This window comes from Canis lupus, chromosome 15, assembly GCF_003254725.2.
Source record: "Canis lupus dingo isolate Sandy chromosome 15, ASM325472v2, whole genome shotgun sequence".
NCBI lineage: Eukaryota > Metazoa > Chordata > Mammalia > Carnivora > Canidae > Canis > Canis lupus.
In genome coordinates, this window is record NC_064257.1 from 3160429 (window position 1) to 3229605 (window position 69177).

At 53.9% G+C, this 69177-nt stretch overlaps 2 protein-coding genes across 4 annotated transcripts; one reads left to right on the forward strand and one right to left on the reverse strand.

Annotated features, from left to right (window-relative positions):
* Window positions 1–4661: 4661 nt before the first annotated feature.
* Window positions 4662–43160, forward strand: BMP8B (bone morphogenetic protein 8b). 2 transcript variants are annotated; one of them, XM_049094320.1, is made up of 8 exons: window positions 4662–4953; window positions 6862–6928; window positions 22130–22319; window positions 22745–22893; window positions 29777–29971; window positions 30765–30844; window positions 31318–31428; window positions 39881–43160. In XM_049094320.1, exons 1-8 carry the CDS (start codon window positions 4762–4764, stop codon window positions 40028–40030), a joined length of 1134 nt encoding a protein of 377 aa, XP_048950277.1. In that variant the 5' UTR covers window positions 4662–4761; the 3' UTR covers window positions 40031–43160. The 2 variants fall into 2 exon arrangements, with proteins under 2 accessions (XP_048950277.1, XP_025275606.1); XM_025419821.3 differs by lacking the exons at window positions 4662–4953; window positions 6862–6928 and adding an exon at window positions 11169–11571.
* A 2063-nt stretch (window positions 43161–45223) lies between these two features.
* Window positions 45224–61769, reverse strand: PPIE (peptidylprolyl isomerase E). 2 transcript variants are annotated; one of them, XM_025419822.3, is made up of 10 exons: window positions 61678–61769; window positions 60692–60790; window positions 58330–58373; window positions 57829–57855; window positions 56379–56460; window positions 55603–55703; window positions 53150–53273; window positions 46744–46929; window positions 45746–45888; window positions 45224–45590 (listed from the first exon to the last, which is right to left on the reverse strand). In XM_025419822.3, the coding sequence occupies exons 1-10, from the start codon at window positions 61706–61708 to the stop codon at window positions 45522–45524; spliced, it is 906 nt and encodes a 301-aa protein (XP_025275607.1). In that variant the 5' UTR covers window positions 61709–61769; the 3' UTR covers window positions 45224–45521. The 2 variants fall into 2 exon arrangements, with proteins under 2 accessions (XP_025275607.1, XP_048950278.1); XM_049094321.1 differs by lacking the exons at window positions 57829–57855; window positions 58330–58373; window positions 61678–61769 and adding an exon at window positions 60960–61001.
* Between the last annotated feature and the right edge of the window lie 7408 nt (window positions 61770–69177).

Below are 69177 nucleotides of genomic sequence, written 5' to 3' on the forward strand. Positions count from 1 at the left end.
TACACTCCCATCAGGAGGTTGAGTGCCTGTTTCCCCACAGCCTCACCATCAATCAGTCTGTGTTGTCAAACTTTTAAATTTTTTTTGCTCTTTTGATGGTGAGAAATTTTAGCTCCGTGTAATTTAAATTTGTACTTTTATTATAATGAGTGAAGTTGGTATATTTCAATATGTGTTATGGTTGTTTTCATCTTTTGTGAACTATGTATTGATGAGGACCGTGTTAGTTTTTACTCTTCAGAGCTGTGTGCAGGTGTGGAAGAGAGGTTGTTGCGAACAAATATATCCAGATTTGCATTTTATTTATTTTTATTTACTTTTATTTTTTTTAAAGTAATCTCTATAGCCAACATGGGGCATGAACCTAAAACCCCCAGGATCAAGAGTGGCATGCTCCACCAGCTAAGCCAGCTGGGGCCCCGCAGATTTGTGTTTTAAAACAAGCACCTCTGCCACTTACCTCCTGATTTTTTTCCCTTCACAATGTCTCAGTTCCCTCCAATGAATAGTGTGAAGTCCCTGAGAAGCCAGCAGGGTTGGAATTCTGAGCATAGAAGGAGTATCCTTGGACTGGAGGGGGGGCAGGGAGGAGTACCTGTGTGATAGGCAGGTGTGATGTTACCAGGGAAGACAAATGGAGCATTAAAAAAAAAATAGAGCACGTATTTTTGTATATGTGCTGCCAAAGCGAGCACCAGAGCACGTATTTTAAGGTCATAAAGGAAGTCTCAACAAATTCTAAAGGATTAATACCATACAGTCTATGTTTCTCAATCATGATTCAGTGAAATTGCAAATTATAATAGGTTGATATGTTTGGAAACTATTGTATTGACAATTTTGGTAGGAAAGGATATCATAAAGAAATCTCAGAAATATTTAGCTCTGAATAATAATGACAGAAGCACACGGCAAAGTTTGTGAGATACAGCTAAAGCATCACTTAGAGGAAAATTTATATCTTTAAATACATGTATTAGGAACCAGTACATATATAAAAATAAACAAGCCCCCAAGAGACATGAAAACATACATCCACACAAATACTTGCAAGCACGTTCATAGCAGCAACTATTTAAAATAGCTCCCAAAGGAAGCAATATAAATGTTTATCAACCGGTGAATGGATAAACAAAATGTGGTATGTCCATACAAGGGAATATTATTTGGTGATAAAAAAAGAACAAAGCGCCGCTACATGCTATGATACAGATGAATCTCAAAAACATTATGTTAAGTGAGTGAAAGAAGCCAGACACAAAAGAGTTTGTATTGTATGATTGCATTATTGTGAAGTGTCCAGAAAAGGCAACTCTATAAGGAAAGAAGATAGATTATTGGTTGCCTAGGGGGAAGTGGAATTAGGGATAAGTTCATCCAAATGGGTATGACATTTCTTTTTTTGGCAATGATGGAAATATTCTAAAATTATACTGTGGTGATAGTTGTGCAAATCTGTAACTACACTAAAGATCATTCAATTGTACACTTAAAACAGGCAAATTTTATGGTGTGGAAATTATACCTCAACCAAACGTTAAAAATAAATAAGGAAAGCATTCAATTTAAGATGGTGAGAAAAGAGCAATGAAACAAACCTCTAAAAAACAGAAGGTAAAGGAGCCCCTGGCTGGCTCAGTCGGAGGAGCATGCAACTCTTGATCTCAGGGTCATGAGTTTGAGCCCCACATTGGGTGTAGAGATTACTTACATAAATAAATATTTAAAAAATAAATAAAAATGGGATGCCTGGGTGGCTCAGTGGTTGAGCATCTGCCTTCGGCTCAGGTCATGATCCCGGGGTCCTGGGATCGACTCCGCATCAGGCTCCCCACAGGGAGCCTGCTTCTCCCTCTGCCTGTGTCTCTGCCTCTCTCTCTGTCTCTCATGAATAAATAAATAAAGATATTTAAAAATAAAAATAAAAATAGGAAGGAAGGAAACCATAAAAAAAATCAGAAACCGGGATCCCTGGGTGGCGCAGCGGTTTGGCGCCTGCCTTTGGCCCAGGGCGCGATCCTGGAGACCTGGGATCGAGTCCCACATCGGGCTCCCAGTGCATGGAGCCTGTTTCTCCCTCTGCCTGTTTCTCTGCCTCTCTCTCTCTGTGTGACTATCATAAATAAATAAAAATTTTTTAAAAAAATCAGAAACCAAGGAAAGAAAACAAACAAAAGTAGAAAAATAAATTTGGTGTTTTGAAAGAAATCAAATATATCTGTAAAAAATGTAAAAATTTACAAATGTATATAATTAAATATATAAAAAATAATATCCAGAGGTGGATTAATGATCACAGTGAATTCATTTACAGCTTAAGTAAATAACATCAGTTTCCAATAACAAGCAAGTCTTAGGAGCTTGTAGTGTCATTGCGTTCTTCACTGAAGACAGGACTGGCCATCTCAATCATAGGATTTGGCTTCTGTTGATTGACTAGGATCAAGCACTTCTCACGTATTATTTTTTCACATCCTCACAGCAGTCCAAAGAGGTGGATGCTCTTATGATCCCCACTTAGCAGATTGGCACCCGGGCTCCCAGGGGAGGGCTCCCTGGAAAAGGTGACAAAGCCAGGTTTCTCCCCCGGTGCTAGGCTGCTGGTGTCCACTAGGGGGCAGAGAGAAGCCAGGAATTCAGACACAGTTTCCAAGCTTTCCTGAACTTCCCTCTGCCTGCCTGCCTGCCTGCCTGCCTTTGTGGTCCGAGACCTGGGGGATCAAAGGACCTATCCCCTCTCCATCCCTTTACCGTGGGGTAAATGGAGGCCGGAGAAGGAGAGGGAGCCACCCAAGGGGCAGAGCCCATCAGGAGCAGGAGTGGCACCAGAGCCCCAGACCCCAGCCCTGGACTCAGGTGACCCCCAGCGCCTGGGGGGCGACACCCTGGGCCCAGCTTCTGGACTGTGGCGGGGGCTCCCACCCCAGCTGTGAGCTGCACAGACATCCGTTGCTCCAGGGGAGCCACACGGCCCTGCCCGCGGCCAGGATACAGCTGCCGTTTCCTGAGCCAGGCTCCCCATCACCAAGAGGTTCCTAAGTCCCTGTAACAGGGGGCGGGGGGGTCTCCCTCCCAGGACTGTTGTGAGGATTCATGCAAAGGGCTGACCGCAGAGGAAGTTCTCAGGCAGTGGAGGCTCTATTGCTCTTGTTGTTCCTATTTTATTATTAATAGCGAGTTGCCGGGCAACCCAGGGAAGCAGGTGTCTCTGATGCCTGTTCCTCAGAAGAGGAAGTGAGGCTCGGAGAGTCCAGAGCTGGGGTCCTGGGTCTCCAGGCCCTGGGCCTTGTGGTGAATGAGGGGCAGCTGTCGGGCTATTACCACAGCTCTGCTGGTAGGGACACTAATGACCGCATCTTGCCCACAAGAATCAGAGGTTGAGAGAGGCTAAGCGTCACAGGGCTGGTGTGGAGCTTCGATGGGAACCCCTGTCTGTCTGATTCCAGAGCCTGTGTTCTAAACTGCTACCTTGCCCTCAACCATTGCCCTCTAATGTGCCAGGGCATAATGTGATCAGTACAGGCACTCCATCATCGGGGTGAGTCTGTGCACCCAGTCCTTGGACGGTAAGATGCCAGGGGTACTCCATCCCTGCTCCCTGCACTCCACTCACTCCATCCTACAGTGTGGTTTGGGTAAAAAATGTCTATTATTATTACTTTTGGTCACTTTTCAAATTGTGGTAAAATATATATAACATCAAAATTACCACTTTAAGGGACGCCCGGGTGGCTCAGTGGTTTGGGGCCTGCCTTAGGCCCAGGGCGTGATCCTGGGGTCCCGGGATTGAGTCCCACATCGGGCTTCCTACATGGAGCCCGCTTCTCCGTCTGCCTGTGTCTTTGCCCCTCTCTCTGAATAAATACATATTTTTTTAAATTACCATTTTAATTATTTTTAGGTGTACAGTTCAGTGACATTAAGTACATTCACACTGTTGTGCAACCATCACCACCGCCCATTTCCTGAACTTTCTCATGATCCCAAAATGAAACCCTGTGCCCCATTAAAAAAGAACTCTTCATCTCCCCCTCCTCCAGCCCCTCACAACCACCCTTCTACTTTTGTGTCTCTGAATTTAACTACACTAGGTAGCTCATTTAAGTGGAATCATACAGCCTTTGTCCTTTTGTGTCTTGGCTTCTTCAACTTGGCATAATGTCCTCAAGGTTCATCCGTGGTGTAGCATGTGTCAGAGTTTCCTTCCTTTTTAAAGCTGAATGATACTCCATTGTATGTATGTTCTATCTTTTGCTTATCCATTCATCTGTTGATGGACATTTGTTATTTTATTTATTTATTTATTTTATTTTATTTATTTTATTTATTTATTTTATTTATTTATTTATTCATGAAAGACACACAGAGAGGCAGAGACACAGGCAGAGGGAGAAGCAGGCTCCCTGTAGGGAGCCTTATGTGGGACTCGGTCCCGGGACCCCAGGATCACACTCCGGGCCAAAGGCAGACTCTAAACCACTGAGCCACCCAGGCGTCCCTGTTGATGGGTATTTGGATTGTTTCCATCTTTCGGCAATTGTGAAGAACGCTGCTATGAACATCGGTGTACAAGTAACTAACTCCCTGCCTTCGTTGGATATTATGGTAATTCTGTGTGGTTTCTTTTTTAAGATTTTATTTATTTATTTATTTATTTATTTATTTATTTATTTATTTATTTATTTATGAGAGAGAGAGAGAGAGAGAAAGGAAGAACACAAGCAGAAGGAGAAACAGGTTCCTGGTTGAGCAGGAAGCCTGATGCGGGGCTCCATCCCAGGACGGTGGGACCATGACCCGAGCCTCAACCGACTGAGCCACCTGGGTGTCCCCGGTAATTCTGTGTTTCACTCTTTGAGGAACTGCTATACTTTGCCGCAGCAGCTGCACTATTTTACATTCTCACTGGTTGTGCACCTGGGATCCAATTTCTCCACATCCCCACCAACACTGGTGATTTTCTGTTTTATTTTATAATAGTTATCTTTTGTTTTTAGCTTTTGTGTTTTTTTTTTTTTTTAATTTTTATTTATTTATGATAGTCACAGAGAGAGAGAGAGAGAGGCAGAGACACAGGCAGAGGGAGAAGCAGGCTCCATGCACCGGGAGCCCGACATGGGATTCGATCCCGGGTCTCCAGGATCGCGCCCTGGGCCAAAGGCAGGCGCCAAACCGCTGCGCCACCCAGGGATCCCCTTTTGTGTTTTTGATAATAAAAAACCTAATGGATGTAGAGTATCTCATTGTGGCTTTGATTTGCATTTTCCTAATGATTATTAATACTGAATATTTTTTTGAAGATCCATTATATTTATTTATTTTTAAAAGATTTTATTTATTTATTCATGAGAAACAGAGAGAGAGAGAGAGAGAGAGAGAGAGAGAGAGAGACAGGGAGAGGGAGAGAAGTAGGCTCCATGCAGGGAGCCCGATGTGGGACTCGATCCTGGGTCTCCAGGATCATGTCCTGGACTGAAGGCAGCGCTAAACTGCTGAGCCATCCAGGGATCCCTATATTTATTTTTTAAAGTAAGTTCTACAACCAACAGGAGGCTTGAACTAATGACCCCGAGATCAATAGTTGCACACTCCGCTGACTGAGCCAGCCAGGTGCCCCTGAACATCTTTTCATGTGCCTGTTGGCTATCTCTACATCTTCTTTGGATAAATATTTATTTAAGTCCTTTGCCCATTTCTAAATTGGTTGTCCATTTTATTTGTTGTTGAGTTGTAAGTGTTCTTTATATATTCTGGATATTATTGGATATATGATTTACAAACATTTTCTCCCATTCTGTAGTTTGCCTTTTTGTTCTATCGATAGTGTCCTTTGATGCACAGGAGTTTTAAATTTTGATGAAGTACAAAAGTCCAACTGATCTATTTTTTCTTTTGTTGCCTGTACTTTTGATGTCATCTTGATAACTTTTTTTTTTAAAGATTTTATTTTATTTACTCATGAGAGACCAGAGCGAGCGAGAGAGAGGCAGAGACACAGGCAGCGGGAGAAGCAGGCTCCACGCAGGGATCCCGACGTGGGACTCGATCCCAGGTCTCCAGGACCAGGCCCTGGGCTGCAGGTGGCACCAAACTGCTGCGCCACTGGGGCTGCCCTCATCTTGATAACTTTTAACTGTATTTCAAACCAGTCCAGAGGGAGGGCCCTCTTTTTTATAGAGTTCAAGCACTATTCCCTTTAGCAATCAGAATTGTGAGCCAAAGAAAAGGGATCCCTCAAAACAATGACATTTGTGTGCTTTTCTCAGGTAGTACTAGTTGGAGTACATTTCCACTGACTTCCAAAATAAATGTGAGAATTTCTGAACCACTTTTGAACCATTCACTATTCCCTTAGTATAGTCCGAGCCTGTCATCGTGAGCTGTATGATGTCCTGTTTCAGCATGATGGATTCTGAGGGGGCACTTATCGCTATCTCTGTTCATAATCTTGATCTTTTTTTTTTAAGATTTTATATTTCTTTAAATAATCTCGACACCCAACATGGGGCTTGAACTCACAACCCCAGGATCAAGAGTCACATGTACTACCAACTGAGCCAGCCAGACACCCCAGTAGTCTTTATCTTGAGACTAGTTTTCCTGATATTGATAAGCCACTCCAGCCTTCTCTTTTGTTTGCATGACATACTGTTTTTCCATCCATTTGTTTTGAAAACCTGTATGGTTATATTTACAGTGCGTCTCTTAGAGACAACTTGTCCTTTGCTCTTTTGCTTTTATTTTTTACCTCCCTTAAGTCATCTGACAATCTCTGATTTATAATTGGAGCATTTAGTCCATTAATAGGAGGTGACCTGACCCATGATGACGGGACCTGTGTCATTTGTTTGTTCTTGGCAGGTACGCACACTTTGGGAACGTGATGAGTTGGCTTTTCCCAGCCTCCTAGATGCAGCCAGCCAGAAAGGTAAGAGAGGCACACTTTGGGCCCCTTCACAGTCATTTAATGAGGCAGGATAGTGCACTTTGCCCCCGGCGGCCTCTGGGTCAGACACAATCATGACATAGGAGCTCTGGGTAGGATTCTGTGATAGGATTAAACAGGTCCTCAGATCACAAAATGCAAAGGTTAAATGTGTTGGTGAGAACATCGGATAATCTCCATTCCTGTAGTATCTTTCTTATGGGAAGCTGTACTCTCTGCTCTTTTAAATTGCTGTTTCTTGTTCATATTCTAAATGGAACAGGTCAAAAAAAAATAAACAGAACAGGTCTTGCTACCATGAATTTAACCTTGTGGTTTCAGTAATGAAGATTCATGGATTTGCGGGGCACCTGGATGGCTCAGTCCATTAAGCATCCAACTCTTGATTTCTGCTGGGGTCATGATCTCAGGGTTGTGAGATCCAGCCCTGTGTCAGGCTCTGTGCTCAGTGGGGAGTCTGCTTGAGATGTTCTCTCTCCCTCTCTCTCTACCTCACCCTGCTGTGTACACTCTCCCTCCAAAATAAATAAATAAATCTTTAAAAAAAAAATCACACCAGGTTATGCACTATTAAAAAAAATTCATGGGTTTGCATTTGTGGCTGGTGTGCAAGAGAACCAATCACATAGCTAGAGAGAGAGCTTTGCTGGTCACTGACCCCCTCACTCCAACACACCTTTGTGCTTCTGTTCATTGCCTCCCATGCAATTAGGGACAATTCTGAGTGGGGCTGGAGGCTACTCCTTTCTCAGAGACTAGTGAATGCAGCAGATATCTATTGAAATCCTAAGGATGAGGGCAGCCCCGGTGGCTCAGTGGTATAGCATCGCCTTCAGCCCACGGCGTGATCCTGGAGACCCGGGATCGAGTCCCACTTGGGCTCCCTGCATGAAGCCTGCTTCTCCCTCTGCCTGTGTCTCTGCCTCTCTCTCTCTGTGTGTGTCTCTCATGAATAAATGAATAAAATCTTTAAAAAAAAAAAAGAAATGAATGGCCATAGAAGGATTTTGAGCCATTTACAGATATCAGATTTTCATTTAAAAATTCTTTCTGGGGAATGAAGAGTGTGGGAGGGATAGGGAATGAGAAACACGGAGGCCAGTTGAAAGGAAGCCTGTTACAGCCACACAGGGTGGAGAAGATGCTTCATGAACTACCTAGGAGGAGGGCATGGCAAGGCTCAGGGGATTCAAGAAGCATCGGAGGGTAGAATCAATAGGCTGAGGTGCCTTTGGAGGGAGGAATACACATTGGCTCCTAGGTTTCTGGCTTCAACCAAGACTGATCCCTCGTTCGATAGAACTCCTGGGGTTCAGGAGAGGGTCTGTGCATTGGGAGTCAGGCATGACCGTGTGATGATGGGCCATGTTCAACTGTTATCACTCATTTGGGGGTGATGAGCCACTGCGGGGCAGGGACTGGTTGGCTTCATCTCTGGCTCAGGGCAGAGCACGGAACAGCCCATGGTGGTTGCTATTGAACTCAGTTGTGGGGTAACACCCTTCGGAATGGCTCAAACCTGATGTTTAGGTTTATGGGAATGTGAGGCCCATTATTTATTTATTTGTTCATTTATTATTTTTAAAAAGAGTTTTATTTATTTATTCATGAGAGACGAGAGAGAGAGAGAGAGAGAGACAGAGATAGAGACAGACACCTAGGCAGAGGGAGAAGCAGGCTCCCTGCAGGGAGCCCTTTACAGAACTCCATCCCAGGACCCCGGGGGATCACGACCTGAGCCAAAGGCAGATGCTCAACCACTGAGCCACCCAGGTGCCCCAAGATCCATTATTTAAAGAATACCACTGTCTCCGCTAACCCTATATTGAAATAAATGATTTCTGTTCTAAGTATGAGCCCTGCACTGGGCTGCTGACAGTCTAGCTGGGAGCCCAGTGTTGCACCATACACAACCGGAGGGTTACAGGCTAGACCTGAGGCCCCCGATGATGTGGTGTGGACTCCACGGGGAGCGCCGAGGGATGCCCAGAGGACAGTGAAGAGGACCTGAGATTGAGACCCTGAACGAGCCTGACACGGGGATGCCCCCTTGACTCTGCCCCTGCCTCTGTCCGCAGTCACCAAGCCCTGGGGATGCAGCCTCCTCAACCGCTTTCTCCTCTGCCCTCCACCCTGTCACCAAAACGGATCATTGTCCCCCCCCCCCCCACGCCCCATTGTACCTGCCTCCGCTGTGGGCGCTGGCTCTAATCTTGTCCCTCCAATCCACACTCGCCCCTGCAGCAGACTCTGCCTTGGGCACTTTCGGTGGCTAAGCTGCAACATCCTTAAGAGGCTTGTAAGCAGCATGGGAATGCGCCCGTTGGATAAAAGGCAGACTGAGCCCGAGCCTAAGGCACCAACAAATGATTGTTTATGTACAGTAGCCTTTAGCTTCCACGCCCACTGTGGGGCTTGAACTCAGAGTCCCATGCTCCACTGAGCGAGCCAGCCAAGCAGCCCAGTTTCAGTATTTTTTAAAAGTTCGAAGAGATCATGGGGAAATCTTAATTTTGGTGGACTTCTTAATGTATTTTGAAGTTTAATACTGAATCCACACTGGGGCCCCATAACCCTCTGTCGTCCAGGGCCCTCCTCTAGTCTCCCTGCGAGGCCCTTGGACCCATCCTTGGCCAGCCCCTCGGCCTCAGCCTCAGCCTCAGCCTCGCCGTTTGCTGGCTCTCTGGGCTCCACTGAACAGCTCACCTGCGAGCGCCCACCTGCCCAAGCCCAGCTCCGCTGTCGTGTGACAGGGAGAGTCCCTTAACCTCTGCGTGCCTCAGCGTCCTCGTCTGTTAAAAAGGGGGTGAAATGGCATCAAGGCGGTGTGCGCTAGCATTAAAGAAGCGAGGCAGAGCACTGCCGGCACATGCCAAGTGCCAAGTGGTGCCTGCACTATGCTCCCCGGAGTCGCTGTTCCCTCTGCCTGGAGCACTCTTCTCCCCCTGCCTGCCCTTTGCTGTCACCCCGGGCCAGTCCTTCAGCCTTCCTCAGCGCAGTCGAGGGGTCACTTCCTCCCACGTGAGTTAGCGCAGCGAGGGAGCGCCCCGGAAGAGCAGAGCGTGCAGAGGGGGCTGAGGCGACGGGGGCTTCCGTGCAGAGCTGCTCTCGCGAGCCGCCAGGGCCCTGACCACGGGGCGAGCAAAGCCCGTCCCAGGCGCTCTGCAGGGCGCGTCTCCCACGCCCGCTGGATCGGCCCTGGGGCCCGCAGGGCGCGGGCACAGCGCGGGGTGTGGGGCGCCCGCCTGGGGCACCGGCCGGGAGCACGGGGAGCCAGGAGGGGGCGCGCGGGGAGCAGAGGCTGAGCAGGGGTCGCGCAAGGAGAAGCGCCCACCGCGCGTGCAAGGCGACGGCGGGGAGGGCCCGGGTGCCAGCGAGGAGGTGCGGAGGCGGCCGCGGGCAGAGGAAGCGCCGCACCTCCGGGCGCGGCGGGCACCTGCGGGGCCCTGTACCTCCGCACCCGCCCGAGGCGTTTCGGGTCCCCAGCGACGGTCTGCGCACCGGGCGGGGCTGCGGGTCCCTGCGCGGGCGGGGCGGGGCGGGGCGGGGCGGAGACTCCGGGTCCCCGGGGGGCCCCGGGCCGGGACCTCGCGCTCGCCCGACGGCGCCACCAGCGGCCGGAGAGGAGCCCAGCGCGGCGCAGACGCCCCGACGGCGGGCAGGGGCCCCTCGCCCCCTCGGCCCCTCGCCCCGCTCGGCCCCTCGGCCCCTCGGCCCCTCGCCCCCTCGCCCCCTCGGCCCCTCGGCCCCTCGGCCCCTCGCCCCCTCGCCCGGGCGGAGCCGCAGCCTCCCGGCGTCGCGGCCTCGGCCCCGCCCCCGCCCCCGCCCCGCGCCCCCATTGGTCGGGGCCGGAGGGGGCGGGGCCGGGGCGGGGCCGAGGCGGCGCGCGGGCCCCACGGGCGGCGGGGGCGGGGCGCGCGGCGCAGACGGCGGGTCCCGCTGCGGAGGCGCCGCTCGGTCCGCGCCGCTCGGCCCCGACGGGCGCTCGCCGCCGCCTCCGCCGCCGCCCCCGCCCCCGCCGCCCCGCGGGCCTCGGCGGAGCCTTTGCCGGCGCGGCGGCCGCACGCGCGTGGGCCCCGGGGGAGCGCTCGCCTGCCGCGGGGCGGCGGCCCCGGCAGGTGCGGCGCGGGGGGCGCGCGGGGACAGCGCCGCGGCCGCCCGCCAGCCCCCCCCGCGGCGCCGGCCCCGCGCTCGCCCGCCGCCCGCCGTCGGGGCGGCCCCGGCTCGGCTCCCGCCCGGCCGCGGGGCGGATGCGCGCCCGCTGAGGCCCGCCCGGCCCGCCCGGCCCGCCATGGCCGCGCGCCCCGGGCCGCTGTGGCTCGTGGGCCTGGCGCTGTGCGCGCTGAGCGGCGGCGGCCCCGGCCCGCGCCCCCCGGCCGGCTGCCCGGCCCGCCGCCTGGGCCCGCGCGAGCGCCGCGACATGCAGCGCGAGATCCTGGCGGTGCTCGGGCTGCCCGGGCGGCCCCGGCCCCGCGCCCCGCCCGCCGCCGCCCGGCTGCCGGCGTCGGCGCCGCTCTTCATGCTGGGCCTGTACCGCGCCATGGCCCGCGACGACCACGAGGACGGCGGCCCCCCCGCGCGGCGCCCGGGCCGCGCCGACCTGGTCATGAGCTTCGTCAACGTGGGTGAGTGCGGCGGCCGGGCCCGGGCGGCGGGGCCGGGGCGGTGCAGGGCTGTGGCCTCGGGCGTGGGCCCCGCGGCGGCGGCGCGACCCGGAGCGCTGGGGCGCGCGTCCATCCGCCCGCAGCCGCGCAGCCGCCCGGGGTCGGAGTCCTCTCCTGCGGGCGGGCGGCGGGGCCCGCGGGGATGCGGCGCGGCGCGGCGCTAAGGGCGGGGCCGGGCCGGGGCCGGGCCGGGGCCGAAGGTGAGCGCGGGAGGGAGCTGCCCGGGAGCCCGGGAGCCCGGGAGCCCAGACGCCGAGCCGCCCCGGGGCCGGCCGGAGCCCCCGCTCCAGCTCCTGGGGAGGGCGTGGCTGGCGGGCAGCGGGCGGGAAGGGCGACTCGGAGCTCGGCCGTGCGGTCGCCTGGGCCCAGCCCGCAGCCGGCTCGGCGCGCTGCCGTCCAGACCAGTGAGGACCGGCCGGCGGGCCCTCCCGGCTGCCCGCTCGGAGCCCAGCCTGTGCTCCGCACTAGTTCTCTTCAAGCCCCGGGGCCGTTTGTGGGGAGAGGACGCCGACGTCTTGGGTGACTGCACACACGCTCTTGAACCTGCAGCCGCCACCGTCCCCTCTCCGCTCTGCACCTGTCCGCGGCCAGAGAGGGCCGGGGGTCTGGGGGTTCAGGGGTTCAGGGACCCCAGCGCGGCCTGAGGTGGGGACGGACCCTCGCCAAGGCCACCAGCATCCCTTCACCGGCAGCGTCACCCTTAACCCTCCGCACAGCCTGGGAGCAGACGTGCCATCGTGCCCGTCTCCCCGATGAGGACACAGGCTGAGCGAGGCGCGTCACGCCCAGGATAGCGCAGCCTGGCGGTGGCCCAGCCAGGACAGGCGGGCGTGTTGGCCCTACACCCAGCCCTCCAGGCGGTGACATTTCTACTGTCAGGAGGGCAGACTTGCAGGGTGGAGAGAGCTTCCAGGGAGGCTGAGGCAGAGAAACCCAGGGGATGGAGCAGCAGCACGTTTTGTGGGGTCTTCAGCCATTTGCTTCCTCTACTAGGGCAGGCAGAGGGCTCGGCCAAGGGGACCTCTGTCCCCACAGCCCAGAGGGTGGCCGAGGGGGGAGTGAGCAGCAGGAAGTGGCTGCTAACCTCTGCTGAGAGCCGGGTGCCAGGCACAGGACTTGGGTCGGGGGTTCTGAACGCCGCCTTCCTGGTGAAGGGCAGGGTGGGGGCTCAGGACAAAAGAGACCATGTGTGGAACTGAGGCTAGAGCCCTGTCCTCTGGACTAGCTGACCTGCGGCTCAGAACCAAGAGGGTTGTGGGTACTGTCACCCTGACACCGTCCCTAAGGGAAACGTCCACTAGAGTGAGTCACCGCCCGGCCAGTGTCCTGCTTCCTTCCCAGCATCCCCTGGTGAAGGCGTGCACAGCCTCGGTGGGAGCTGTCGTCCGAATCAAGCAGCACCCAGAGCTCACGCAGATCGGCCTCCTCTCCTGCCTCTGCTGGGTGGCCTCCAGCAAGTCCCTTGCCCTCTTGGAGCCCCAGATCCCTCCTTGTGAAATGGGGCTGCTTGAGATCAGTGCGTCCACAGGTTACCGTGTGATTGGTTGATGGATGGGAGGAGCAGAACATCAGCCCTGTCATAGGTGCACCTGCGCCTGGTCCCTGCTGCCCCCCGTCCCTCCCCACTGCTGCCCAGCCTTGGGGGGATGTGCTGGGAATGTCCGAGGCTTCTTATGTGCAACCGAGATGGGTTTTAAAAGCCAACCCAAAGGTGTCTCTACCTATTTTTAGAATACAAACTAGCGCTTGAAGTTCTGTAGCCGGAAAAGTCCACGTTCCATCCATGTGGTAACATGTAAGCTGATGTGCCAGCCCCGTTTCCATGGGCTCCGAGAGGTAAAGTGGCCAGCCCAGGGCCACACAGCACGTCCATGACATCATCCGGGGCTGTGGATTCCAGATGCCGGCTTCTTCCCACGCCGTCTGTGCGTGTTTCATTAAGATCTAGGGCCTCTGACGCTGTGGGACTAACAAGCAGATCTTTGTTCCGTGGAGGCCCAGGCTGTGGGCGGGCCCAGCAGCTGTCAGAAGGGCCTTCTTTATTCTGATGTACTAATTGCACTAGTAGAACTCTTGCAGTTTGAGTGGTTTTACCTGGTAATTACCTAGGCTGTTGGGCTGGGATGGGGGGAGGGGTTAGACACCTGGCAGGATTCTTTCCTTGTTTGGAGGCCCAGGCCCCAGGCCCTTGAACCACCGAGCCTGATGGCAGAGTCACCGTGGTATCGGCGCCCACGCCCGGGCTCCCATACCTGGGCCTCCAGCTCCACCTCTCCTGTGGGCCTCATGTGGCTCCTGAGAAGCCAGACCTGGTGTCTGCCGGGCCCCTGAGCATCCACGGCAGCCTGTGGGACCCAGAGGCCAGGGACCTGTCACAAGCAGATGCTCTAGGAAGCCGCGTCGTGGCTGATGGTGTCTCTCTAGGGAGGCCGGGGCTATGGTCAGAGCTGGGGCCCCTGGCGGCCTGTAAGTCAGTCTCAGACTGTACACCCTTGGCTCCCCTTGGTCAGGACACGGTCATGGGGGCGGATACCCACGTGGAGCAGTCCGGGTCTGTCCTGGGTGTCCTGGGTGCTCAGGGAGAGGAGAGCTCCGAGCTGGGAGGCAGCGCCCAGGTTCTGGTATCACCTGGGCCCATCACTGATTCCTTCCTGTCCCGAGTCACCTCCCTTCCCTCCCTGAGCCTCTGTTTTCTCGTCCAGTCCAGCGATGGTGCCGGAAAACCGGGGGCCTCCCATCGCTGACCCCGTGGCCCTGTTTCGGAGGCAGCTCCTCATGGCACCACCCTGTCCCCTGGGCGGGAGCGTGGGTCTGACTGGAGCATGGCCCAGCCCGCGGGGAGGGAGGAATGAGGCAGGAAGGACCGACTCTGCAAGTCTCTCCTGGTCCTTCTCCACCTGAGGCAGAGGAGCAGCAGCTGCCGTGTTCTAGGTAGAGAAACTGAGGCACAGACAGCCCTCCAGGCAGAGGTCCAGCCAGAGATGCATGGAGCCGTCTTCACTGTTGTCCCGACCCTTCTCTGACCAGACTTATTCCCGAGCCTCAGGCGGCGAGGACGGGGGAGTTGACCTGAGGTGTTGGATTTGGGGGCGGCAGGGCTGGGTGGGAGCGAGGGACCTGGCCCACGTCCTCCTCAGTCCTGTGACCTTGAAGGGGCAATGCTTGGTGTCCACGAGCCCCAGGGTCACTTTCTTTGGTTCTTTACCAACGAATTCTTTCATTTTTATGAATTCACTCAGCAGATAGTCCTGTGGCACCTGCTCCGTGCCAGGCACAGTTTTAGTTCCTGGGATGTGTCGGTGCACCTAACAAAGTCCCTGCCCTGGGGGAGCTGGCCTTCTGGGGGGCCACAAAGATGGTCATCAAGTGGTCTAGACGGTGACACTCCCCATCTGGAAACCAGGAGCAGATGGACAATGGTGGGGGGGAGGGCAGACGGACCTGGGAGGGGGGTTCTGACCTGGATCAGAATCTGCATCTTGGTGCCACCACCTGCTGCGCGTGTGATCTGGGCTTTCCAGTCCACCTGTGGGAGCCTCAGTTCCTTCCTCTGTAACATGCAGGCCCTCGTCATACCCACCCTGCAGGGCTGTTCAGGGACCATGTGAGACGGCGCCTGTGAGGACCACATGCCCAGGGCCCTCAGGTCTGTCCCTTCATTTGCATCACAGTTTTGGTCACAACTTTGTTTTGAAAAGAGGAGAGTGAGAGGAGTTGGGTGATTTTCCCAAGGCCACCCAGCAGGTGATCGCTGTGTTCTCTGCTCTTCTCCTCTAGAGAAGCTGCCTCTCCACCCAGGGGGAGGCCTGGCCCACCACTAGGTGTGTTAGTGTCGCCCAATTGGACTGTCTTGAATATATGTTGTAAACTGAGAATTCTATTTAAAGAGTCTTCATTGTTTGGTAGTTACAAAAATGCATGCTCAGTTTACCTCGTTCAGACCACATAGAAACATGTGACATGGGTGCCCCTGGGGATCCTCCCGCCCCTCAGCCCATCGCCTTCAGGCAGCCACTTCTGATTCCTGTCACAGTGCATTCATGTCACTTGTCTTTGAGCTTCCTACACCTAGGATCATACAATATGTGCTCTTATATCTAGTCTTTCATTCAACATAATTTTTTTTTTGAGAATCATGTTTGTTATTGTATCTGTAGTTCTTTTTTAAGTGTTTTGTTTGTTTGTTTTAGTATTCTCCACACCCAGTGTGGGGCTTGAATTTCACAACCCTGAGATCCAAGAGTCAGATGCTCTTCTGACTGAGCTGGCCACTGAACAGGCACCCACATAGTTCTTCTTCTTTTTTTTTTTTTTTTTAAGATTTTATTTATTCACGAGAGACACAGAGGGAGCGAGAGAGTCAGAGAGACAGGCAGAGGGAGAAACAGGCTCCATGCAGGGAGCCCGATGTGGGACTCGATCCCGGGACTCCAGGATCAGGCCCTGGGCCGAAGGTGGCGCTAAACCGCTGAGCCACCCGGGCTGCCCAGTAGTTCATTTTTTTATAATTGAGTTATGTTGCATTCCACAAGTATGCACATTTATTGGTTTTTATTCATGGACATTTGCATTGTTTCTAGTTAAGGGTTATGAATAACAGGGCCCTGAACATGCACACATATTGTAGCTGTACTAAACCTGCATTTTAATCCTGACTGTGCCACTAGGGAGCTGTGAGATGGTACACAAGAGCTTTTTAAAGTCTTGGAACCTCATTTCCTCCCCTTTAAGACCAGGTGACGGGAATCCCTGGGTGGCTCAACAATTTAGCACCTGCCTTTGGCCTAAGGTGTGATCCTGGAGTCCTGGGATCGAGTCCCACGTCGGGCTCCCGGCATGGGGCGTGCTTCTTCCTCCTCTTGTGTCTCTGCCTCTCTCTTTCTCTCTTTATATCTATCATGAATGAATGAATGAATGAATGAATGAATGAATGAATAAATAAATAAATAAATAAATAAATAAATAAATAAATCTTTAGAAAAAGAAAAAAAGACCAGGTGACTAAGGCCTCACTCCCAGTGTTGTGTGAAACTGGGTGAAATGTCAGTGAGGCTAGCTGCGTGGCAGGTGTGCAGGGCAGATCGGCAAGGTTAAGGGAGGAGGAACACGGCAGGAGGCAGGGGCTGAGAGCAGGGGCAGGAGCCTGGGGGCAGGAGTTGGGTGGGCCAGAGCAGGGCTGCCCTCCCTGTCTTTGTGGAGGCCGACCATGGGTGCAGCATCTCCTGGCACTCCCGGGACCTCCAGTCCTCCCAGGGTCCTGCCTGGAGGAAGGTGGCTTCAGCAGGCATTCTGGGAGGGGGTGGGATTGACAGGAGAACCTCATTGACAGGTGACCCCCCCCATCCCAATATCGACCCCTAGAGGGAATCTAGGGCCACTCGTTTTATATCATCTTTAAATCTGAGAGAATGTGCCCGCCCCTGCCCACTGAGGGGGGCCCCTCCAGCGGTGAGGCCCGGGGCAAGGAGGTACACCCAGTCCACCTCCTCATGGGAACCCATTCCCCAAGGGAGAGAGGGCTGTGTCACTGTGACCACATCTTTCTGGAAAACTCCCACAGTTCGGTCCTCTCCCCGGGTTTGCACCAGGGAATAGTATCCTTGCTCAGTCTCCTTGGATCTATTTCTGGCCTTGAGAGACTTGATGTGGCCGAGTGTGCGGGTGTTCCCTTTTAATTTGGGGTCTAAAGCCATCTGAGGCCTGGACGGCGATCACGCGTGCGGAGCCATTTATGGAACGGCTTTTGAGAAAGTCAGTAATGAAAAGTGACTAAAAATACGTTAGAAATGCAGCCCTGGCCTCTGGGCAGCACTGAGATTTGTGGGTGGGAGGAAGCGGACCTGGTTCAGATGCAGACCTGGTGGGTGATCAGTTCTGCAGCTCGTCCATGGGCCTGCACCGGCCACGGAGGCCTGGGGGTTGATCCAGGTTGAAGGGGGCCCCTCAGCCCTGTCACTCGCAGGATGAGCCAGACGGACCCACGCCTCTGCTTCTGGGAGCCTGGGGAGCCTGCCCTCTGCCTCGGCAGCCCAGCCAGGCCGGGAACGGGGGCCAGTCCCACAGCAAAGTGGAAACACGGGTGGCCTCTGATGGAGACACACTGTGGCATGGAAGCCATTCCCAGGCCAGCAGGCTGCCCCGTGTCCTGGGGAGCGCGGCAGACACGTCCCCCTCTGGGCCCCCAGGGCACAAGGAGCTCAGGAAGGTCCACTGAGAGCCTCCTGTCTCCGGCCCACGTTGTGCGGTCCTACCCTCAGTTGCTCACCATCCAGAGGGGAACATGAACCAGAGATGGGGACCCCCGGGCCAGGAGAAAGGGAGAGGCCATTGATCGGTGTGGGTTCAGAGGAGGACAAGGGGCCTTGAGAGTGGCCTCAGAGGAGGGGAGCCTTCAGACCCAGCAGGATGGGGGCACTCAGGAGACGGGGCTTTTGGGGAGGGCCTAGAGGTGAGGGGGGGCAGCATTTGCATCCAGGAGGCCTAGGAGGCCATGAGGTTGGGCCAGGCCAGCTCAGGGGGAGCCTGGAGCCAGAGCTCGGGCTACTCCTGGGGGGCCCTATGGGGCTGGGGAAGGGTTTGAGGGCAGACAGGTCAGAAGATTCTGTTCTCTGAACAGCCACTTGGGGTGGCTTACTTTTGGTCAGAAACAAGACAGATTTAGGTCTTCTGAGTGACTCTGAATTTTGTCCAGGGCACAAATATAGCCACAGCTTTTGTTGGTATAAGACTGGTGGACTCAGGGTGTGGCATCTGGAGATGCAGCCTCAGACGCGGTAGGTCGGATGTGGATGGCGGTCACGGAGGGTGGAGGCCACCACCTCCCCACAGCAGGCCCTTCCCGAACGTGGGATCTGGAGGTTGGTTTATCAGAGACCAAGGAGAAGGCCGAGAGTCCTATTAGTACACGTTGGTGATTCATAATTGTTTCTGGTTCCGGAAGCTGCATTACAGTGATTCAGAAAGTAAATTCATTTGCTGCTTCTCCAGACAGAAGCTGGTTCAGTGTTTGATCATTCTGGGCAGCTTTTATAATTATGTAGAAAATAAACATTTAGCAGTGCCTGTTGTCTGGCCTGATGAATACTTTGTGTGTGGCCCTTCATATTCTGCCCATTTATCTTTGGGAATGGACATTCATAGGTAATTTTGCCGGGGTCCTTACTGCAAAAGGATATTGCCAAATTCCTCTCCAACTCATTCCTCCCAGCAATGTGGTAGGATATTTATGTCCGCTCTCACCTATTTCTCAAAGGCCATGCTGAGCATCCTCCGCAGTACCCTCTCCCCTTCCTCATTATTTTTGAGCCCATAACCCTCTATATTCCACTCACAATGTAAACAGCATCATCTGTCTTCCTTGTTTTTTTGCTGGTGGTGTTTCTGTTGTGTCTCCCCCCATTAAGACCATAAACCCCATCGGTGCAGAGACCTGACTTACTGTATTTCCAGTGCTCAGAACAGTCTCAGATGGAGGCGCCTGTGGGGCTCAGTCAGTTAAGCCTTTGCCTTAGGCTCGGGTCTAGATCCCAGGGCGTGGGATCGAGTCCTGCACCCGGCTCCTTGCTCAGCAGGGAACTTGCTTCTCCCTCTGCCTGCTGCTCCCTCTGCTTCTGCTCTTTTTCTCTGTCAAAAAAATAAAATCTTTAAAATAAAAAAGAACAGTCTCACATAGAGTAAGAACTTAATAAATTTGTTTATAAATTGAACCTGAAAAACTAATGAAAATTAAATGAGCAGATTAGGACATTTATTTAGAAAAAAATCATTCCAGATCTCCCCTTCCTCTCCTCCCCATGGCTTTGAAATTTCTGGCATGGCCTTCTGAGGGTGTCCTATCTTGGCACAAAGTAGGGAGATTGCAGTCAGGCTCCCCCAGAACTCCTGTTGAATGGCTGCTCCTCCCAGTGCGTTGCGTGGCTGTTCACCAAGCCCTTCCACGGCCTTGTGAGGAAAGCTGGGCAGTGCCCTTATTCCAAGTTCATGGAGGAGATGAGGCCATGAGGGGACATAGTACCTGGTTGGTGCAGGGTCTGGCCTGACCACTGCCAGAGTCCCCGGTAGTGCCCTGAGCTGCCCCTTTGGCTAAAACAGGCTTGGCCTGCACAGATAACAAGGGGGCATAGAGGTGCCCGGAAACACTTTCCCAGAAAACTAGCTTTTGGAAAACCTGTCTCCTAACTCAGAGCAACAGCCACTGAAAAGGGGGCGAATCTGTAGGTTACCTCTTCCCATCCTCCCAACTGACTGTCAGATAAAGGAGCTTTCTTTACCTGGTTCCACACTGCAGTAAATATCACTAATTTCTGATGAAAAACATGACTTTCCTGAGACTGTCCCTCCTCCCAGTGCTCGTCTGGGACAGCCAGGGTGGCAGTCTCCTGGCTGAACTGCTGGCCGGTTCATCAGTTTCACAAACCCACAGGGTGGAAGCTTGGAACTGGGTACCCCAGGCTCCCTTGACCCAGCGCATGTGGGCCCCCGGGTCAGCCAGGGAGGGAGGCCGCAGAGCGCGGTCCCCCTGTGGAGCTGGCAGGCTCAGGGTCGTTCTCTCAGTCCCCAGATCCAGCAGGATGTCAGCGTCGGGCCTGCAGACCGAGCTTGCCCAGGGTTCGGGGACCCGCCTGTCAGCCCCCAGCCCGGGGAGCAGATCCCTGCTGGCTGCTCTGGGAGGAGTCGGGAGGCCGCCCCCCAGCCACCCTCCTTCACTCTCTGTGCCACACCCTGTCACGGCCTATGGCCTCCACCTGTGTCGTCCTACACATCTGGGAGCCTCACAGCCAGGTGACAGAGGTGCTCCGTGTGGACCCTGAGTCCACAAAATGTCACCAAAGCTCTGCAAGTGTGGGTGTGAGCGTGTCTGTAGGGCGGAGGGGACACGTGTGTCCATATTCGTGGCACACGTCCTCGGTGAGGGTCCAGAGCCCTGCCCTCCACACTCTCTGGGCAGGCCCGCGTGGGAGGACCCGGATCCCACCCTGGGTCACACTGCCCCCTGGGCAGCCTGGCTCCTGGGTGGGCACGTGCTGCGCGCCCCCACCCTGTCAGAGGCTGGACGTCCCGTTCCTTCTGCTCCCGGGGCCGGGAGCCCATCTCCTCCTGTCATCGTGTGTGTCACGGTGACACTGGCCCGCCCTGCCCAGCTGCCTGCCTGTCCATCCCTGGACCCGGTCCCCACCGCGAGGCCAGGAAGTGCTCCCACATCCGCCTCCACCACCAGCCTGGTGACTTGTGGTCACTGAGCCCAGTAGCCAGAGAGCGTTTCTAAAAAGACTCACAGACATGTAATTAAAATCTCAGCGTCGGGGCTGGGGAAGGTGCTGGGCGGCTCCCGCCCCTGCCTTCCGGAAACACAGATTTGTGGCCTTTGAAAGTGACAGGAGGCTAAAGTAAGACGCTGCTAAATATACTGTCCTGGGCATTTCCGGGCAGCGGGGACATGTGGGCTTCAGTCGCCCCCCAGCCTCCTGTCCAGACACGCCAGCCCGGCCACCGGGCCCGCCTCGGCCCCCTCCAGCCTGTGCCTCACCTTCCCCTCCTCATCTGTCTTCCGCTCCCCTGCCTCCCAACCCACGTCGTGCCCCTGCTGCCCAGAACCCTGAACCCCACTGGCCAGAGGCACAGCCCGGGCCCCTAGGCCGGAATGCCAGCCCTCGGAGCCAGAGCACAGCCAGGCTCACCGCCCAGCCCCACCGCTGATCTGCGGGCGCCCCCACACCCACACCTGCGCCCACCAGGTCCCCTCTGCCTGGAATACCATCCCGCCACCTGCTCCACCCGACACGACTCTGTCCCGTCCTTCAAGGCCAGGGCAGGTGGCAGCTCCCCTGGGAAGCCTGCTCAGATCCCACCACGTCAGGGGACCGTCCAGCCTCCCCAGGACCTGACCAGGTGTCCCCAGGGGCGGTCGCTCATCCCTTGCTCTTCCTTGCTCCTGCCAAGTCTCCCCCTGGCCCTCCTTCCTCCTCTGCATTCTCCCCAGGCAGGACCTCCATCCTTTGGCCCTTTGCTGTGTCTCAAGGCTGTTGTTTGCCCTGCCTGTGCCGTCTGTGCCTCAGCCCTGTGTTCAGGCTGGCCCTTCCTTCTGCGGTGTCCTCCTCCCGGGACGCTGTGGCCCATGTGCCGTCACCCCATGGGGCCCAGCCCCAGTGTCAGCTGCAAACGCTCCCCTCCCCAGGCTCCCATGCACACACACTGGCCTCAGAAATGCACTCGGTTCTGTGCCTGCTCCTCTTCCCTGAAGAGGGATGTGGCCTCTGTTCATCCTGGGGTCCCAGAGCCAGCGGGGATGGGGCGGGGCCGGCTGGGTTTGGGGTTGGGGTCCAGAGGCGGAGGCTGCTCTTGCGGCACCACTGTGTGTGGGGCCCTGTGCAGAGCCGTCTCAGCCCCAGGAGGCAGGGCCTGGGAGCAGGCCCCCCTGCAGAGGAGGAGGGAGCCGTCCCCACCCAGGCCGCCAGGCCCCCGGTGCCCTCCCGGCTCTGCCCAGAACACAGGTGACCCGCAGCCCTGCTCTGTCTTACAGTGGAGCGTGACCGCACCCTGGGCCACCAGGAGCCCCACTGGAAGGAGTTCCACTTTGACCTGACCCAGATCCCGGAGGGGGAGGCGGTCACGGCCGCTGAGTTCCGGATTTACAAGCTGGCCAGCACCCACCTGCTCAACAGGACTCTGCACGTCAGCACGTTCGAGGTGGTCAGGGAGCAGTCCAACAGGTGCCTACCCTGCACCCGCCTCCCGATGAGCCTCTGTGGGTGTGTCTGGCCTGGCCGTGGAGGGGACGTTCCCCAGAGGACGGAGGGGAGCTTCCCGGGGGACACACCCTCAGAGACAGAAGGACACGTGGCCGGAGGCCTCGCGTCACCACGGGGAGAGGCCCAGCATTGGTCCTGCTGCAAATCCCTCCACTGCTGTCCTGGCTGTGGGACCGTGGGCTGGTCACTCAGCTCCTGAGCCTCAGTTTCCACGTCCCTACTGGGCACAGCAACACCTTCCCACAGTAGATACGGTGAGATGAGGCAGGCGAGGGGCCCAGCCCGAGCCAGGCAGGGTCGGTGCCCCACGAGTGGGCCCCAGGGTGGGGGCTGGAAACAAAAGCAGCTGTGCCGGCCCTCAGTTAATTGTTTTTTCGTGTCCACAGGGAGTCTGACTTGTTCTTTTTGGATCTTCAGACGCTCCGAGCTGGGGACGAGGGCTGGCTGGTGTTGGACGTGACAGCAGCCAGTGGCCGCTGGTTGTTGGGCCGGAACAAGGACCTGGGGCTCCGCCTCTATGTGGAAACGGAAGATGGTAAGGCTCAGGCCCGGGCAGCAGACCTCCTCCTGGGGGCTCCTCCGACGCTGCTGGCGGGAGGCGGCTGCGGCCCCTACCCCCCGCATCTGGCCCCAGAGGCCTGGCCCTTCTCAGCCCGGTGGCTGGGTGATAATCCCCTACCCCCTCTGGGGCCTCAGCGGGGCACAGAGGGTGAGGTTCCCACAGCGGAGGCCCCCACCACCACGGTCTCCCTCCTCTCCTTTTGCAGAACCATTTGAGTTGCTAAGAGAGAGTCCATGTTGTCCCTACCACGAGCGGCGTGAGCAGTGGGGAGTGTCCGTAGCGGCAGGGCCTCAGGGAAGGGATCACACCCTCAGACTCGGATCAGAGGGGCCTGGCTTTAAGTCCCAGCGCTGCAGCGCTCTCCCCCGGTGACCTCGGCAGGATGCTTCCCTGCCCAGTCTGTTTCCTCCTCTGTAGAACGAGGTTTCACGCCTGCGCTCATTCCCCAGCTAGCCAGGGAGAGCCTCCTTCGTGGGCAGCCGTGCAGAGGGAGAGGCCGAAGGCGGGCGCAGGATGGGCGTTTCTGGGCCACACACGGGGCTGCCGTGGCTGGAGCGGGCGGTCAGGGCGAGGTGGGGCAGGAGACTGACCGCTGGCGGGGCACACTGAGTGCGGGTGACGCGGGGCCCGGTGTTGGAGCCTTGACAGCTCGCTGTATTCCATAGCAGCGGAGGATGACAGGATCTGATTCCGGTTTTTAGAAAAGAGGCCTCTGAGACAGCCCCTCGAGGAGGGGTCCCTCCACCCCCGTAGGACTCCGCTTAGTGACTCGCTTCCCCGAAGTCCAGGAGGGCCGGGGTGGGGAAGTAGGTCCCAGAGGAGAAAGCTGACTGCAGGACCGCAGCAGGTGATCAACGCTCACAGGAATGTCACGTCCATCCTGTGTCCCCTTGACATGATGGCATGAGAAGGGCCCTCATCTCCTGGTCTTCCTCCCAAACCCAGAACCCCCTCTCACTGTGAGAGAGACGTCAGACAAACCAAGTTGCGGGACACACTACAGAACGTCTGACAAGTATTTCGCAACGTGTCGAGGTCATCACATACAGAGACGATCTGAGATACTGTAACAACCCACGGGGCCTGAGCAGTGGTAACAAGTGGATGGGACCCTGGAGGAGAAGAGGACATTGAGGAAGACGGATGAGGTCCGAACCCGTTGTGTTTAGCACAGCATCAGACAGCAACATCGGTTCATTAGTCGTGACAAATGCACCACGCAGACAAATGCCAACATTTCCTGGGGAAACTGGCTCTGGGCACCTGGGACTCTGCAGGGTCTTCGAAGTTTCTCTGTAAACGTCAGCTGTTGTAGACCACATGTATGCGACAGGCCCCGCCCCCGACATCAGCAGGGGGAGTAATCTGTGCGGGACAAGAGCCAAGTCAGACGCCCTGAGCCACACGTGTGCGGCGGGAGCAGACGGGCTTGTGGGCAGCAGCAGAAATGGAGAAAAGCGGGTGGAGGAGGAATCGGGGAAGGCGTGGATCCAGCCAGGGGCCATTTTAATCGAATCTTTTTTCTCCTGCCTGAGTAACAGTAGAGGAAGGGCAGGCTTGAGGGAGCAAACCAAGAGTGCTCTTTGGGTGATGTTATTGAGAGCCCTGGGGGACGTCAGATGGACCGTCATCCAGGACGGGTGAGTGCTGGAGGCACCCGTGTGGGAAGCGCTGACGTCTACGTGGGTTGAGAGCCATGGGCCTGGAGCAGGGCCTGGGAAGGGGATGGCCATGGAGAAGGAAGGGGACCGCCCAGAGCCCTGGGGCCTCTCACATGGAGAGAGCTGCCGAGGAGGGACCACATGATGCGTCTCCCATCCCACAGGGAGGTGGGCTGAAGAGGGCGGTCTTCCCACCAACCCCCAGACCCAGGGTCTGTCTCCCCTCAGTGACCTGTCGGGGCCTCCACAGGCACCACTCCCTCCCTGTGGGGCTGCAGGGTCCAGGGTCTGGGTCCCGCGTGCCTGGAAGCACGTGGCTTCTGGATCCCTCTGAGCATGAGGGGCTGGGACATGGGGGGAACCTGGTCCCGTGTCACTGCCCTGCCTGCCCTCCCTGCTCCTTGATGGGTGGTGGCGGTCTGTCCCTGACCTGGACCCGAGCCCGGAGGTGGAGCCCACAATGGCAGCCTTCTGGAGGCCCGTGGTGGCCCTGGGGTGCTGTGTCCCCGCCGGCCGCTTGGGGCCTGCGCTGGCCAAGACCAAGGGCGCCGTGTGCAGCCTGGTCACCAGCGATGATTCTCCTACACGGATCCCGCGGAGCTGGTGAGAGACACGAACCACAGGGCCAGGACCATGGTCGGCGGCTTAGGGCTCTGCAGGATTCCAGAACCTGTCAAGGCGCTGCTCAAGACGCGGGTCAGGGACTTGTGCATGGTCAGCAGCGACGTGGGGTGGACGACTTCGGGCCGGGCCTCTTACTGGGACCGAGCGGATCACCCGCAGCATCTGCTGCTACGTGGGGGAGAACTCGCTGTGCCAGAGCCAGTCCCTGTCGGGCGAGCGGGAGCTGGAGCTGCCAGCCCAGGGCTCCCTGGCCGAGCGCATCCGTGCGGGGGTGGCGGGTGCTGGGGTGCCCGCGTTCCACACGGCCTCCGGGACTGTGGTGCAGGAGGAGGCCCCCCACATCAGGTACGCGCCCTTCGGCAGCATCTCGATCACGGGCCAGCCCCGAGAGGTGAGGGAGTGTCACGGGAGCCACTGTCCTCTGCAGCGAGCCATCGCAGCCGGTTCTGCGGGCAGAAGGGTGGAAGGTCAACCCTGCAGGAAGCATCATGTTGGGAAGAAGCGCCAGGAATTCCACCGTGTCCATGTGCAAAGCTGCAGAAACCTCAGTGGTGGAGGTGGAAGAAATCGTGGGTATGGGGACGTTTGCCCCGGAAGCCATCCACGTTCCTAACGTTTATGTGGACCCAGAACACGGGGGGGAATATGAGAAAGGCAGTGAGCGGTGAAGCTGCAGACGGAGGAGGGTGAAGAGGCCGAGTCTGTCGGTGACCCCCAGGCCTGAATCCAACACGGGCAGCTCCGGAATTTGAGGAGGCGCGCACGCCGGTTTGGGCGTAGGAATCCCCCTCTGGCCAGCAGCTGCGTCAGCCTGGCTTGGACTGTCCTCTGCACGGGGACGGTCCTGGGCTTGGGTCCGTCTCCATTCAAAGATGAGGTGGGTGCAGATCCCGTCGCTGTGGGCAAGCGGACAGTCCGTGTTTTCCCTGGGGGCTGTTTTTCTCCAGCGATGACTGGTTTGCCATGATTCGAGGGGACACGTCCACCTCAGTGTCCCAGGAGCCACGTGGGATTCCTGGCGACTGGACGATACCTGGAAAGAAGGTGAGAGCATGGGGGTGCCGTGGATTTGGTGTCCACTCTCAGGACCGGAGTGGTGGCCCCGTGGACCACTGCACCAAGGACAGCGAACCCCAAGTCTGGGACAGGTGCACCTGCCACCGCCCGGGATGCGCCGTGTGGACCTGCTCACCGCCGGGAGGGCCGGGTGCGACGTGCACCGGACGTCCTGATGCTGATCGAGCTCTGGGACGACCTGACGGTGGACGAGGCAGCGGGCGGCCCCCCGCGTGTCACCACCTCGGACCCTCGCAGCACTGGCAGCCTCGCCCGGGAAGGAAGCCCTGCTCACAGAGGGCGCGTCTCGTCTGAGCCCGTTGGGGTTTCACCCAGAGGAGGTGAGCACAGCTGTGGGGCCAGGCGGCCCGAGCGGTGCTCCGGCGTCTCAGACTTGCTACCGCCGCACAGACTCTTCTCTCACGAGGGCTGTGGCTTCAGTTAAAAGCAAGGGGAGAGCGCAGCCGTTTGTCCTGTATGTTCTGTGGCTCCTGAGGAGGACTTGCTGGTCCCGGGGCCCCCGCGGCCTTCCTCCCTGTGATACTCCATGAAGTTCCCCGCAGCTCGGAGGAGCCCGCAGCAAGGCTTTCTGGGAAGGGCCTTCCCTGGCGACTGGGCCCCGAGATGTGGGGGGTGATGAGGAAGGAGCCCTCCCCCCCCATGCCCAGGGCCCCACTTTGCCAGCGCCGTGAAAAATGCACAAGCGTCAACGTGCATCGTGAGCAGGGGGTGCTGTCGGCGTGAGCTCGTCTTCCCGCGGCCCCTCTGACTTTTCCTCTGGGGCCTTTCATCTCGCTGCCAAATTCTGTTTCCCGGTAGCCTCCCCTCTTCCTCCCTGCTCGTTCTCCTCACGGCTAAATAGATGTCTCTGGAAGGACAGCGAGGCTGTGGAGCTGGGCCGGAGCCCGGGGGGTGCAGGGACAGGGCGGGGAGCGAGGTGCCTCCGTGGATGAACAGTCCAGCCTGTGCTGTCAGAGGCGGCGGCCTGTGGTAGGAGGGCTTCTAGAAGCAACCCTAGGCCCCTTCCGGGAGTTCTCATGTCCAGTCACGGGCGTCCTGTGTCACCCCGGGCACTCAGACCCCTGTGTCTGTCCTGGAGCGCTACACCTGCTGCTGTGCTGCTCCCCTAGAACCAGGAGAGGCTGTGGTGGCTTCATCCCGAACCCGCAGACTCACAGACCTAAGGGAACAGTGAGTTCATCTGCAGGCGTGTGTGCGTGCAAATGTGTGTGTGTGTGATGATGAGACCACAGCCTGGCGTGGAGCGCGGCACCCTCCCTCACGTCGCTGTGAGGCGCACACAGCCCTCAGGAGCATGTGGGCCAGGCCTGGGGAGTCTCGCGGGTGAAGGAAGGCCTGTGAGCGGCCTCCCTGGGGCCTCACCCTGAGGGGAGGCAGCCCCTGGAATGGAGGGGGGCCCTGCGCCCTGATGGGGCCGCCTGGGGGCGGGATGGATGGTGGGGCACCGTCTGGGGCGTCCGGGGAGGGGACCTGACGGTTGTCCAGCCGCCCCGTGGGGCAGGCCGGGCTTCCCGGGCGGCGCCGGCTAGAGGAGAGTAGGGCGCTGGAAGGGAGGAGGAGGGATGAGCCCCTTGTCCCCCCGTGACGGAGAATCCTAAGCAGAGGGACAGAAGCGGACCTGGGCCAGGGCTGGGACCATCCAGCTTTCAGCCCGGCACCCTGAGGGTCCCTCAGCGAGGCCCCCGGGTCACCCCCCCCCCGCCCCCCGCAGGCTGAGGTGGGCCGGAGAGTGCGGAAGGGCCTGCGCCCAGAGCAGGGGCCGCGATCCGGCAGGATTCATCCCGAGTGGAGCCTCTAACGGGTCCAGCGCACCTGTTTGTGGCGGTGAGGTCAGAGGTCAGTGTCCGGGTTGACTGGTTGTTGGAGCATCTTGGCCCGAGGACTCGGCCCGAAGCTCGGCCGTCTAGGGGCTCCCGTCGCCAGCAGAGCAGGACCGCGGTGGGGCGGGCGATGCCTTGACCTGCGCTGTGTCACGGCGAGTCGCGGGAGGGCCGCCGATGGCACAACGTGTGTGCTTGTGCGTGTGCACGTCTGCGTACTGTGTGCTCAACGCGTGTGTTTCTCTGCATACGTGGGGGGGAGTCAGGGTGGCCACCCCGAGGTGACGTGTCCCCGGAATGGAGCCGTTGGCTCTGCGTTACACGAAACATAAAATGGACTTAGTGTTCAGCTCCTGTCGTTTAACAAAATTCCTCAGGAAGAGAAAATGAAGGGGCCTGTGGCCACTCGTCTTTATCGCGAAAGCCAGCACGTACCCCACGTGCCTGGAGTGGAGCTAATATCCAAATATTATGTATATTTTCTCAAAGGAGTTTTATAGGCTTGAAATGCTCAGAGTGGAGACATCTTAACTGCAGTGACCATGTTTGGGTGAAAAAGTTGGAAAAAATGGAGACTATTACGGTGACTGTTGTGTAAAGCTTTGATTGACATGGAAACATTCCAGAAAAATGAAAATGCCGAAAAAAAAAATGAAAATGCCGAGTTGGAGTGGGGAGAGATTTCCGAGTGGTATTTTTCCTCCGAGGCCACTTTGCATTGCTGTTGTGTCACTTTGACAATTAAGAACCCAGGAGGCGAGTGGCCCAGTCGGTGGAGCGGCCAACTCTTGGGTTTGGCTCAGCTCGTGGTCTCAGGGTCCTGGGCCCGCGCCCCGCACAGCCCTGCGCCAGCGGGGAGTCTGCTTGAGAGGCTCCGTCCCTCTCCGCCTGCCCTTCCCCCCGCAAATAAATAAAAGATCTTTAAAAAGTCAGGAGGACATTTGGAAAGACAAGGGGCCCAGGGAGTCTTACTGGTGGAGGGGACGTTCCCAGGGTCGTGAGTGTTTCTCACGGCATCCTCGTCTCTAAGCAGCTATGGGATCAAATCCCATTTTCCCGGGTGTCCCTCTTCCTAGCCCGAGGCCCCCGTGTCCCTGCCCACAGCCTTTCCTCTCTTGTGACCCACAGACCTGGGGTTAACCCTGTAAGTGAGTAAGGACTGGGGTCAGACCGACGTGGGCTGGACCCCGGCCCTGGGCCTCTGGCCAGATGTCTGTGCCCCGCTGCCCTGTGTCCCGCCTGTGGGCCTCAGGGGACACTCAGCGCCCTGCTCTTGGCCGTGCCAGGCAGAGCAAGCCGTGGCTCCCACCTGGCGGCCGCCCCAGTCCCCTGGGTCACAGATCCATCGATCCCCCGAAAGCCTCGGGGCCCTCGGACGGAGGTGGGACCCGGGGTGCTGTGCGCCCCTGGCAGCCTGGCTCTGAGGCTTCCTGGGAAGCACGTGGTCCAGGGACGGTGGAGAGGCCTGAGGTCACCAGTGGGAGGAGCTCGAACGTGTAGAGGGTTCACCGGTGTCACAAACAGGGACCCTGTGGTGGCGAGGCCCCTCCGCCCCGTGCCCCTGGGACCGTGTCCTCCGGGTGGGGACACCGTGGAGGCCGTGGTGGAGGGTCCCCGCCGTCCCCGTGCGCCCCCCGCCCGCGAGTGACCGCCTCTCTCCTCTCTCCGTCCCAGGGCGCAGCGTGGATCCTGGCCTGGCCGGTCTGCTGGGGCGACGGGCGCCGCGCTCCAAGCAGCCTTTCCTGGTCACTTTTTTCAGGGCGAGCCCCGGTCCCGTCCGCGCCCCTCGGGCAGCGAGGCCCCTGAAGAGGAGGCCGCCGAAGAAAAGCAACGAGCTGCCGCACCCGAACCGCCTCCCAGGGATCTTCGGTGAGGTCCGGGGCGGGCCTGGGCCGGGCCGAGGACGAGGACGGCGGCGGGGACCGAACCCTCGGGGCCTCAGTGGCGTCAAGCCTGTGGTCACCCTCCAATGCTTGTCTGACACCTGCTTACCTCGTGGGCCCCGAGGACCGGCCACCGGCCTCCGTCCCCGCCTCCCAGGGGCGCCTTCTCTGCCCTCCCCTGGCACCAGGGCTTTTTCCAGAAGTCTCCCTTAGCTTCAGGTGCCCCTTCCTCCAGGCACTGGTGGCTCTCAGGTCCCCCCTGGGTCCCCCGAGGATCCACAGTTGTGTGTCCCACCAGGCTGAGCCGCTCAGGATCAGGGATGGGCCTGCCCTGCCCCTGCCCTCCTGCCCCCTTCCCTCCACGGGGGGTCACCCTTTGGCCTCCAGGAGCCCCTCCATTGGGTGGAATGGGTGTGGCAGGAGAGGTGGGGTGAGGTCAGGAGGGGTCTCTGCAGAAAAGCAGGAGCCACCTGTGGCCCAGGGTCCCCTGGCTGTTTACGGGAGCATCGCGGGGCCGCAGTCGGAAGTCAGGGGAGGCTCTGAGCAAGTGCAGGGTTGCCCTGCAGCGATCGGGAGCCACCTGCAGCCGGCGAAGGCTCTCGAGCTGGGTCATGGCACCAGCACCGCTGCAGGATGGGCTTCAGGACACCAGGGCATTGGTTTCACTTCATTCATTTATTCAACAAATGTGCCCGGTAGGGTGTCCCCGCCCTGGGAGCTCCCTGTGGTGGCTGCCCGGAGCAGGAACCCCAGGAAAGCCCCTGCTTCTGTCCCTGCAGATGACGTTCATGGCACCGATGGCCGGCAGGTGTGCCGGCGGCACGAGCTCTACGTCAGCTTCCAGGACCTGGGCTGGCTGGTTAGTTCCGATTCGCCTCCTTTGCTTAAATGACCGTCCCCACCCGAAGATCCTAAGTGTGCCCCCGGGGGGAGGTCCCATTACGGTGACTTTAATTTTCTTGTGCGTTAGGTTCTGATGTGTTTTCTGAAGGGAGAATGTCTTAGTGTGAGGAGGTGCTTTGGGGTAAACCCGGGAAACGGGGACAGTCTGAATCCTCAGCCATGAAACGTCAGCTCTGCAACAGGGAAACAGAGGCTGGGGCTGCAGCTGCAGGAGGCGTGGGCACCGGGGGACAGGGCTGTGCCCGCCCCCTGCCGGGCCTGCTGGTGGTGCCTCCTGGGGGAGCCTGCCTGGAGGGAGCCGAGGGTCGGCAGCCTGGCCTGGGGCTGCGGGAGGGGAAGGGGCGGCCCCGAGTCATGCCGCGCCGGGTGCTAGATTCGGGGCTCAGGAGGGGGCATCCGCTGGGACTCACCTCTCCCATTACCCCCCAGGATTGGGTCATCGCCCCCCAGGGCTACTCAGCCTATTACTGTGAGGGCGAGTGCTCCTTCCCGCTGGACTCGTGCATGAACGCCACCAACCACGCCATCCTGCAGTCCCTGGTCAGTACCGCGTCCGTCCTGCCCGGACCCACGGGGCGGGGGCTCGCAGCGCCGGGTGGGTGGCAGCCCCGGGTGTCGGGGAGGCTCTGTGCACAGGAGCTTCCCTGCGTGCACGAGCAGTTCCGGGCTCACGCCTGTTCAGGAGCCGGTGCCTGGGTGGCCGAGCTGTGTGTGCACCTGCACCCGCACACACCCGACTTACCCTGACTGCTGGCGCGCCCCCACCTCTGTGCGCTACACACGCGACTTACACGACCTGCTCTCTTGTGGTCAGACGCACGGCACACACAGCAGACGTGCGTCCCGCCTGGGTCCCTGTGTGCTCTGAGCACACGCACCACCGTGTCGCCGGCGTGCTCAGCCTCCTGTGGCACAGACGTACGCGGGGTGAGCGACGGGCGTGTGCATTGGGCCTCCCGCCGCATGTGTACGGGGCCGGGTGACGGGTGCCCCGCTGAGCTGCTGGGCCTCGGCCCCTTCTGTTACCTCCCCGTCGGCTCTTTGTCCTGCTCCTTTGGCGCTTGGTGTTTCCCACAGGTGCTGTGGCTCCCGTGCTGGGGGCTGGGGGCGGGGGGCGGGGGGCGGGGGGCAGCCTCAGAGCTGGAAGATCGCCCCTGGGAGGGGCGTTGTCGCTGCCGCTTGTCGCTTCGGGTAAATCTGGGATCGTCAGACTTCCAGTTTCGTTTTTCTCTTTCACGATGCTTTGGCTCCTAGGGCGGTTTTGTGGTTCCATATAAATTCTGGGATTGTTCTCGTTCTGTCACAAGTGCTCCGGGTGTAATGATAGGGATTGCGTTAGGCCGCGTCTACCCTGGGAGGCGCGGCGGCTCTAACAGTACCGCTTCTCTCAGCCACTGAGCCTGGGGATCTGCCCGTTTGTGTCATCTCCACTTTCTTTCATGATTGTTTTATAGTTTTCGGGGTATTGGTCTTTCACCTCCTTGGTTAAGTTTAGTCTTTGGTGTTTTATTATTTTTGCTGCAACTGTAAATGGGTGTAAACTGGTGTAAACTGTAAAAGAAACTCTTTGTTTTCTTATTTCCTCTTTCCGCTGCTTCTATTTAGTGTATACAAATCCCACATTTCTGTATTTTGATTTTGTAGCCTGTGACATTACTGGATTCATTTATCAATTCTAGCAGGTTTTTTGGTGGCGTCTCTAACGTTTTCTACATATAGTATCATGTTATCTGCAAACAGTGAAAATTTTTCTTCTTTCTTACTGATCTGGTTGCCTTTGTTTCCCTTTTTCTTGTCTGATTGCTGTGGTTATGACTTCCGGTGTTAGGTCGAATAAAAGTAGCGCAGGGGCATCCTTCCCTTGTTCCTGACCTTACGAAAATCTCTGGTTTTCAGCATTGAGTATGATGTTCACTCTGGGTTTTTCATATAAGGCTTTTATTTTTGAGGTTATGTTCCCTCTAAACCTACTTTCCTGAGTTGTTTTTTTTTTTTTTTTTTCATGAATGGATGTTGTACTTTGTCAAATGTGTTTTCTGCAACTTTTGAAACGGTTATATGGTTTTGGTTCTTTCTCTTATTCATGTATCAGATTGACTTATTTGTAATTATTGAACAACCATTGCATCCCAGGAATAAATCCCACTTGATCATCGTGAATAATTTTTTAATGTATTGTTGGATTCAGTTTGCTAGTATTTCGTTGAGGACTTTGCATGTGTATTCATCAGCAATGTTGGCCTCAGTTCTCTTTACTTGCAGTGTCTTTAGCTATGGTATCGGTGCGATGCTGGCCTTGTAGAATGAATTGGGAAGTTTTCCTTCCACTCTTGTTTTAGGAACAGTTTGAGAATAGGTGTAACTCCTTTTTTTAATGTTTGGTAGAATTCGCCTGTGAAGCCACCCGGTCCTGGACTTTGTTTCTTGGGAGCTTTTGATACTGATTCCATTTCTTTGCTGGTAATTGATCTGTTCAAATTTTCTTTCTTCCCTCTTCTAGTTTTGGTAGATTATGTTTCTAGGAATGTATTCATTTCTTGTTGCCCAGTTTGCTGCCGTATAATTTTCATAATACTCTTCTATTATAATCTTTTATATATTTTTTTTATTTTTATTTATTTATGATAGTCACACACAGAAAGAGAGAGAGAGAGGCAGAGACACAGGCAGAGGGAGAAGCAGGCCCCATGCACCGGGAGCCCGACGTGGGATTCGATCCCGGGTCTCCAGGATCGCGCCCTGGGCCAAAGGCAGGCCCAAACCGCTGCGCCACCCAGGGATCCCGATCTTTTATATTTCTGCAGTGCTATTTCTCCTCTTCACTTCTGATTTTGAGTCCTCTCTCTCTCTCGCTCTTTTTTTTTTTTTTTTTTTTTTGAGCCTGACTAAATGTTCACCAATTTTATTGATCTTTTCAAAGAACTAGTTCCTGGTTTCCTGATTTCATCGATGCTCTATTATTGGTTTTGTTTTTTAAGTAATCTCTGCACCCAAAATGGAGTTCAAACTCATGACCCCAGGATCAAGAGTCCCATGTTCCACCAACTGAGCCATCCAGGTGCCTTGGTCTCTTTTTTTATTTTTTGTTTCTGTTTCATTTATTTCTGTTCTCATCTTTATTATTTCTGTCCTCCTGCTGATTTTGTTCTTTTTCTAACTCCTTTAGCTGTGAGATAAGGTTATTTGAGATTTTTTTGCTTTTTGAGGTAGGCCTGTGTTGCTATAAAATTCCTTCTTTGGACAGCTTTTGCTGCATCCCAAGGATTTGGGACAATTGTGCTTTCATTTTCATTAGTTTTTTTTCCATATATTTTTAAATTTTACTCTTTGATTTCTTGGTTGACCTATTCATTTTTTGATAGCATGTTATTTAACCTCCATGTATTCGTGCTCTTTCCAGACTCTTTCTTGTGTTGGGTTTCTAGTTCTGTAATATTATGGTTAGAAAAGATGCATGGTATGACTTTAATCTTTTGTAATTTATTGAAACTAGTTTTGTGGACTCATATGTGATCTGTTCTGGAAGGTGTTCCATATGCACTTGTAAAGTGTATATTCTTTTTTTTTTTTAATGATTTTATTCATTTATTCATGAGAGATACACAGAGAGAGGCAGAGACACAGGCAGAGGGAGAAGCAGGCTCCATGCAGGGAGCCCGATGTGGGCCTCAATCCTGGGACTCCAGGATCATGCTCTGGGCCCAAGTCAGGTGCCAAACCACCGAGCCACCCAGGGATCCCATAAAGTGTATATTCTTACGATGGAATGTTCTGAATATATGTTAAAATCATCTGGTCAGATGTGTCATTCAAAGACACTGTTTTCTTGTTGATTTTGTTTGGACGATCTATCTGTTGATGTAACTAGGGTGTTAAAGTCCCCTGTTATTACTGTATTACTGTCAGTTTACTACGTGTTTGTTATTACTGTTTTATGTATATGAGTGCTCCCATGTTGGGTGTATAAATATTTACAATTGTTAGAGCTTCTTGTTGGATTGTTCCCTTTATGATTATATAGTGTCATTCTCTGTCTCTTGTGGTCTTTAAAGTCTGTTTTGTCCCATGTCCTGGCTTCATTATCGTGTCTGTCTGCACGGTAAATGTTTCTCCACCCTTTCACCTTCAGTCTGCAGGTGTCTCACCATCTGAAATGGGTGTGTTACGTGGGCAGCGTATAGATGGGTCTTTTTTTGTTTTGTATCCGTTCTATTACCCAGTGTTTTTGATTGGGGCATTTAGTCCGTTTACATTCAAAGTAATTATTGATAGGGACGTACATGTTGCCATTTTGTTTTATTTGCCATTCCATTGTGGTTGTTTTTGTATGTCTTCTGTTCCTTTCCTCCCTTGCTCTCTACTCTCATGTCTAGTGCAGACTTTTTTTAGTAATATATGTGGCTACCTTGCCCTTTCATTTTTGCACACCTATTCCTGGCTTTTGATTTGTGGTTACCGTTGGGTTTGTACCTAACATTTTCTGCTTAGAGCAGTCTATATTAAGTTGATGGTTGTTTAAGATGAACCCATTCTTTACTCTTCTCCCCCCACCTCATCATTTAGGTATATGGTGTCATGCTTTACATCCTTTTATTTTGTGAGTCCTTTGGCTGATTTTTATAAACATACTTATTTTTACTGCTGTTGTGCTTCCTACTTGTCTTAATCTTACTTATGATCTTTTCTTTCCACTAGAAAAATCTCCTTTAACACTTCTTGTAGGGCTGATTAGTGGTCATGAATTCCTTTAACTTTTGTTTTCTGGGAAGTACTTTATCTGTCCTTCTATTCTGAGTGGTAGCCTTGTTGGACAGAGTTGTCCTGGCTACAGCTTTTTTCCTTTCAGCACTTTGAATATATCATGCCACTCCCTTCTGGCCTGCAGTGTTTCTGCTGAAAACTCAGCTGATTGCCTTCTAGGGTTCCCCTGTATGTGCTGTTGGGTGTTTTTTTGTTTTGTTTTGTTTTGTTTTGTAAATCCCCTCTTGGTGCTTACATTCTCTGTAGCACTCCTTTTTGCCATTTTGATTACTGTGTGTCTTGGAGCAGATCTCCTTGGGTTGATCTGGTTCCAGGATCTACCTCTTGAATCTGGATTTCTGTTTCCTTCCTCCTATTTCTTCAGCTGTTATTTCCTCAAATAAATATTCTGCCCCTTTTCTCTCTCTTCTCATTCTGGGATCCCTGTGATGAGGATGTTAAATGCTTGATGGTGTTGCTGAGTTCCTTAAATCTATTCTCATTCTGCGTAATTTTCCCCTCTCTCATCTGGTGATCTTGATTACTTTCCTTTTTTTTTTTTAAGATATTTATTTATTTATTTATTTATTTATTTATTTATTTATTTATTTATTTATGAGAGACACAGAGAGAACAGCAGAGACATAGGCAGAAGGAGAAGCAGGCTCCCTACAGGGAGCCTGATGTGGGATTTGATCCTGGACCCCGGGATAATGACCTGAGCCAAAGGCAGATGCTCAATCACTGAGCCACCCAGGTGCCCCCCTGATTACTTTCCATTACTCTGATTCCTCCAGCCTACTCTTTATTCTATCGTGTGTGTGTGTGTTAAGATTTATTTATTTGACAGAGAGATGAAGAGCATGAGGGGGACAGAGGGAGAGAATCTCCAGCAGACTGCACACCAAGCAGGAGTCCGATGCAGGACTCGATCCCATGACTCACCTGAGCCAAAACTAGAATCAGACACTTAAGCCCCTGAGCTACCCAGGCGCCCCTCCAGTGTGTTTTAAATCGCATTTATGGTGTTCCTCATCTCTGACTGGTCGTTTTTTTTCTCTTTAAGGGTCTCACTGACATCCTCCACTCTTTTCACATACGGTATCATTGTGGTCATTCCTTTAAAATCTCGAGCAGGTATATTGCTGACGTTTCTCTTAGGTGTCTTGCTGTGATTGTGTCTTGTTCTTTCATCTGGAATGTACTGTCTCCTGATTCTAACTCTCCATGTCTGTCTCTGTGTGTGAGGAAGGTCAGCTACGTCTCCGGCTCTTAAAGGCAGCGGCCTCCTGAAGCCGAGGTCCTGTAGTGCCCTGCAGCGGTGCCCCCGTTCACCGGAACCAGTCTTCAGGGGCGTCTCCTCTGTGTGTGTATAGTCGTCCTTCCCTCTCCCCAGGGCAGGAGTCCCAAGGAGCCCTGGTGGGGCTGCTTGCTGCTGCTGGGCTAGCGTGCCACCTCGAAGGGGCTCAGCCCACCGTGTAGTGGGGGGGGGTGGGCACACAGTGTTTGCAGGTGTGTGCGCCGGTCCCCTGCTGGAGGGCAGCCGCTGCTGCAGGGCCCGAGCCGGGGGCGTGGCCGGAGCAGCTTGGGCGGTGGGGAGTTGCTCGGGGAGCTGCTGGCAGCAAGGCCTGCGGGAGGGGCCCCTGGAGGGGGGCAGGGCTGCAGGGAGGGGTGGAGAGGTGGGCGGGGCCTCGGGGGTGCTGGTTCCCACGGGGTGCTGGGGGGCTGGGGGGGAAGGCTCCTCGGCCCCTGGGTGCCCTGGGGTCTCTGGGCTGTGCTCTGGGAGGGTGAGCAGCTCCCGACTCAGGTGGGGCCCCAGGCGGGGTGGCTACTCCCGCCACCCCCCTCCCCTGCCCAGCCAGGCTGCTGCTGGCCCACGGGCCGCTGGAAGTGCTCAGGTCCTAAGGACCCCGAAATCCAGCCCCTCTGGGTTTCAACACTGGCCGCCAGGGGCTGTGCCTTCCCAGGGCTCCTGGTGAGGGTCCGCCCCCTCCGCCCCCTTCTGGGCCCTTCTCTCTGCCTTGGGCCGTGGAGTCGTCTCTGGGTCAGTCTGTGCGTCCCTCACCCTCGGGGGTGCCCGGCTGTGTGCGGGGACCAGGAGCTCTGGGGGGCGTCTGCTACCAACGCGGCACCCCAAGGCTTACGTGGTACTGACTCGGGGTGGACACCTCCTAGAAGGTGGACCTGGACTCCTAACTCCTGTGTCCCCAAGCCTGTCTGGGAGCTCCAGGGGCGAGGAGACGCAGCACCGCGGGGGCTCTGGCTCGGTGGTAACCGCCTTCCCACGTCAGGCGGGGCCTGCCCCCTCCCGCCCCCCAGGAGCCGCCTTCTGCCCGGAGCTCAGTGGGATGAGGAGCTCAGTGGGATGAGGCACGTGAGCCCCAGCTGCCCTTTACGCACCTGCTTCCTGCTCCTCCAGGGGCTCAAGGGCGTGCGGCCCGAGGGGCCCCTGCAGCTCCCAAGTCCGGCTGGCTGGCTGGGTGGGCTCGGGCGGCAGGTGACGTCGGGGGTCAGGGGCCGCTCACGGGGCCCTTGGGTCCCGCCTGAAGGGCCAGGTGGGTGGACTTAATCCCTTGTCCAGGGACAAGCAGGTGCAAAGTGCCACCGCCTGCCTTGCTCTCTGGAAGTGCTGCTCTGGCTGCAGCGCAGAAGGACGGGGCGGGGCGGGGCAGGCAGGGTGCCAGCGGGGGGCTGCGGTGGCCACCGCCAGGGTGTGGGGTACAGGGCAGAGGCAGGGCGGCCCTCGGGAGGGGCAGGGAGTGGGGCACCTGGGGTCTGCAGGTGAGCCCGTTGGGCTGGAGGGCTGTACTGACCCCGAGGTCCTGGGTGCCGACTGGAATATTCCCCGTGTCCCCTTCCCTCCCCACGGAGTCCGTGAGAGCAGGGACCAGGTTGGGACATCCTCTGTGCCCCGATCCCGGTGGGGCTGGCGTGAGGCCTGTGTCCTGGATATGCTGGTGTGGGGAACGAGCAGAGAGCCGTTGTACCCCCTTGGCAGGGGCGTGACTTGTACCCAGAGCGGCCCAGCCAGTGACAGACCCTGTGACCTGCTCCCCCAGGGCCCACACCAAGCTAAGTGGGCTGGCACCACGGCCTCCACAGCCCCTGGTCTGGACCCAGATGGGACAAAGGCCTGTCTTTCTGTCCGTCATCTGCGGGGAGTCTCAGGCCGCGCCCGGCGGCGCCCGACGTCCCCCCAGCCCCAGCTCAGGAGCGGCCCTCGCAGGTTTCCTGCCCACAGAGCCCCGCGGCTGCTGCAGGGGGGCCGTGTCCCCTGGTTTCTGTCCCGTGGGCCTACGGACACCAAGCCCAGCCATGGCGCGTGGAGGTGGGGACGTTGGGGGCAGTGGCAGCCGCGTCCCCGCCAGGCTGGGCCTTCGCGAGGCTGCTGGGCCCCGAGCAACCAGCGTCCTTCCGCAGGCGGCTCCGCGCTGGGCCTACGGGGCCAAGACCGGGCCGGGGGGGGGGGGGGGGGGGGGCGGGGGCCAGGCTGCCGGTGGGCCCCCCACCAGACGGCTTCGTCCGGGTCCCGCTCGGCGCCCCTGCCAGGGCTGGAGGCCGGGGCTGCGGGGAGGCCGCCTCACCCGTGCAGCCTCCCCCCCAGGCCCCCTGCATGTGGCCCCTGCCCGGCCGCTGGCGCTGCAGCCCGTCCTCTCGGTGCAGCGCGTTATTTTTTCGGAGGCTGAAAGGCCACTGCCCTGGGCTCGTTCCTGGCAGCAGGGCCGGGGCGGGGGGGGGCAAGAGGTCAGTGCGCTGGGCCCAGGTCCCACCGCCCCGCGCGGAGCCTTGTGCCACCCCCGGGTCCCGGGCCTCAGTCCTGGTCTGTCCAGGACAGTCGTGGCCTTAGAGGTGGGCTCCAGGGTGGGAAGCGCTTTGCGGGAGAAGCGCGTTGCACACCCCAGGGGCGGGCCTAGGCTGCTGGGCCGTCTCCAGGCCTGTGACCATCACCAGCTCGCACGTGGGAGGGAGACAGACCACGAACGGCTAAGGGGGGGGCACATCACAGAGGCACAGAGGGGGGCATGGAGGGCACCTGGAGGGGCACCGTGTGCTGGGCTGTCCCGTCTGAGGGGAGCCGGCCGGGGCCCAGGGGGTGCCCTGAGGGCAGTGGGGCGGGGAAGGGGCGACGGGGACAGGGTGGGGCACGTCTCCACATCAGCACCCGCCTCGGCTGCAGGTGGGGAGGGCGCAGGGGGTGGGCGCTCGGGGAAGCCCCGTGTTCATGCCTCTGCCTGCCGCCCCGTCTGGCCAGGTGCACCTGATGAAGCCGGATGCGGTCCCCAAGGCGTGCTGTGCCCCCACCAAGCTGAGCGCCACCTCCGTGCTCTACTACGACAGCAGCAACAACGTCATCCTGCGCAAGCACCGCAACATGGTGGTCAGGGCGTGCGGCTGCCACTGAGGTGCTGCCCACCCCCTGTGCCTCCTGCCTGCGTCCCCCCACTCCGGAGGCAGGGAACCCTGTAACCCAGCCTGGTCCTCAGATCAACATATGTATGCTCCCCTCGCCTTCCTGCCCGGGCTGGATCTTCTCCAGGCCTCTGCATCCTTCCCTGCCTGCGGTTTGTGACAGTCCTTTGGCCTCCAGGCCTGGTGGTCTGAGTCATCAAGTAGGTTCTCTCCCAGCCTCCTCCACAAGCACATCCTGACCAGCATTTTGGGTTGAAACCGAAGTCCTGTCTGAGGACCTACCCATGCAGGGTGGTCTGCGGTAAATAGGCACCTAGGGCTCAGGGTGGCTACCTCCGGGTCTTCACTGTCCATTTCAGGGCTTGGTATGTGTAGACAGGGTCTGGTCCACCTCCGGTTGCCTGCCCCTCCCTGGCGCTTTCTTTTTTTTTTTTTTTTTTTTTGTTAGAATGTGGACTTGCCCTCGTTGTGTAGTTGTGGGTCTGAATTACAGCCCGCTGGCCACAGGCATGTGGGTCAACTCGAGGAAGAGTTGAATGAACAACATGGTGTAGGACAAAGGCCGATGGCACTTGTCTCCCCCTCCCGTCTTCCTGTCTTGATCTGCCTCTGCCATCTGGGGAAGGGGTACAGGGCATGGACGTTTGGCCTTTGTAGGAACAAAACATTTGGACGGTTTTGTTCGCCTGCCTGTCCCCATGCTGAGCCACGAGCAGCTCAGCCCCATGGGAAGCTCCGTATTGAGCCTATCCGGTGATACGTCAGGTGGCCTGAGATGACAGTGCTCAGCACACGTGATGTGATTTCCCTTTGGCGTGGCAAACACCAATCATCAATCCTGATATTTTTTTCTTCCAAATCTGTATAGAATTCTAAAATGACGCATACTGGAGTCCCCTGCAGCCACTGCCAGCAGATCAAAGTTGACATGTTAAGTGGAAACTGTTTGCCATCTTGTGCAGGCCAGGGGGCAATCCGCTTCACCCAGAGCAGTGCACCTGGGACCCCGGGCAGCCTGCGGCCAGGGCACGGCCTCCCAGCCCCCGCTATGGCCAGAAGTTGTCACCATAATCTGCACCACCCTGTGTGCCCAGGAGTGCTGTCCTCTACCTTGGGACCTGTGAGCCAGGGCGCGACAGGCAGTAATTAGGGGCCCGGGCGGGGCGCTCCCGGAAACCGCTCCTCTGCCTGGAGCCGCTGCCAAGCCTGTAATTTCCCTGCTCAGCCCAGTCCAGCTGCCTGGGCCTGTCCCCCCCACCCCCCCCAGGCCCAGCGGGGCGGAGGCAGAAGCACCATGTACCCCTGGGGCACATCCCCAGTCACCCCGCCCCCAGAGGAGGGGCCCCAGGACCACAGGTGTGGAGGCCAGGCCCTGCTGGGGGACAAAAGCCCCTCCACAGGGACCTGGGGGTACAGGAGCAGACGCAGATTGTGCCTGGACTGTGTGCTAGGGGGTGAGCTCCCTGTCAGTATAAGGACCTAAACTCTGGTCCAGATGTGAGGCAACCAGACTTGGAGCCTCCTTTGGGCTTCACTTTCCCACCTGTACCTGTGGGCACTGGGCCTTCCGCCAGGAACGTGTCTAACCCTTTCTCACCCTGCACGCGGAGACAGCCTCATGACCCTGGACTCGGGGCTCAGGTGGCGGTCACAGATCGGCTGGTAGGACAGGAACCTGTTTGCCATTCGAGTCCTCAGCTGACACTTGTCTTCCTAACATCAAGGATTGTCTTTCAGGCAAATGTAAATTTGAAATCAGCCAATTATTTCAACAGTTTTTTACTTCCCCTGGTAGCCAGCACCCAGTGGCGGCCTGGCACAGCCAGCGGTGTGCCAGGGGTGTCTGTCAAAACCTCCTGTTCGGCAGCACAGCACGAGCGCCTGGAGCTAAGTCTCCCTGCGCATGCACAACTGAAAAGCTTTCGCCTGGCTCCCTGGGTGCCGCTCGCAGAACCTCTGCAGCCCGCGCAGTCTCTAAATGAGATCCAACAGGAACTGCCCCGAGCAGGACGCAATCGTGAGTGGACACAAAGCCTGTGCGTCTCCCTCTGTTTATTGCACGGTGTGGCACGCGCTCGCTGCGTGCGTTCTGTTCCCAGTTGTCAGTTTGCTGAGCCTAGGACGGCAGCCGAGGGAGCGGCCCAGATGCCGCCCTTTCCCTTCCTCTTGCTCAGGCCGTGGCTTGTGTACCTGGTTGCACGGGACTGAAGGCTACGCACAGGGGGACAGTCAGGCCCGTGGACAGCCACGAGGAGTCCGTGACTGCTGCCAGGAAAAGGCTGAGGAGAAAGGTACAGCAGCCTCGGTTTGGGGAGCACGAGGCTGGCCTCGAGGCCTTGTCGGCACATTTCTGCTCTAAGGTTTTCTAAATTGGGGAAGTAACTTGTTCTGGAAAAATCCAGAAACAGGAAAAGAGGCCACATAGCAAGAGGACAGAGGTGTGGAGTCAGATGGGTCTGAATCTTGGTTTTTCTTCTGCGGAGCAGGATCTTGGTTCCTTCCTTCCAAGCGAGTGTGAAGATCACATTTAGGACAAGGTGTCCCACGTAAACACTTAGCAACTGGAACTTGCTGGCATTACCACAAGGAATTTGCTGACTGCTTAGCCCTTTCTGTGCTTGTCCACTAAACCTCCTCTCAGAAAATGTTCTGCAGATGCTTTTTCCTACAAAATCTACACCCTGCGATCCACGGAGGGAGGACTTTGTGTTCTCACCGCTCTCAAGGCCTCAGGAAAGTGTCTGGTTATGGCCAGGCTGGGAATCGCCCCCAGTGCTCCCAGAGGCAGGGGGAGCCCACCAGCCTGCTGAAGGCACAAGCCTTGCCCCATCTGTTGAAAAACGGATTTTTAACTTATCACAAAAATAATGCAGTTTTGGAGGAAAAATTAGGAAAAAATACAACTGAAGTCACCACAGTTGTATGACTCAGATAAACGCAGTATCTGGATGAATTTATTTCTAGGCTTTTCTCTTAAGATACACGCATAGAGATGTTTACATATTATAGATGTTTTTACAAAATTGGGATCATACTGTATTATATGGATTGCTTTCAAATATGCCTTTCCCACTTTATTATGCCGTAAAAATTCTCCTGTTGATAAATATTTTTTGAAAACATGGCTTTCTAGGTCGTTTATACCCGAAGCTGACAAGACTGTCCACAACTCCAACACAGGTCCCTAATCCCTTGGGGGGTTGCTGAGGCTGTCGTGACTGTGACATAGAGCCCGCAGCCCCTGGAGGTAGATGTGCGGTCAGAGCGGGAGCTCGCGTAGCCACGGGCCCGACCTCAGGGCCACAGCCCGAGGAGTTAGCGCACCGGCAACCCCCGGCCCTGTCTGCCGCAGTGGAGCAGTGTGCGCAGACTGGAGGCCACCTCGGACGGGGGCAGGCCGACCCAGGGAGGCACTCTGTCCTTTGGACCACACAAGGCCGCGTGGCACCCTTAGGTCCACTTCTGATGGGCCGGAGCCTTTCCAAGCAACAGAGGTTTGGGTGTGCCGTGGTGGCTGAACTGGGCAGCCAGGCCACTGCACCCCAGGGTGCAGAGCCAAACAGTCTCTGTTCCTTCCAGGCTCATTATAGGGACCATGACCCAGGTATCCCCCCGGGGCCTTGGGCCCCCTGCCATAGACTGAGGCTAGAGCCCAGTAAACCGAGCAGGCCGAGCTTCCTCTCCCGGTGCTGCCATGTTTTGGGTGACCTTTGCAGCCTGTCACCTGGGCCATGGTTTCCCCTCTGTATAGGGTTCTGCTCTGGATAGAGTAATAACGCCTGTGGACACTCCAGAGCGAACCAGGGGGCACGCTGGTGCCCAGTGGGTGTTACCAGGGAAGAACAGAAAGCAGCAAGGTCATTGTCACAGAAGCCAGCGCCCTCTTGGGAGGTGGGCCATGCTGTGCCCTGCATACACATGCCTTCCTGGGGACTGACCTGTGATGGCCATAGTTAGCCCTCAGAGTGGGGGCCTGTGCTTTAAGGGAAGGTCTCTTTTGGGAGCTCCATGGGGTCAAGGGTCACCATGTACATCCTAGCAAGATACAAGGATACAAACCCCAAGCAGGAGCTCAACCAAGGGCTGGGAGTCCACTGGGCACACGGAAGCCAGAGGTAGGGCCAGAATGCCATCCTCCCTCACAGCAGCTATGCTGGGGTCACCAGGGCCGGGAGGCACCAGGCCTCTCCTGCACCTGGCTTGTCCAGAGCTCAAGATGAAAAACCCAACCCACTGGATTTGGATGGTCCTAGCAATCCAGCCACAGAGTGTCTAGTGGCCACAGGGCTCAGCAGGTGGGGGATCCTTGAAAGCCCCTGGTTGGCCAGTATGTGGCGAGCGATGGGAGAGAAGCCAGCCTGACAAGCTCCAGGCAGTGGCTGCATCAGGATCAGAGCTCAGCATCGGGTGGGACCAGTGGTTTTAGCTACTAGCAAACTTCTCCAAAGATTCAAGTAAATACTTTAGGCTTTGACGCTGTGTTGGTTAACTGGATTCACAAAAAAGGCAGCAGCTGGGTTAGGCCCCCAGTTAGGAGACCTCCTATCTCCAGGCAAGCACAGGCCCTGGCACAGAGAAGGCACTTTGAGTTATAAAATATCATTTAAAAAATTCTTTAGAGGGGCACCCGGGTGGCTCAGTGGTGGAGCGTCTGCCTTCGGCTCAGCCCATGATCCTGGGGTCCCGGGATCGAGTCCCACGTCGGGCTCCCCACATAGAGCCTGCTTCTCCCTCTGCTTGTGTCTCTGCCTCTGTCTCTCATGAATAAATAAAATCTTAAAAAAAAAAATTCTGTAGAATGGGGATGCCTGGCTGGCTCAGTCGAGCATGTGACCCTTGATCTCAGGGTCATGAATTCAAGCCCCACATCGGGCATAAAGCCTACTTAAAAAAATTCTGTAGAATAAATGTGAAGGAGCAAACAAATGAATTGTCGAGACTGGTAAGTACACTTGCTGCCTCTAAGGCTGGCCAGTGTGAGCTTAGGAGTAGAGGCAGAAGACAGGAACTTCTCCGGTATTTTTGATTTCCACTGTCCTGACAATGGTCTGACAAGGGTACCTGGCATCTCCGGGAATCCACCCAGGGGAGGAATGAATGGCTGTGCCCTAACCCTCTGCCAGAAGAAGTCAGCAGGATAGCTTCGCCACGGAGGCAATCTCTGACAACTAGGAACTGGCTGGACTCAGCAGGACAAGAACTAGGATTTATTTTAGCAGAAGCGACGTCCGGGAGCTACACGGGTGGGCCCAGGAGCAGCCGTGGCAGCAGAGGCCTGGAAGACGCAGCGCCTCTGCCCTCCCGGCCCCCGGCCGCCCCAGGGAGAGAGCCAGAGGAAGCCCGGGCCACCTCGGCACAAGAGCTGCTCCAAGCAGACCCCAGGAGCCGGGACACAAAGCCCTGCTTGCCCAGAGGGGACCGATGCCCCGAGACGGGGTGACCGCTCCGGGACGCAGGGCGGTCCAGACACGGGGCGTGCAGACTCACACGTACTCCCCGCAGTCGGCGATGATCACCTTCTGCTTCGGTTTCCCGTCCTTGCTGCCCTGGGCCTTCGCGGGGACAGACAGGGGCAGAAACCGGGGAGGGTAGAGGGTGATGGGCGGCTCAGGGCCCCTCCCCACGTGTCCCCCCACTCCCACCGAGCGGAGCAGCGCCCCCCAGCTCCCCCATGGGGCCACGCACCCAGGACCCAGCAGCCCCCCACCTCGATCTGCCGCAGGACATCCAGGCCTTCCGTGACCTCCCCAAACACCACGTGCTTGCCATCCAGCCAATCCGTCTTGTCACACGTCAGGAAGAACTGGGAGCCATTGGTGTTGGGGCCAGAGTTGGCCATGGAGAGCAGGCCTGGGGGCGAGAAGGGGTGGCTCAGCCCATACCCCAGGCCCAGCACTCGGAGGGACGTCTGTGCGGATGGAGCAGTGTAAATGCTGCCTGAGGCCGGCCCAGGATGCAGGCCAAAAACTGGCTCCCGGCAAGGTGGCTCCTGCTGGCATCTGTGGTAAGAGTGGCTGCACTGAAAGGGTGGGGCTACCAGTCTGGCCGAAGGGGGCAGACAACAAAGGACAGGGAGTCTACACAACTTTCTTCTAAGAAGTATGCCTCAAAAGGGGGTTAGAAGCCTGGATGATAGTTCACACAAGTCAAAGGATGATCTTTTTTTTTTTTTTTTTTTTAAAGATTGTGACTGCAGCTTTATGCTGCTGGCCGGCCTAGCCGAGGACGCGGGCCTAAGGCAGCAGGGGGACACCTAAGGGCAGGACGGCGGGGGCAGGGGGCAGGTCAGAACAGAGGGGCTGGCCCAGAGGAAAAGCAGGCGGGTGCAGGCGGGGGGACGTGGGAGGCCACACGGCGGCTTGGAGGGCGATGTGGAGGCTTTGGGAGTGGAGGGAGGAGGGCGTCTGATGGGGACTGAGCGTGATTAACCACGGGGCTGCAGTAACGCCGCCCAGGCCCCGAGGAGGTGTAGTCGTGAGTTTCAAGATGACCATTCAGCATCGTAGCTACTTCGGCCAAGGTGCGGGGGAACCAACACTCACGGGGAGGTGCGTGGGACAGAGCAGGGCAGCAGGGCCGCGGGCCCCAGAACCCAAGCCTGACTGCGCAGCGTGGGCCGCAGTGTGGCCGGGAGGCCCGTGTGGAGAGAAGCCACTTCCCCGACCCCAGCCAGGCCGCCCGCCACGGTACCCAACCGGCTCCCACCTGGTCCCGTGTGTTTGAGGATAAAGTTCTCATCATCGAACTTCTTCCCGTAGATGGACTTGCCCCCGGTGCCGTTGTGGTTCGTGAAATCGCCGCCCTGGCACATGAACTGGGGGATGATGCGGTGGAAGCTACTTCCTTTAAAGCCAAAGCCCTTCTCGTGGGTGCACAGGCATCGGAAATTCTCTGGCGCAGAGAAAGGAAAAGGTGCTGAGGTCAAAAAACAAAACAGCGCAGTTCCTTGGGCCGTGGGTGCCCTCCGCCTCGCCTTCCGCGTGAGACAGAGAAGGCAGCAACCAAAGCCGCCAGCGAGGTGCCGGTGGCCGTGGGGCCCTACGGACGGTCCTAGCCCAGCTGCTTCGGTCACCTGAGGATGAGCCCTGTGACGGGCTGCACAGTGGGCATGGTGGCCAGGGCCAGGACTGGAATGCAGGTCGGGAGCTGGAGGGCGGCATCGGGAAAACCATGATGTCACAACGCAGGTGGCGGCGCAGCACCTCTGGCACATTGGTGGCCGTTGAGGGGGCATCCGGTATTACCGCAGTGGCCGCCCACGACAGCTTCCCCTTCCCATCACGCCTAGCCCATGTACCCTAATAAAACAAGTCTTTGGGCAGCCCAGGTGGCGCAGCAGTTTGGCGCCGCCTGCAGCCTGGGGTGTGATCCTGGAGTCCCAGGATCGGGTCCCACGTCGGGCTCCCTGCATGGAGCCTGCTTCTCCCTCTCCCTCTGCCTGTGTCTCTGCCTCTCTCTGTGTGTCTATGAATAAATAAACAAAATCTTTAAAAAAAAAATAAAAATAAAAATAAAAAACAAGTCTTTGAGGAAAACAGCAAAACGAAAACAAAACCCCCCAAACAAAAAAGCAAAACCTAGGCAGCTAGATTCTGATACGCTGTATTTGCTTAGTGTTTGTATTTTCATTAAAAAGTCTGCCATGTATTATAAGCCTTTGTGATCCTCACACTGTAAAGAATAGGAGGGACTGTGGATAAGAAGGAGACCGAATACCTGAATTCCAGCTCAGCTCCACTGAATGGTGGGCAACCAATTTTTTTTTAAATTTTTATTTATTTATGATAGTTACAGAGAGAGAGAGAGGCAGAGACACAGGCAGAGAGAGGGAGAAGCAGGCTCCATGCACCAGGAGCCCGACGTGGGACTCGATCCCGGGTCTCCGGGATCACGCCCTGGGCCAAAGGCAGGCGCCAAACCGCTGCGCCACCCAGGGATCCCCCGATTTTTTTTAAAAAAGAAAAACTAGGGGGATCCCTGGGTGGCTCAGCGGTTTGGCGCCTGCCTTTGGCCCAGGGCGCGATCCTGGAGTCCTGGGATCAAGTTGCACATCAGGCTCCCAGCATGGAGCCTGCTTCTCCCTCCTCCTGAGTCTCTGCCTCTCTCTCTCTCTATCATAAATAAATAAATAAATCTTTAAAAAAAAAAAAAAAGAAAAGAAAAACTAAACAGGGTCAACAAACAACCCAGTTGATAAATGGGCAAACAACACAGACTTTTCTCCAAAGATCTACAAATGGCCAAAAAAAAAAAAAAAGATCTACAAATGGCCTATCAGCTCACAAAAGGATGCTCAATACCATTAGCTAACAGGGAAACGCATATCTAAACCACCATGAGATACCGCTTCACACCCAGTAGGATGGCCGCAATCAACAGAAGAAATAGTGTTGGCAGGAATACAGAGAAACCGAGACCCTCATACATTGGAGGTGGGAACGTAAAATGAAGCAGCCACTGTAGAAAAGTTTGGCAATTTCTCAAAAAAGGTAAACACAGAACTGCCACGTGAGCACATTTCCACCCGTAGGTATGTACCCAAAAGAGTGGACAACAGGGATCCCTGGGTGGCGCAGCGGTTTGACGCCTGCTTTTGGCCCAGGGCGCGATCCTGGAGACCCGGGATCGAATCCCACGTTGGGCTCCCGGTGCATGGAGCCTGCTTCTCCCTCTGCCTGTGTCTCTGCCTCTCTCTCTCTCTCTGTGTGTGACTATCATAAATAATAAATAAAATTGAAAAAAAAAAAAAAGAGTGGACAACAGGCGTTAAAACGTAAACTTGTACACAAATGTTTATGGCGGCATTATTCACAATAGCCAGAAAGTAGAAACAATGCTCGTACCCATCAACAAATGAATGAACAACAAGGACATAACCAGACAATGGGATATATTCAGCCATAGAAAAGGGATGGAACTCCCAACACATACGAGAATATGGATGAGCCTTGAAAAAATGCTAAGGGAAAAAAGCCAGTTAAAAAGAAAGGACCACAGAGTATATGATTCTATTTATAGAACATGTTTAGAACAGGCAAATCCACAGAGTAGATTAGAGGCCATGAGGGGCAAGAGGGGGAGAATGAGGAGTGGTTTAATAGGCTTAGTTCTATTAAATGAACAACTTTTGAAGACAGTGGTGATGGTTACACAACATTGTGAACGCAATCAATGCCACTGAACTGTACACTTAAAAATAGTTTTAAAAGCCAAAAAAAAAAAGGGGGGGGGGGAGACAACAGCAACATAAAAGTTTTGAAAGCTAGAAAACAAACCGATGAATCATACCTGATGTAGCAGACTTAAGAAAGCTGCATCTTGGTACATGCACCCCAATGTTTACAGCAGCATGATCAACAAGAGCCAAATTACAGAAGAGCCAAGAGTCAGTGGAGTATTAGCCACAGAAAGGAATGAAATCTTGCCATTTGCAGTGGCGTAGATGGAGCTAGAAAGTCCTAGGCTAAGCAGAATAAGTCAGTCAGAGAAAGACAAGTACCATATGATTTCACTCATATGTGGAATTTAAGAAACAAAACATATGAGCAATGGGGGAAAGAAAAAAAAAAGAGTGGGAGGCAAACCATAAGTGATGAATCACTAAATTCTACTCCCGAAACTATTATTATACTATATGTTAACTAGAATATAAATAAAAACTTGGAACATTAAAAAAAGAAAGCAAGCAAGCTGACTCTGAAGTTGGTAGAGCTGAGAAGCAACTCACTTTGTGTTGTGGAAATGCCAGAAGCTCAGGTACAAGGGTGAAGGTGGTTCTAAAAACAGTAAAGCTTGGCTGAAAGCCTGTTTAAGAAAGGAGCCAACCCCCAGATCCTCTGCCACCCCTGGAGGCAGCCGGGTGAAGGTCTGCTCCCTGGTAGGTTAAAGCAGAGGTCTCTGGCCCGGGATACACTATACGTAGCTGGGGAATGAGGTGCTGTAGTGACAAACAGAGTAAGTGAAAGTTTATGTACTGTCCCCATCTCGCACCACCAAGATGGCAAATAGCTGGATGGAGAGCCTCCAGCAGGAGACTAGACTCTTCTTGGGAGACTCCAAGCTGTCCTATATAAGTCAGGGAAATGGACATCCGGGGTCTGACAGAGAAGTACCCCCAAATGAATCACCCACAGTGGAAGCTGCCACCAGCAAGGCTTACCAACGTTTAGGAGGTTTCCAAGCAGATTGTTAGGGCCCCATTCTTACATATAAGGAAGGCATCTAATGTGAAAAGCAAAGACCAAAACAAACAGACCAAAACCAAAGCAAGACATAACAACTCAGGAAAAAGTGACCTTAGACAAAAACTATAGGGAGAAAAAACTTTAGTAATGTCCCCAGAAAGATGAAATGATCCTATGTCTGTGAAATCAGCACAGTGTTATAGAAAAAGAACACTTAGGAAGGTTCCAGAAAGAAAGAAGAGAGAAATCAGAGGAGACAAAAGCAAAGAAATAATTGAAAGAAATTTCCCAGCCAGACAAACACTGCCCATGGGTGTGGTACACAGAGTAATGGCTCCCTGGAGACGTCCATGCCAGTCCCTGGAACCTGAGAATGTCTTATGGCAAAAGAGCCTCTGCATGTGTGATTAGGGTTATGGATGGACCTCGAGATGGGGAAAGCAGTCCCCGTTATCCGGATGGGCCTAATATAATCAAGAGCCTATAACAGAACTTGTCCCAGCTGAGGTTAGAGAGATTTAAAATGTGAGAGGGACTGGATCCACCACTGTTGGCTCCAAAGATGGAGGAATGGGGGGCTGCGAGCCTCCAGAAGCTGGGAATAGCAGCAAGGAAATGGGGATACTCAGTCCTACAGATGTGGGAAACTGAATTCTGCCAGCAACCTGCATATCCCCAGAAACATCCTCCCCTAGAGCTTCCAGTAGGGAAGGCAGTGACCCAGCTACCATCTTCATTTTAGTCTACAAGCCTTCTGGCCTCCAGAATGCGAGATAATAAATAAATTTGTGTTGTTGTAAGCCACTAAGTTTGTGGTAATCTGTGACAAAAGCAAGAGAAAACTAATAGTGGGGGGCCCACTGAAGAGCCAGCAGACAGATGCAAGATCTATCCAAAGGCACATGGTTTCAGAACACAGAACAGACCCCCTCTGAGTCTCTAGGCCAGGGCTATCTAATGGCTCTTAAGCACTTGGCTAATGTAACCGAGTAAATGGATTTTAATTTTATTTAATTTAAATGTAAATTTACACTTGGCTAGTGGCTACTATATTGCACAGCTCTGGACTAGACAGCAAAATAAAGCTTTTATAAAGGATCAAGAATCAGAAGGACAGGGGCGCCTGGGTGGCTCAGTGGTTGAGCATCTGCCTTTGGCTCAGGTTGGGATCCTAGGATCCTGGGATCGAGTCCTGCATCAGGCTCCCCACAGGGAGCCTGCTTCTCCCTCTCCCTATGTCTCTGCCTCTCTGTCTCGAATGAATGAATGAATGAATGAATGAATGAATGAATGAATGAATAAATAAATAAATAGAAGAAGAAGAAGAAGAAGAAGAAGAAGAAGAAGAAGAAGAAGAATCAGGATGACTAGACTTCTCTAGAATTCTATACCCTAACTACCAATCAAGTGGGAAGGTACATATATTTAGACTTCACTCTTAAAAAAACTTACCTCCCAAGCTCTTTGCTGCAGAAGCTACAGAAGGATGTCTTCTACTAAAATAAGGAACCACACCAAAAAAGAAGACAATAGACAGTCCAACCTAAGAGGTGAACACCACTGTGCTGTGGGCCTGGAAAGCAATGGTCCAGGCTGGAGAGTCAGAGGCTCCAAGAAGGAACTTCTACAGCAGAGAGAAGCTGACAATATCTGGTGTGTGTGAACATGATGACAGATTTACAGAGGCAGCAGAATTGGGGACAGCATCAGGAATAAATGCACAGAAGATGAAGTGTGTGTGAAAACAAGACAACTACAAATCCCAGGAAAACAAAATGCTGTGCATGAAAGGAGGTTACCATAGTATGATGCTTACAGAGTCAGGATAATTTACAGCCTAACCAAACCTATGCTAACTATATAAGGAAGGTAAAAGGCAGGGAAAGGGATTTAAAAAGCTGATTCCTTATCTCCTGAAGCGGGAAGCCAACAGATGTCTAAAGCAAAACAAAACAAAAAAACACAAAGTAGACACATAAATCTCTTATGTACCAATACAGACGTAAAAAACCAAAAGAACCAGCTATGAGTTGAATGTGGCTGCCTCTGGGCAGCCCTGGTGGCCCAGCGGTTTGGTGCTGCCTTCAGCCTGGGGTATGATCCTGGAGACCCGGGATCGAGTCCCACATCAGGCTCCCTGCATGGAGCCTGCTTCTCTCTCTCCCCCTCTGCCTATGTCTGCCTCTCTCTCTCTCTCTCTCTCTCTCTCTCTCTCTCTGTGTCTGTCATGAATAAATAAATAAAATCAAGAAAAAAGAAAAGAAAAGAAAAGAAAAGAAAAGAAAAGAAAAGAAAAGAAAAGAAAAAAAAGAAAGAAAGAGGCTGCCTCTGAGGAGCGGCAGATGGGGGTGGTGGGGCCCCAGGGTTGGGGGCCAGGACCAAGGGACTGCTGTTTTTCAAAAGAAGTTTTGTGAAATTGGCTTTTTAAACTGTATGTCTGCATAATAAAATTTAGATTAAAAAAAAAAGAAAGAGTAGAATTCAATATTTATACTAGAAAGACTCAAGAAACTGTTAGTTAACAGTACCTTCTGGAGAATAAAATCGGAGGTGGAGGGGGGAAAAGACTGAAGTTTCCAACTTACTGCCTTTAGTATTGTTGGAATATGTACGGGTTTTTGGTGTTTTTGTTTTCTACCATGAATACATGTTTATTTGTATCAAAAAAAAACCCCCACAAACCCCTATTATTAAAAAAATAGTAAAGCTACCTATAAAGCTTCAAAAGTGTCTGCTCAAAAAAAATAAAAAAATAAAAATAAAAAAAAAAGTGTCTGCTCAGACTCACTTGTTACTAGATCCCAGAATCTGAGATGCCTCAAAACAACTGAGGTCAGCAACAGTGTTGGGGCACAAGAACCGAGGCAGTGGGAACTGTGGGAAGGCCCACTGCTCAGCCACCAGCCTCGGGCCGGAGTCCTGCTCACCTGCTGTCATGGGAACAACGTCTGAACGCAGCAGCATCTGGATGCGGCCGGCTGGCTTGTTCCCGATCTTGATGTCCATGTACACCTGAGGATTTGACCGGGCCTTTTTGGCAGCGGGCTCTCCCTGGGCGCAGAAGAAATCATTAGGTTGGAAACTTTTAAGTTTTATTTTTAAGTAATCTCTACACCCAACATGGGCCTTGAACTCCCAACGCGGAGATCGAGAGTCGCGTGCCCTACTAACGGAGCCTGCCAGGCGGCCCAGGAGACTGAGTTCTCTGAACACACACCAAGGACCCAAATGCAGTGAGCGGGCTGCGGCAGGTGCCGATGGGGAAGGCCCTGGGCCGTGGAAGGGCAGGCGGAAGGCAGAGGCCAGGGCCATGGTCCCCAGCCCGACCCCCAGTGACGGGGACCTCAAGCACTGGCTACCTGAGCCCTGCCCCACAGGCTCGGGACCTCATCACACTCACCCTGAGACGCACCAGCACGCTGCACCCCGGCCTGCGGCCACACAACCACACCCTGGCCTGCAGTGCGCAGCTCTCCACATCTGCGGACCCCCCACTCCAGTTAGGTGGATGGCACCTCCCCTCTATGTGCAGCCCCGCGGCACCACGGGCTGGCTACAATGGAAGCCAGGAGGGCAGCCCTCTGGTGGCCCAGAAGGCCTTGGGGGAGGTAAAGGCCCTGTTTCCTACCACAAGGAGACAAGGCCAAGAGGGTAAGGAGACCTTTACAGACATCACAAGTGTTCCAAAGAGAAAAAAGTCAAATGTTCATGACCGGTTTGGGGTTTGGTTTAGCTGACGCATGCTAAGGTCTGGTGCTGGCACTGGGGACGCGGTGACTATTACCTGCCGCCAGCAACAGTAGCAGAGAACACGCACAGAGCACTTGGCAACGGACAGGGGGCTCTTCTCAACGTTTATATATGTTAGCTCCTCAACTCTGCAACCATCCTGAAGATGAAGCTGTACCACTATTTGTCCCCATTTTATAGGTGGGGAAACTGAGGTACAATGAAGTGCAGTCATTTGCCCAAGCCGAGAGGGTGGTAAGTGGTGAAGCTGGAATTCAAACCTGAATCATACCACCCCATCCTGAGCCCATGCTCTTACCCACAATCCTCCACCTCACACTTCGATACGATGCTGAGTACAAGGCCCCTAACCTCACAGAATTACTGCCTAGAAAGGGACAGGCAAGAAACCCTTGAGCGGCCTGCACAAAAGCAGAGACGCACAAGGAAACAGACTGGTGTTCCTGAGGGTGGAAGTGAGATGGCCAGGTGGGAGGACAGGAGCTGGGGAGCACCCCCAACTTTATCCCTCTGGACAGGCAATAAGGAGCTACTGAAAGTTCTAGTAGGAGTCAGGGATCAGTGTGTGCTTTAAACAGATTGTTCTGGAGATCCTGATGAAGGACAAGAGAGCACACTGCAGCCAGAGACTAGTTAGGGAGCTTCTGCAATTATGTACAGAAGAGGCTGGGTGGGGGGGTGGGGCACACGTGGGACAAATGGGGGAAGGAGACTCAGGAAGGTCTGAGAGGAAAACCTGACGGCATTCGATGTGTTGTGTGCAGGCTGTTTTAAGGAGGAGATCTCTGACTGCAAAGGCCATGGGTGTGCTCTGCTCTGCAACCTAATTTCCGGCTTGGGTAATATGTGGCAGATACACGGTGGCGAATCAACAAGATGGGGAACAAGATTAGAGAGAAGAGGGCACCCATTCTGGGCAACTCTAAGCTGCCTGTGACATTTGTGGCTGAAAGGTCTGCAGCTTGACACTAGGAACAGAGGCCAGGAAACGCAATGGCACAGCAGAGGCTGCAAAAAAATCAGCGACTGCTACTGTTTTGGCAGGAAGAGGGGGAGTGATGCCCTGAGCCAAGAAAGAAATCCAGAGAACAACACTCCCAGGGAGGGGTGGGAAGGCCCAAGGAGCCAGCCAGGGAGGGAGGCCAGAGTCAGGAGAGTGTGCTGGCAGGCTGCTCCTGGGAACGGAGAGCCCCAAATCTGTGTGCAGACGGAGGGAGGGTGCTGCCACTGGAGGGAGGGTGCCATGACCCTCACCTGCCTCGCATGCCTCGCCTGCCTCGCCTGCCTCCCCTGCACGGGGCAGGGCCAGGGGGACCAGGAGCCTGTGCAAGGCGCTTCAGTGAAGGAGGAACTGGGCTAGAGGGGCACAGAGGAGCACTCACTCGCCTTCCTCACCTCGGGCTTCCTCGACCTCAATCCCAAGGGGACTGGTCTGAGTGGGGCAGCTCCTCACACAGGGCACAAAGGTGAGAGACCTAGAGCTTGTCTCTCACTCACTCAATACCACCTTGTTTTTCATTCTCTCTGCTTTTGCATACCTATTTGCAAATTTCCACAAAAGCTTTAAAAAAAAAAGTCTCCTGTGGAAAGTGCCAGCCCCTCCCGGGGAAGCGCAGGCCTTCGATCTTACCTCCTGGGTTTCCACTTTGGGAGGCTCCGACCCTTCCTCCTCTTTATTCTCTTCAAGAGTCTTCCCAGAAAACTTCTTCAGCCAGTCATCATCTGACCACACTGAAAGGAAGAGAATCGAACAAACAAAAAGAAATTCAAGCTACCGGCCACCTGCTCACTAGCTGCTTTGGTCAGCAAAGTACATATTCAGCGGAAGTCTCAAGTGTAATTAATGCTTCCCCTGGGAACGTTAGCCCTGAAGTCCAGCTCTCATGAAGCTAAGTGAAAAAACGTGGGCACCTTGGGTGGCTCAGCAGTTGAGCGCCACCTTCGGCCCAGGGAGTGACCCTGGAGATCCAGGATCAAGCCGAGCCCCTCATCGGGCTCCCTGCACGGAGCCTGCTTCTCCCTCTGCCTGTGTCTCTGCCTCTCTCTCTGTGTCTCTCTCATGAATAAATAAATAAAATCTTAAAACCAAACAAAACAAAACATGTCGCCAAGAGGGAAGGTGTAGCCTTGCCAGTTCCAGCCCCTGATGGAACATCTCAGGAACGAAGTGCCGAGGAAACTGGGAAAGATGAGAGATCAGGCAAGGTTTCTCTCATAATGGGAACAATTACTCTGCTGGGACTCTATTCCCCACAAGCTGGCTCACGCCGACTCTGCCAACACGAACCACCCTCTACTCCGATCCATCCAGAGTGGCCTTCAGCACCTACTTCTAAACATGGATAAAAACACAACGAAGGCCACGCTGGAGGACGTGATGGGGAACCCGTGGTTGCCCCCCCTCACCTGGTCTGGAAGAGCCCTCCTTAATCCTCATTGGTTTTGCCAAATTGACACGAATTGTCCGTCCGAAGAGCTCAGATTCATTCTGAAAAGATTGGAAGCCCAGCTGCTTAAACTGTCAGGTTGAGAGAGTCAGACAGCTTTGCATTTGCTTCTGATACATCCGAGACACACACCCGTGACCGGTTCTCCCTTAATCCGTGAGCCCCGAACAGCAAGCTCTGTGCCCACCCCCCCCCCCCGGCAGCCCAGGGCTTGCAGGCAATCTCCCCCCATCACACATCTCCTTTCTTTCCTACTAGCAGAGACCTGTGCTCCTGAAAATGACTCCAGGTCCAGAGTGCCCTGGATACACATAGTTTCCAACTACTTGAGTTCACCTTCCAAAGTCAAGATCTGCTTTGAGGGGATCCCTGGGTAGCTCAGCAGTTTAGAGCCTGCCTTCAGCTCAGGGTATGATCCTGGACACCCGGGATCGAGTCCCACGTCGGGCTTCCTGCATGGAGCCTGCTCATCCCTCTGCCTGTGTCTCTGCCTCTCTATGTCTCTCATAAATAAATAAAATCTTAAAAAAAAAAAAAAAAAAAAAAGATCTACTTTGAAATGGTGAGAAATGATCTCTGGGGGCTGAGGAATATGTTCGGCGAATGGGTGACCGAACAGGAATAAAGAACTTTATCATCCAAAGATAACTGGTATCAGGAAGAGTCACTTCACGTAAACCCATTTAGAACAGTTAAAAAAATTCCATGGCAAAAAGTGAAGGAAAAAGGGGGGGAAAAAAAAAAAGGACTGGGACTTTATTGGGATGAAACTAAAAACAAGGGAAATAAATTTCTTATAAATTTCAGGTTTAACTTCGTACTAATTTGTAGAACAAAGATGTAATGGGTGGTTAATTTGCAGTGTTTTTTCCAACAAAGCTCTATCAACAGTGCGACATGACATCATTGCGCTTCCTATCGGATGTGAAAATCACAAAGATCTCAAAGAGTGCACAGATACTCCAGCGTTTTGTCACTACTCCCAAAGACCTCTCCAGGATATCCAAACCATCGGCATCAGTAGCACACCCTGCCGTTACCCTTACTGGGAGCTCTTCACTTGTAATTGGTCTGAAACTTCATGAAATTCTGCTTCTACAAAATAGGCGATTTCACTGTGCAATCAATTTCCCGAGAGCTTACAATTTATTATCCTAGACATGGGGCGGCCAGTGAGAGACTAGCCAACGATGAGGATTTGGATTTCTATTACTGTTAAACAGGGAAGGACGTCTGAGTAAGGACCAATCTTATTCAATTCACAGTGAATCTTTTCACATGACAACGACACTTTTTACTTCCCCGTGCGACCTTGTAACTTTGGCAGTTCGGCAAAGCAACAGATGCACGGGGGCCCCTCTGTACCACCAAAAAGGAACTTCAGTAAGAATGAAGATTCTCAGCCATACCATGTTGTCAATAGCTGCTGCAGCATCCTGCCGAGAAAATACAAGGTCAAGTTTAGCTTCTTGTGGGTCTACATGCTGACTCAGCAGAAGAAAAACAGAGTAAAGCAAAACATAATGGGGGGGGGGGGGTTACACCTACATCGCCTGCCTAGGTTCGATGTGTGTCTATCAAAGCACTCCCTGGCTGAGTTTAGAGCGGGTGGTGCAGCAATTTGCCATGGAGCAGAAGGCCTGAGAAATAATCAGCAGCGCTGCCAGGCAGGAGGCTCACTGGGCAGAGCTGCAGGAGCTGGGCAAGACAAGAGGGGCAGGCCTGGGCTGTTAACAGTCTACAATCTGATTAACTGAGGGAAGCTTTCTACCAAGCAGCACTTCTTGTCTCTACGGAAACATCAGCAAGAGGCCCAGAAGTGGACCGAACGGAGACCAGCTGCCTTTGTAATCAGTACCAACACTAAAACTAGCCAAAGACTAAACACAGGTGACACAGAATTTTCTCACCTCCGCCAACTCAAATTCAACAAAAGCAAATCCTCGGTGTTTTTCTGAGGTGGGGGGAGAAAGGGAGGAAAACAAAAACAACTTATTACCATGTGGGGCAAGGAAGGTGAAGTCACTCACAGGCCATATCCAGACACTAGAAATTCTATCCAATCACTGTCTTGGAAGAAGGAATCTCCTCCTTCGATTCTTCCCAGTTTAAACATTTCAGCAATATTAAACTTTGTCTTTCAGAAAACATGGCTAGATAATGTACTATACTTTCAATCTTTCAGGCAGTCAATTATTCTACCAAAGCCAAATTAAAACCTTAACCTCTGCATACGAGGCAAGTAGAAAAATGAAGTTATTTAACTTCTCAATTATTGATCCCACATTTTGAGCATCGACTGTGCATAAAGTATGAATCCTCAAACCTGGATGAGGATGCTCACTCCTTTTTCCTCAGAAAAATGCTGATCTAAGGCCAAGCACAACCGTGTTAATTTAATTAAACCTACTACTAACTTTAGAGAGCCAATATAACCTTACAGGCACACCTCATTTTATTGCATTTTGCTTTGTTCCATGTCATAGATAGCAGTTTTTCACAAACTGAAGGGAACCCGGCAGCAAACAATTTTATTGGTACCAGTTTTCCAACAGCACTTCCTCTCTTTGTCTTTTGTGTCACATGTTGGAAATTCTCACACTATTTCAAACTTTTCATTATTATTATATTTGCTATGGTGATCTGTGATTACAGGATTTACAATTCGCTGAAAGCTCATATAATGGTTAGCCTTTTTTAGTAATGACGTATTTTTTTTTTAAAAAAGACTTTATTTATTTGAGAGAGTGCAAGCACGAGCGAGGGGAGGGGCAGAGGAAGAGGGAGAAGCAGGCTCTCCATTGAGCCAGGAGCCGGACTCGGGGCTCCATCCCAGGACCCTGAGACCATGACCTGAGCCAGAGTCAGATGCTTAACTGACTGAGGCACCCAGGCACCTCAGCAATAAAGTATTTTTAAGTTAAGGCAGTACATTACTTTTTTAGACATAATGCTACTGCACATCTGATAAACCACAATATAGTTACCGTAACTTGAGTGCACTGGGAAACCAAAAATTTCATTTCACTCGTTTCATGGTGATATTGGTTTGGTTGTGGTGGCCTAGAACCCAATCTGCAGTATCTCCAAAGTATGCTTGTATTGTTTTTTTACAGATAAAGATCCCAGACCCAGAGAGTTTAAAGACCTTGCTAATAATCAGGCAGGGTGATGACAGATTTAGGCCTAGAACTCCAATCTTAAAAATGACAACTAAGTGGGTGAGCAGGGTGCCCGGGTGGCTTAGATCATTAAGCACCCAACTCATGATTTCAGCTCAGGTCATGATCTCATGAGCTGCTGAGCTGCTGTCTGGCTCAGCGTTCAGCAGGGAATCTGCCTGAGATTCTCTCCTTCTTCCCATCTCCCCACTCCTGTGCTCATGTGCTATCTCTAAAATAAATAAATAAGGGGGATCCCTGGGTGGCTCAGCGGTTTGGTGACTGCCTTTGGCCCAGGGCGCGATCCTGGAGTCCCAGGATCGAGTTCCGCGTCAGGCTCCTGGCATGGAACCTGCTTCTCCCTCTGCCTATGTCTCTCCTTCTGTCTTTCTATGTCTATCACAAATAAATAAATAAAACCTTTAAAAATAATAATAATAAAATAAATCTTAAAAAAGAAAAGAAAGCAAAGGCAAGACAGAAAATCTGCAATGAACCTGTGATGCCAATTGAAGGAAATATCACCCAGGAAAGCAGAGGCCAAAGCCCTTCAGCTGGGGCTGAGCTTCCCTGCTGCCCTGATCAACAGTACTGCTGCCAAGAAAGCAGCAGGGGGTGGTGGGGTACCCAGCAGGTAGTTTGAAACAACAGTCAGATCTCCATGTAGTTCAAAACCTATCTTCCTATTGGGCTATTGAAAAAAAATTTTTAAGATTTTATTTATTTATTCATGAGAGACACACAGAGAGGCAGAAACACAGGGAGAGGGAGAAGCAGGCTCCATGCAGGGAGCCCCATGAGGGACTCGATCTTGGGACCCCAGGATTACGCCTTGGGCCGAAGGCAGGTGCTAAACCGCTGAGCCACCCAGGCATCCCGGCTATTGAAAATCTTCTCTCACACTCGACAGATGGGACTCTCTGCAAAGTTATGTCATAGCTTATAACCTTATAACCACAAGCCTCCGAACATTCCTTCTGCATCAAGATCCCTGTCATGCTGCCCTAATGAGGCACCCTCTTGAGCTTTCCTACATATCAACCATATTTAGAATGCAGTTAGAATTTTTTTCCCCTCTTAGGATTGTGAACATGACATGAAAAGGCCTCACCTGTTTCATAATCCAGAGGAATCTGAATATCTGTGATGTCTCCAAAAGGAATAAAAGCAGCATGAAGAACTTTGTCGTCCACCTCCTCTGCCAGCCCACCTGCGAAGATGCCAAGCGCCTTCTGAGCCACTGTCCTCCACTCTCTGGAGAAGTCCCTGCAGCCCAGTTAGCACGTGACAGCCACGGAGAGGGGGCTGCTCCGTCCAGTCCTCGGGGCTCAGAAGCACGTTTCTCATTTGCTCCTTCACCCAACACTCATGAAACACACCTCCTCACCCTTCCTGCGGACGCGCATCTTAGCGCCAGGATTACTGCAACAGCTTCCTAGCTGGCCTCCCTCTCCTCCACGCAGCCAACTAGAGCAAACCTGGGAACGTGCAGATTTTCACCCATCACTTCCCTGCTTCAACTCCTTCGGAGATTTCCCACCGTCCTCAAGATACAGTACAAACTCCCCGCCCCGCCCATCTCTTCGCCTTCTTTCCCTTTGCTTCCTCAGTTCTCTGGGTTTCCCGCAAGATGACCCCTTTGCCCCATGGGTGCAGGGCTATTTCACACCTCGGGGGTTTTTGCTCTTGCTGCTCCCCTTTCAGTAAACGTAACGACCCTACTTGGGCCATAGAGCGCTCATCAAACTTCGCTATTGAGGTCATTCTCACTTCCACCGGGTGAGTCCCGGGACTCCCTCCTTCCGGGCCGGGGCCCGGGCCGAGCCCCCGCTGCAGCGAGGATCTGGAGCCTCGTCAGACGCCTCTCCCAATCCTCCGGGCCCAGCAGGCGAAGCGGTCCCCATCAGAGCTCAGCGGGCTTGGAAGGGAGCCGGCGAGACTGCTACGGCGGCCGAGCTCCCTGCAGCCAAGCAGTACCGCCACGGACCCGGCCGAGACCCAGGCTCGCCACCCTCCGCGTCCCTAGACGCCTTCCAGCCCCACGCGGAGACCCCTGGGCGAGCGAGCCCCGATTCCGCCGGCTCCGCGCCTGCTCACCCACGTACAGCACGCGCTTGGTGGTGGCCATCTTGCTCCCGCGCGCACCCGCCGGAAACCGGAGTTCGGCCCGCCCCCTTCACAGGCCCCGCCATCCCAGGCCCGCCCGCCCCTAGGCGCTCGCAGGCCCCGCCCCCTCCGGCCCCGCCCCGCCCCTAGGGACTCGCAGGCTCCGCCCCTAGGCGCTCGCAGGCCCCGCCCCCGGCTGTCCGCCTCGGGGCGGTGGGTCCTTGCCGTGAGCCCCGCGGCCCCACGCGGTGGGTGCTCGGCCGAACCGCCTGCTCCGCGGGTAGTAAACCATCTGCAAACTACGGGCCACCCCGCCCCACCCGCGGGCCCTTGGACACCCTGGCAGCTGCAGGTGGTTTTTACTTATTTTATTTAAAAAATCTAGTTTTTAAGATTTTATTTATTTATTCATGAGAGACCCACAGAGAGAGACAGAGGCAGAGACACAGGCAGAGGGAGGAGCAGGCTCCATGCAGGGAGCCTGATGCAGGACTCATCCTGGCACCCCAGGATCACGCCCTGGGCTGAAGGCCGGCACTAAACAGCTGAGCCATCCAGGGATCCCCTTACGTTTTTAAGTAGACGGGGAGAACTTTTTAAATAATCTTAGCAGGGATGCCTGGGTGGCTCAGCGGTTAAGCGTCTGCCTTGGGCTCAGGGCTTGATCCTGGAGTCCCAGGATCAAATCCCACATCGGGCTCCCCGCATGGAGCTTGCTCCTCCCTCTGCCTGTGTCTCTGCCTCTCTTTCTCTCATGAATAAATAAAATTTTAAGGAAAATAAAGTCCAAATTTAAAAAAATTAAAAAAAATAAAATAAATAATCTTAGCAGATATGAAAATTTATGAAATCCAATTTTCAGTGTTTATAAAGTTTTATTGGAACACAGCCATGCTCATCGCTTGCCTGTGGCTGCTTTCACACTACAGGGTCAGAAGACCTATGGTCCATCCACAAGGCCTGAAATACCTGCCCCCTGACTCTTGGACTAAGCCAATTCAGAAATCGCAGATTGCCATTTGTGGCAGAAACTAATGGGGCCACCTGTTTTCCATAGACCTGTGGGTTAAGACCTCTTTGAGGTCACATTTAAGCTGAAGCCTAGGGGCACGTGGGTGGCTCAGTCGGTTAAGGGGGGATATGATTTAGGCTCAGGTCACGATCTCAGTGTGGGCAGGTCAAGCTCTGCTCTCCCTCCCGCTCCCAGCTGGGTGAGGCCTGCTTAAGATTCTTTCTCTGCCCCCCACCCCAGGTGTGCTTGCTCTCTTTCTCTCAAAATAAATAAATAAATAAAATAAAGTCTCCTCGAAGCTAAAGCCTAAAGGAAGAAGAAGCTGGGAGAGGAGGAAGCAGGGAGATTTTAAGGAGATCCGCTTGTGCACACTCAAGGGATGGAAAGGTTAGAGTGTGCAGGGGGTGGTCATGGGATCAGGCAGGAAAGGTAGGCAAGGGTGACGCTACCCCATAAGCCATGTGCAGGATGGCAGCTTGGAGCAGTTACAGGAGGTTGTAACAGGGAATTCATGATCACATTTTATGTTCTAAAATAGTGCTGTGGGGACGCCCGGGTGGCTCAGGGGGTGAGCGTCTGCCTTCGGCTCAGGGCGTGATCCCTGGGGTCCTGGGATGGAGTACCCCCTCCGACTCCCCTCAGGGAGCCTGCTTCTCTCTCTGCCTCTGTGTATCTCTCATGAATAAATAAATAAATAAGGTCTTTGAAATTAAATTAAATTAATAATAAAATAGTGCTCTGACCACTGTGGCCAAAAAGGATTGTTAGGAATCCTGGAGACCAGAAGGTCAATGCAGTTGACTAGGAAAGTGTCCCTTCAATCTACCCTCCAGCCTTTTCTAGGGTGATCTTTTTTCAAAATAAACCTAAACTCTCCAGAGCTCCCTTCTTTTTTTTTAATTTTTATTTATTATTTATGATAGTCACACAGAGAGAGAGAGGCAGAGACACAGGCAGAGGGAGAAGCAGGCTCCATGCACCGGGAGCCCGACGTGGGATTCGATCCCGGGTCTCCAGGATCGCGCCCTGGGCCAAAGGCAGGCGCCAAACTGCTGCGCCACCCAGGGATCCCAAGAGCTCCCTTCTTAAACACTTGTGGATGCTGTGGCTCCTAGGGTCCTGGCAAGGGGCCACAGCTGTCAAGTCAACCCCAACCTGTGTACTAATTCTGGCCCTTACCACAGGCCCCTTTCCCCTTGCCTCTGCCTCTGGTTCATCTGGGTCTCTCCTCCCCGCAACAGGAGGCACCCGCCAGTCCTTGTCAGAGGTCCTCGTTAAGCTTCCCTCACATCCCCCCCACAGGCGGGGGCCTCAGCCCTCCAGGGTCAGAAGTCGACTAGAACACATGCTGTCACTGCAGTCAGGTGCGTTGGCCTGTCCCACTCTGACACCAAGGCCTGCGCCTGTTGTGTTTCCAGAGCCACGCAGTAGCTGACCTGCACCACCCTCAGGCCAAACCAAAGAGATGCTCCTTAGAAATCAGGCTCTGAGATCTATTTGTCAGCTCCCTGGGTCCCTGGCAGTAGTGCAGATCAACCAGGTCACTCTCCAGAAGAATCTGACCAGGTATCCTTTAAGTACGAGTCCTATAATTTAAAAAAATAAATATTTATTTATTTATTTATTTATTTATTTATTTATTTGACTTTTGTCTCCAATACCTAACACAATTGCTCCTGTGCCCCTGTGCCTCAGCCACATAACAAATTGAGAAGTGTTTTTTTCATGAAAAACTGGTGTACTTCAGGTAAGAACAGCAGGAGTCTGTGGTGTTTTGCCTGGGGCTGCTCTCATGTCTTCCTTCTTTCCCTCCAGGTAAGGAACCTCGAGGCCATTGTGGCTTAAGTGGGGTGAGCCGTGGGGAAGCAGTAGGGGGTGAGGCCAGAAAGGCTGCTGGGAGATCAGCTCATGGAAAGCTTTGCAGGGGATTGTAAGACCTTTGGCTTTTATTCTGAATTAAATGGGAAGACACCACAGGTTTGCTCAACTCTAATGTGTTTTAGTGGAACCATGCTGGCTTCTGTGGAGAGAGGTCAGTTAGCAAGCTATTGCAAAAATTCAGTAGAGAGATGATGAGGTGGTGCAGAGGGAATAGTGGTGGAGGTGGTGAAAATTTATACGCTGTTTGTTTGCTTTATACGCTGCAGGATGCTATTTGCTAGCATTTTACTTTTAGGAGTTTTGCAAATATTTTCACAAGTTTGGGCTAAATTTTCTTTTCTCATACTAGCATCCCAGATGTGTTTGGCATCTGTTAAGAGGCCCACAATCTTTATCTGCAATTCTAAAATGCAAAAGTTCTGAGAACAATAGGTGGTTTTGTTTGTTTGTTTTAGGGAGAGTACTTTTTCAGCAAACTCATTTGGCAGCAAAACCTGATCTGAATTGGGGCGCCTGGGTGGCTCAGTCTGTTGAGTGTCTGCCTTTGGCTCGGCTAAAGGTCTTAGGATACAGTCCTGGGTTGGGCTCCCTGCTCAGCGAGGAGTCTGCTTCCTCCTCTGCCTCTGCTTGCCACTTCCTGCTCCCTCTCTCTGTCAATAAATAAAAATCTTAAAAAAAAAAAAAAAAAAAAAACTGATGTGAGCCTATTTATAGTTTTTATTTATCCTACTCGGTATGTGATGCTGCAAAGATATTAACATATTTGGTTGTGGGAGCTGGTCTAGACTTGCTGGAGGTGTTGTACACAACGTATACACTGCATTATCTTTCTAAACTCCCAAACCCAAAGAATTTAAGATAAAAGATTGCAGACTTAGTTTAGCCTAATATAATGAATTGGTCAGTTTTCCTTTCCTTCCTTCCTTCCTTCCTTCCTTCCTTCCTTCCTTCCTTCCTTCCTTCCTTCCTGTTGTTATTTGAAATACTTTGTATAAGGGATAATTTATTTCTTTGAAATGGGGGACACTCGTTTGTAAAGCTCTCTGGGTTTCATGTGCTGTTGTTATTGTTGGTAGCAGGTGACTTACTTCTCATGGGACTCACTTCTCTGTGCCCCGGGTGCCCTGCAGCACCAGCTGGGTCAAGCCTTGCCGATTCCATTTGAAGAAGCCTAATCTTGCAATTCGAAGACATCAGAGACGCTACAGGCCAGCGGTTATTGCAGAAACTACTGGCTTTTTGCCGGACAGTTTGGGGAGAAAAGGGCTTTTCAGGAATTGTATCCGGTAGAATTATAGCGTGCAAATTTTAATCTTACCTTTAGGGGGCAGTCATGGACCACAAATTGGATGCTCTAAAAAAATGATCTAAAATAGATTAAACTGAGTGCCCTTTTAGGTATGTGTTAGTTTTTTCGCTTTACAGATGAGGAAACTAAGCCTTAGAGAAGCTAAGTAACTTAACTAGGTCATGGAAACTCTAAGTGGCATAAGGTAAAGCCGGTAAAGATCTACTTAGCACTAGAGTCCATGGTTTGTTTGTTTTTTTAAGATTTTATTTATTTATTTGGGAGAGAGAGCATGAGTGAGAGGGAGGGGCTTGGAGGGGGTGGACAAACAGACTCCCTGCTGAGTAGGGAGCCCATTCCAGGGCTTGATAGTCCAGGGACTTGATCACAGGACACTGGGATTGTGACCTGAGTCGAAGGTAGCCACTTAACCAACTGAGCCACCCAGGCACCCCTAGAGTCCATGTTCTTAACAACACTATATTCTTGGTCTCTCTCCCTCTCCCTCTCCCCTCCTCTCTCCCTTAGAAATAGTATAATGAAGAGGTTAAATATACCAACTCTGAGGTCAACCTGCCTGACTAGGAAGGCTTGGCCCATATGAGTACCTGTAGGGAAACATGGCATCATGAAATCGATTCCCACCAATGTGTGGCTCTCTCACTGGCCAGCTGTGGGGCCAAGGGAGAGGCTACTTAACTGCCCTGTGGCTTGGGTTCCTCATGGTAAAAACGAGATGATAAGGAGATTTTTGCTGAGTCTTGAGCATCCACAGTTAGGCTTATCTACTGCGTGACTCTGAGCCTGTACTGCTACTAAAATGCAAGAAAGCATTGGTCAAGCCCAAAGCAACTGCTTCTTGGAGAACTACTCAGAATCAGCAAAAAGAAAAGCCTGCTGATGAACTCGTACTTGTGATCTTTGCCTCAACTGCACTATTTGGACTCAACCTCATGACTTTTTGGGTCAGTGAAGTTCCAAAAAGTCACAGGTGGGATTGGGGCTCAGATCCATTACAAACCGCACAGTCCTGTGTTGACAAGTTAAAGACTTGTTTACGCCCACCAGTCACCCCTCCTGCTGAAACTGGGGCTGTCACCCTTAGAAGCTCACCGTTGCCTTTGGATGGAGTCAGTTTTCACAGGCCCTGTTCAGCCCTTGTACCTTACTTGCCCCGAAGGAAACCTTTCCTTCATCCTGAGTTGTTTGCTAACACTTAATCTGAAGATGCAATCTCACATGGCCTAACTTCTGTACTGGATCGAGTGTCCCTCCTTTACCTGCCAGTACGTTCAGTTTAATACTCCCTACGTAGCAGTATTTATTTTTCCTCTTATTAGGGTTCACAATTCCTAACTCATAAGATTACTTGGATGATGAAATGAGATAATGCTTGTAGGGCACTTAGAACAAAGCCTGAGTGGTAAGACTCAATAACTGGTATTGCCACTAGTTTGACAAATATTTGTTTCAGTGCTGTGATGTCACCCACTAAGGTATATATATCAGGAAGGGTCTGATCAGGAGATAGAAACCACACTATTTATTTGAGCAGAGAGAATTTAATCTCAACAACTGTCACCTAGATATAAAGTTATTGACTGGTTAGCTGACAAGAAAAGAATAATGAGGTATCCTGGCGGTGGCAATTACTGGAAGCAATGCCACGATCTAGGCTGGGAGAACAGAGGGAAGGTATTTATTTATTTTTTTTAAGATTTTATTTATTTATTCATGATAGACATAGAGAGAAAGAGAGGCAGAGACAGAAGCAGGCTCCATGCTGGAGCCCAACGCAGGACTCGATCCTGGGACTCCAGGACAGCGCCCTGGGCCAAAGGCAGGCGCTAAACTGCTGAGCCACCCAGAGATCCCCAAGGGAAGGTATTTAAATTTTTACAACTCAAGCTTAGTGGAGAGGCGGTGCAGAGCTGAAACTGAGATCTCTGAGGAGGGGTGGGTACTGCTCAGCTGTGGTTGGGGTTTCTGAGCAAAGCACAATAAGCCTGGTGTCCAAATGTTGGAAAGATCAAACACTGGATTCAGCAAGTCCCACAGGAAGGATCTGCTATGGCCATGCTGAAGAAGGATGATACAGTTTTGGGAAGTCCGGGGGAAGAAGCCAGTTCCTACTTCCTTCAATCTTGCTGTCCCTGTACCACGTATTGATGGAGCCTATAGGGAGCCTGCTGTTGGCGAAGCAGAGATGTGGTTGGCAGGGTCCCTGCCCCAGCATCACCCGCAGAGTATGGAAGGGTGAGTTGGAGCTAACAGACAACAGCTTAATGCATGGCACCCTCCGTCCCTCTGACTATTCAGCATCCCTAACCACGCATCTTTACATATTTGAACTTCTGTAAGACCATAAAACCAGCTTTATCTGTCTACCTAACAAAATAAAACCATCCTTCATACAAACGGAGACATCTAAACTTCTCCCCCAAATGAGAAGGTGCAAAGTGACAGCAATGGTTGTATCCATTTTTGAGACATTCATACTTCATTTCTAAGATACATTCATTACTTCTCAAATTTGGTCATGATCCCAACTGAATAGTCACACCCTTTCTTTCCATAAGGACTGCGGTGCATTCAAAAGAATTCACCCCACACCATGGCCCTTGAGGTCATCATCACTGCCACAATGACCAGGAGAAACAGCCACTTGGTCCCCTGGCACTTTCAATAGGCACTTCATTATGGTCAACCACGGGTGATTGATTAATTGTGAAGTCTCTGCATGCCACAGTTGCTCTTATCTCATCGTCCACAGGCAAGGAGGTCAGTGCTGAGTTCAACTCCAAGAACACAACCAAAGCAATGCCAAAAAAAAATTAAAAAATAAAAAGTCCCCTCCTGGCACATTTTCTCTGTCAGCCAGAGTCCAACCAGAAGACAGAACCCCAGCAGTTATTTGAACAGAGAGAACTGAATATAAGTAATTGCTAACTAGGTATAAAGGTGTTAATGAGGTCACTAAAGGGGCAATTAGCAAACCACCAGGGTACCGTAGAGGTAGCAACTGCAGGAAGCAGCTACCACTCCTGGGGCTGAAGGAGCTCAGAGAAGAGGTGTGAGTTCAAAACTCATGTGAGTTTGCAGGAGGGAACACAGGCCACTAAGGGTGGGGACTGCTTGGAGGACGCTGGTGTCTCTGAGTCAGTCCATGGGGCCGCGGCCCAGACCTTTTGTTGACAGGACACTGGCTGGCTGGAGCTGGTATCTCTGAGATGGGCACAATGGGGCTGGCTTTGCAAGTGGTAGGATATTGTACCCTGGACTCAGCTGCTGGGGCAGGAAGGCACCGCTG

What these genes read in the sequence shown, in the direction of transcription:
- BMP8B (XM_025419821.3), top strand. Translation starts at nt 11,238, where the DNA reads ATGGCCGCGCGCCCCGGGCCGCTGTGGCTCGTGGGCCTGGCGCTGTGC. An exon ending in CCGCCTCCCAGGGATCTTCG is followed by an intron (nt 29,972 to 30,764) that starts GTGAGGTCCGGG and finishes CTGTCCCTGCAG; the next exon opens with ATGACGTTCATGGCACCGAT. An exon ending in ACGCCATCCTGCAGTCCCTG is followed by an intron (nt 31,429 to 39,880) that starts GTCAGTACCGCG and finishes CCGTCTGGCCAG; the next exon opens with GTGCACCTGATGAAGCCGGA.
- PPIE (XM_025419822.3), bottom strand. Translation starts at nt 61,708, where the DNA reads ATGGCCACCACCAAGCGCGTGCTGTACGTGG. An exon ending in TCCTCTGGATTATGAAACAG is followed by an intron (nt 58,374 to 60,691) that starts GTGAGGCCTTTT and finishes CCCCCACCTCAG; the next exon opens with AAAAACACCGAGGATTTGCT. An exon ending in CAGCAGCTATTGACAACATG is followed by an intron (nt 56,461 to 57,828) that starts GTATGGCTGAGA and finishes CAATCTTTTCAG; the next exon opens with AATGAATCTGAGCTCTTCGG.